General features: G+C 41.7%; 3 protein-coding genes across 5 annotated transcripts in view; 1 reads left to right on the top strand and 2 right to left on the bottom strand.

Moving 5' to 3' along the window:
- LOC306771522 (inhibitor of nuclear factor kappa-B kinase subunit alpha-like) overlaps positions 1–16711 on the top strand; it is a 25324-nt gene extending 8613 nt beyond the window's left edge. For all 3 annotated transcript variants that reach the window (XM_079260694.1, XM_079260695.1, XM_079260693.1), the window contains 14 exons: positions 1450–1557; positions 1671–1806; positions 2603–2797; positions 5093–5195; positions 5329–5452; positions 7719–7870; positions 7958–8019; positions 8101–8210; positions 9544–9593; positions 9697–9802; positions 10967–11114; positions 11437–11573; positions 12889–12988; positions 14328–16711. In XM_079260694.1, coding sequence (XP_079116820.1) covers positions 1450–1557; positions 1671–1806; positions 2603–2797; positions 5093–5195; positions 5329–5452; positions 7719–7870; positions 7958–8019; positions 8101–8210; positions 9544–9593; positions 9697–9802; positions 10967–11114; positions 11437–11573; positions 12889–12988; positions 14328–14393 — 1597 coding nt within the window. In that variant the 3' untranslated portion in view covers positions 14394–16711. The remainder of the gene's footprint in view (positions 1–1449; positions 1558–1670; positions 1807–2602; positions 2798–5092; positions 5196–5328; positions 5453–7718; positions 7871–7957; positions 8020–8100; positions 8211–9543; positions 9594–9696; positions 9803–10966; positions 11115–11436; positions 11574–12888; positions 12989–14327) is intronic.
- Positions 16712–24204: 7493 nt separating this feature from the next.
- On the bottom strand, positions 24205–49468 carry adam8b (ADAM metallopeptidase domain 8b). The gene is made up of 23 exons (XM_079261155.1): positions 49403–49468; positions 46135–46241; positions 45681–45754; positions 45512–45587; positions 44558–44634; positions 44102–44318; positions 43959–44024; positions 43825–43887; positions 43586–43755; positions 43419–43500; positions 43188–43330; positions 41929–42115; positions 40769–40858; positions 37500–37698; positions 33674–33776; positions 33421–33586; positions 33253–33333; positions 32945–33029; positions 30894–31014; positions 30664–30823; positions 30536–30583; positions 27973–28023; positions 24205–24857 (listed from the first exon to the last, which is right to left on the bottom strand). Exons 1-23 carry the CDS (start codon positions 49437–49439, stop codon positions 24726–24728), a joined length of 2535 nt encoding a protein of 844 aa, XP_079117281.1. The 5' UTR covers positions 49440–49468; the 3' UTR covers positions 24205–24725.
- A 2658-nt stretch (positions 49469–52126) lies between these two features.
- On the bottom strand, positions 52127–67347 carry tubgcp2 (tubulin gamma complex component 2). The gene is made up of 18 exons (XM_079261098.1): positions 67309–67347; positions 66815–66969; positions 62465–62593; positions 61146–61322; positions 60727–60886; positions 60416–60623; positions 59833–60032; positions 59512–59701; positions 59285–59430; positions 59038–59218; positions 58775–58955; positions 57101–57270; positions 55755–55883; positions 55555–55675; positions 55332–55475; positions 54044–54160; positions 52912–53075; positions 52127–52364 (listed from the first exon to the last, which is right to left on the bottom strand). Exons 2-18 carry the CDS (start codon positions 66962–66964, stop codon positions 52289–52291), a joined length of 2643 nt encoding a protein of 880 aa, XP_079117224.1. The 5' UTR covers positions 66965–66969; positions 67309–67347; the 3' UTR covers positions 52127–52288.
- Between the last annotated feature and the right edge of the window lie 3922 nt (positions 67348–71269).

The following is a 71269-nucleotide window of genomic DNA, read 5'->3' as shown; positions in this document are numbered from 1 at the left end:
ACAAACATAGAAGCTGTCGTACTTGTGCCACCGTATTTACGACAGTATCTCTGAATGGACAAACGGCTTGTTGCATGAAGGGAGAACTGCAGCGTCAGCTTTGTTTGGTGGCTTTTGCAGCTTTGTTTAGGATGATAAATAACTTAAAAAGATGGACACCATTTGGAAGTAGTTACCTGTAGCGCAGTCATCGCTGTACCTGAGAACTCTGCATCAGCTCACAGACGACGACCGCTGTCCATTTAAAACTATATTTTGCGTTTAAAGCCATTTTTATGCCCAACTTTATCACTAGATGTCAGGAATTCTCCCACTTTACCTTCAGACCATGAACAAGTACTTTCAGCTCCTGGGTGCCACAGTTTCTATGAATATCGAAGCACAGTTTGAAGCTTCAGTCTGTCTCGTCTGCACCTCAACAGTTATGATACAAATTTATCCCTCAGTCGAAAATTTCTTTAAAAGATGATTTTTAAGACACTAGAAATCATGAAGATGCCCATTATTAAGTTAAATCTGTTAAGGGGTTGTCCTCCACTTCAGCCTTGTTTCATCTGTCCAAAACAGCTGCTAACAGCTGGCTTTAAAGGCAGTGGGAAGAGGCATTTACGTGTCACATGACTGCAGTCGAGGATGTTTATTGGCTCTGTGTTTAATGCAGCACAGTCAACGAGACTTTTGTGATTTATGTATTTATTTATTTTTGAATTAAATTGTTTACCACTCCTGATTTCTCACTGTGTGGTGCTGATGTCTGCTGTCCCATCGGAATGATAAACAAGCTGGATTATCCTGCAGGAGGATGACAGACATTGTGTAACCCCCATCCCTTCAGGTTGTCATAGTAACCGTCTTATCCCTTCGTAGGTGTTGGTATTTGCTGGACCAGCTCCAAATACGTTGTAGTTTTGCATATAAACCAGTGTTTTTCAACCTTTTTTGAGCCAAGGCACACTTTTTTTTCCCTGAAAAATCACAAGGCACACCGCAAGCCAAAATGTTTAAAAAGACAAAATAAAAGTCCATATAATTAATATAAAGTCCATCTTGTCAAAGCCTCTTGAATAGAAATCAGATTAATACAAGAAAAAGGAATTTCTTGTCCTTTACTCGGACCAGTTTGGATGAACACAGAGCTGCTATTTAGACCAATAAGGTGAAATTGGGTCATTTCTCAGAGCACACCTGATGATCTCTCACGGCACGGTGGTTGAAAAACACTGATATAAACACCAGACTACTGACTGCGGGACAGGTTTTCATTAGGTTGTTTTACCTGTTACCACCTTACACACTGCTCCGGTTTATCTATAAAGAAAAACATTATCAGGCATAAAGTTTGGATTATTTCAGTCGTAGCAACTTGTTTAGAAGTATTTTTTATGCTCTGTCTTGGCTTTATATTTCAGTTTTCTGAAGGTGCCTTATGATTTCCTCTGTCTTCCACAGGGCCAGCAAAGTTAGGAATAAAGGTCCAAAAGACATCATGGCTGTGGAAGATCTGAACGGTGAAGTCAAGTTCTCCACACACCTGCCCTACCCCAACAATCTCAGCAGGTTAGCAACCAAAACGTTTCGCAGTTTGGAGAGTTTTTTTCTGTATTTTAATGAATCTTTCGGTCACAATGAAATTTGGCTGAATTCAGCTTTTTCCTTTGCTTGTTTTGTAGGACTCTGTTGGAGCCGATGGAGACCCTGCTTCAGCTGATGCTGAAGTGGAACCCGGAACAGAGAGGAGGCAGAATGAAACCAGACACAAAGAAACCGCTCTGCTTCGAAGTGCTCGAGGAGATACTGAGCATGAAGGTAAGTCAGTACTGCAGCACATCATCTCTAAGGCTACGTTCACACTACAGGCTGAAGCGACTTAAATCCGGTGTTTGAGCCCCTATGCCTTGAAGGGACATATTGTTTAACAATGACTGTCCGGAACGAGCAGTGGGAGCCTCCCCCCATCAGAAAGCTCTCCCAGCCGGTCAGAGGAGCGGAGAGGACACCTGCACAAGTCCACAATGAATAGTACATGTGCAAATCCACCGCTGATCCCACCCTGGCTTACAGAGTGGGATGTAAACTAACATCATTTCTGTTGTCTCTGTTTGGTCCATTTAGATTGTTAATGTCCAGTAAGTAGTTTAAAAAGTTGTTTTTGCCAACATGTTCATGTTTTACTTTGACTAAAAACAAACTAAAAGTCAGAAAACTACAAAAAAAACGACAACAAAATTAAGTAACTCTGCCAAAGTGTCTCTTTTTGGTCACTTTGCTGGTCCAAAGTAAAGAAAGTTGCTATTGGCTGTTCTAGAAGTCGGTGAATGACATCATCGCCATTTATTTAAAGATTTTGTGTTCAGTGTTGCAAAGTTGATGTGCCGGTAATACATGCAATAAATATTTATATTGGAAAAATATTCTATTGTCAATTCTAAGCTAAAAAAACTTGATTATCATTTTATCCAGAATGGTGCAGCCCTACTAAACGTAGCACCCTGAGTTGTACCTCAGATGGCATGTGGTGGTCTTACTCAACACTACAAACTCTACAGATCATCAGTAAATGTTTTGACTTTACGCTGACAGATGTCATATTTTCCCTCCTCAGGTCGTCCACATCCTGAACATGACCACAGCTCAGGTTCACTCCTTCCAGCTGGCGCCAGACGAGAGTCTTCACACACTGCAGAAGCGCATCGAGGCTGAAACCAAGATCGAAGTGGTGAATCAGGAGCTGCTGCAGGAGACGGGAGTGTCGCTGGACCCCAGAAAGCCCGCTGCACAGTGCGTCCTGGACGGAGTGGTACGTTGAAGCCAGTGGAGCTGAGATTTCATTGTTTCTTAGCAACAACACGGCGATGACACTTGTCATCTTCAGCTCTGGAATTTACTTCTAAGCCTTAGAAATTAGTCTTTTGTCTCCAAGTCAACGATGGTGTATGAAAGAATCACAGCTTACTTAAGAGACTTACATCTAGGTTAACAGTGTTTTAGGAGACTCTTCTTTTGTTGATTATTCAGCTCTATTCAGTTCAGCTTTATTTATATATCACTAAGTCCCAACAAAGTCATCTCAGGACACGTTACTAAATCAGTTCAGGCCACTGTTTCAATCAGTTCTCATACAATCCAATAAAAAATAAAAAATCCCAGATTAGTGATGGCAAATATGAACCTTACTCTTATCCTGTGATGTGACTTTAGGGTGTGTGTATCTCAGGGGTCGGCAACAAGAATTAACCAAAATGTTTCTGACAAACTGAATGGCAAAAATGACTTTTTATAGCTAAAATGTATTTTTTTTCCTACAAATTCTATTTTATTTCATTGTACTTATATATTATGTTTAACTGTAAACTGTAAAACGTGTTATTTGTTTACTGTGTGTCTTATATCTTTAATATTGTCTGGGCTCTAACCTGGAACCTTACACTTGGCAGGGAACAGCTGCTTTACTGGGTGAACTAAACATCTAAATGAGCATTCAGCTCCAACAAAACCAGTTATTTTCCGTCTGGTATTTTTGGTCTTGAAGTGCAACATTTCTTTGACAGTTTAGTAACCGTGCTGCTCTGCTCTGTTGCCTCCACTAACTGAAAACTCTGACAGAAGCAGCTGTTTTAACTTTCCACCTCCAAATTAAGGAGGCGAAGATAGCTTCAGGGTAAACTCACTTCACCCAGCAGCAGCTAGCTGCAGATAGCTTCAGGGTAAACTCACTTCACCCAGCAGCAGCTAGCTGCAGATAGCTTCAGGGTAAACTCACTTCACCCAGCAGCAGCTAGCTGCAGATAGCTTCAGGGTAAACTCACTTCACCCAGCAGCAGCTAGCTGCAGATAGCTTCAGGGTAAACTCACTTCACCCAGCAGCAGCTAGCTGCAGATAGCTTCAGGGTAAACTCACTTCACCCAGCAGCAGCTAGCTGCAGATAGCTTCAGGGTAAACTCACTTCACCCAGCAGCAGCTAGCTGCAGATAGCTTCAGGGTAAACTCACTTCACCCAGCAGCAGCTAGCTGCAGATAGCTTCAGGGTAAACTCACTTCACCCAGCAGCAGCTAGCTGCAGATAGCTTCAGGGTAAACTCACTTCACCCAGCAGCAGCTAGCTGCAGATAGCTTCAGGGTAAACTCACTTCACCCAGCAGCAGCTAGCTGCAGATAGCTTCAGGGTAAACTCACTTCACCCAGCAGCAGCTAGCTGCAGATAGCTTCAGGGTAAACTCACTTCACCCAGCAGCAGATAGCTGCAGATAGCTTCAGGGTAAACTCACTTCACCCAGCAGCAGATAGCTGCAGATAGCTTCAGGGTAAACTCACTTCACCCAGCAGCAGCTAGCTGCAGATAGCTTCAGGGTAAACTCACTTCACCCAGCAGCAGCTAGCTGCAGAGCTTCAGGGTAAACTCACTTCACCCAGCAGCAGATAGCTGCAGATAGCTTCAGGGTAAACTCACTTCACCCAGCAGCAGATAGCTGCAGATAGCTTCAGGGTAAACTCACTTCACCCAGCAGCAGATAGCTGCAGATAGCTTCAGGGTAAACTCACTTCACCCAGCAGCAGCTAGCTGCAGATAGCTTCAGGGTAAACTCACTTCACCCAGCAGCAGCTAGCTGCAGATAGCTTCAGGGTAAACTCACTTCACCCAGCAGCAGCTAGCTGCAGATAGCTTCAGGGTAAACTCACTTCACCCAGCAGCAGCTAGCTGCAGAGGCTTCAGGGTAAACTCACTTCACCCAGCAGCAGCTAGCTGCAGATAGCTTCAGGGTAAACTCACTTCACCCAGCAGCAGATAGCTGCAGATAGCTTCAGGGTAAACTCACTTCACCCAGCAGCAGATAGCTGCAGATAGCTTCATTTGCATTTGCTCACCTCTGATGTATTTTGTGATATTTGGTATATTATGGTTAAAAAAAAAAAGTTTCAGGTGGAAAAGCTAAGTGGTGGGAGAAATACTGGGAAGTGTCTCCTGTTAAAACAGAAGAAAATGTGAAAACCTCTCTGCGCTCATCATGTGTGCATCGAGGGAATCTCCCAGTCAGGCTCCTCTGAGCTTCATTCCTGTTTGTTCAAGCCATGATTTTCTTTCCTCCCGTTTAGAGAGGCTGGGACAGCTACATCGTGTACTTGTTTGACAAGAGCATCACCAGGTACTCTGGTCCCTTCAGCGCCAGGCGGCTGCCGGAGAAAGTCAACACCATCGGTGAGTAAATCTCTAATTTAGTTCACCTGCTGACTGATTTGCTGATGTTTTAGATGAATCTCACTGTTGGAGTTCCAGATGATTCCCTCCTTGTTGTTACGAGCTTGACGAGGGTTACGCTTTACGTTTGCAGTGCAAGAAGCGAAGACGCAGATGCCTCTGGTGCAGCTGAAGAAGGTGTGGGGTGAAGCTGTGAGCTACATCTGCGGCCTGACAGACGACTACAGCAGGCTGTTCCAAGGACAGAGAGCCGCCATGTGAGTCACATGACTCGTATCTGCAGTGTTTAAAGACGCATTACGTAACTTTCTGACCTTAAAACTTCGTGTCCCGGACTTGTTCAACAACACGGTGACGTCTTATCATGTGCATTTCTGGAGCCTCTGCTGCACCGCAGCGTCCCGAGGCTGAGAAACCGACACTAAACAACGTTTACATCCGAAACGCAACGTGACGTTTCGCTTCACGGTGTAATAAGGAACTGGATGTTCTGAACACTCAAGGTTGCTGATTTAGCAAAGAAACAAGAAGATTAAAAGAGAGAGAGACAAAACAAGAGTCATGGTGAGATGGTCTTCTACTGGCTGGAGAGAGCTAACGGGTCAGGTAGGATGGAGGCTGGATTAGCTGTGAGTAGAGGGAGCGTGGCGGGAAAATGTCAAAAGTTCGGTAGTGTCTAAAATATTCACTTTCATTAATTCCAGGTATTAAGTTCTGTTAGAATCTCATTTCCTGAGAAGAGCTGATGGACATGTAAAATTATTTTCATATTTCTGATTTCAGAATCAGAACAACTTTATTCAGTCCCAGGGGGGCAATATGGAGGGCAGAGAGCGGCATGAAAAGCAACAGATCATAAATAAATATTTAAAAATGTTAACAAAGTTAAGATCTAGTTAGCTCTGGGCGATTAATCAGATTTTAATCTCAGTACGATCTGGGTTTCCATCGATGATAAAAATATAATGGTGTGATTATTTTTCTCTCTGCAGTTTCCTCTCCTGCTGTCTTCAGCTGCTAATCGAGCGTCTCTGGCGTTGCAGCGCTGTGCTGTAAACTCCTCCCACAGCCGCTTTGCTTTCATTCAGACACTGTTGCCAACTTGGAGACTTTCTCGCTAAATCTGGAGACTTTTTTTGTTAAAAGCGACAAATCTAGCAGCTTTTACTGGAGTTATTAGAGACTTTTCTGGTGTTTTGGCGACTGACTTGAAGGCACATATTGTTCTGCAGTTACTGTAAGGAAGGAGCAGCGGGAGCCTCTCCCGTCCTAAAGCACTCCCAGGCGGCCAGTCTCAGTCGGCTCCGGCTGCAGGTCCATGTAGAATAACTGCAGTAGGTTGTGGAAGTTCACCTAAACATAGTTTATACCATTGTCAGTGACAACTGGCTGCATTATTTTCCTATACATAGTTCGGCCAGTTAAACGCTGCAATATCCGTCCATTACGGGGCGTTACCATAGCAACAGGTTAACCAGCTGGTTCAGATCAGCCGTCTTTTAACAGGTGAATGAGAGAAACGTGCTGCAGCCTGACAGCGGCTGTTTGGTATAAAACGTACATCCAGGCCAACGTAACATGATGAACTGGGGAAAGTTCACACACTCACACACACACACACTGTTACAGACACACTCTCCTCACTGGCTGTCTGAGAGACCCCCACCCCCTCCCATTTTGTGTGTTGTGTATTGTCTGAATTTGTGTTTATGCTTAGAGGTGTGTTTTTTTTGTTGCATCTTTATCCGTCCCCCTTTAGGTGAAGTGTAGAGATACTTCTTTTTTTCCAACACCCACCGATCCTTCCTCATGTCATCTTTCCTCATTTATAAGGCGGCGCCGGTAAAACTGGCTGCAGGGCCGAAGTATCAGTTTCGTTCTGTAAACTTGTCAAATGTAAATGTCCGTATGTCTAACTTTGGACGAGCTGAGATAAATGAAGTATCTTTGATTTGATCTTTGATTTGAAATAGTTCCTACATAAGCAGTAAAACAACTCGGATCCGTCCATTAGACCGTTATAATGCACGACACGGAGTCTAGAACACCATGATGCGCAGCGTTGTTTAGAAATACTGGATAATTGTGTTTAAATAATCGAGATCTCAATTTCAATCAAAATAATCGTGATTATCATTTTTGTCATAATCGAGCAGCCAAACCTGCTTCACACTTCCTGAATTTACCAGTAAACTAAGTAAACCGTCAAGATTAGTAATCCGGTTCGACATGCCGAGGTATTTCTGCTGCAGGATAGATCATTTCCGCCATCCTGACAGAAGCAAAGACCATGTGACGTTCTGCATAGACAGTTTGTCTGTTTCCATGGAGATGCAGACTCCTCTCAGCCTGCTTGGAACTCTGTTACAACAAGCTGCTGGTTTCAGACTTTTTCAGCCTCTTGACCATGAAATGGGTTTTAAATAACATCATCTGTGGTGATAAAAGCTGTTGAAACGAATCATACGGGTTGCCAACTGAATATTTCCTGGTGATTCTCCATCTCCTTCCTTCCCCTCCCAGGCTGAGTCTCCTGCGCTACAACACCAACCTGACCAGGTGTAAAAACAGCATGTTCGGCTTCTCCCAGCAGCTTAAAGCCAAGCTGGACTTCTTCAAGAGCAGCATCCAGTACGACCTGGAAAAGTACAGCGATCAGATGCACTACGGGATATGTGAGTGTTTCATTGGGACTGGTTGTTCTGGTTGTGTAACGCCACCACACGATACGTGTTTTAGTTGAGCTGTGTGTCTGTTCAAAGCCTCTGAGAAGATGCTGAAAGCCTGGCAGGAGAATGAAGAAAGAGCGGCTGCTTTTACACAGGTAGCGGGATTCATTTCATCATCAGATTCATGAAACATTACAGTCTTGCATGTATTGTTTACCTCCCTTTCTGTCCTGCAGGTGGCAGAAGTGAGCCATTTGGACGATGAGATCATGGCTTTGCACTCGGAGATAGTGGAGCTGCAGAGGAGCCCGTACGCTCGACGCCAAGGAGACAAGATGGAGCAGCTGTAAGTAATAATATTGACTTGCATCAGTTCAACCTGCACAAAACGTCATCTGAGTCTAGATCCGGATGACGTAAGGTACCGATCCGATCTCGGTGGGCGCAAAATAAATGATCTCACTTGGTTAAATGATAAAAATAGCACTTTTCCAGTCATGCCGACCACTCAAAGCGCTTAACGCTACTTGTCACATTCACACACACATTCATACTAACACTCACACACCGAAAGGCAGCTGATCAGCTGGGGGTGCGGTGTCTTGCCCCAGGACACTTCAGCATGTAGTCAGGGGAAACCTGGAATGGATCTCCAGTTGTAAGATGACTTCGTCCTGAGCTACAGCCGCCCCCTGGTTGGTTGTTTCCAACTCTGTTGCCTGAAAAGGAAGTTGAAACAAATTATTCATGTATCATAATAATAATTTTTGTTCTCTTATTGGCTCGTTTTTGTTTTGACAGCCCAGGTGTGTGTGTGTGTGTGTGTGTGTGTGTGTGTGTGTGTGAGTGAGAGTGTGTGTGTGAGTGAGAGAGCGAGCTGTAAACAGTCCCAGCTGGACTTAAAACAGGATAAATAATCACATATTGTATAAATTTAAAGCCCCGTTCTCCTCTTCCCCGTTTCTTTTCCTTTTTTCTGCCCTGAAATGTATTTTGCATTGAATAAAAACAGCAACATCGTGCAGTCGAATTGGCCGGTAAAGTGTGAAATATCAACTATAACTGATTGGCTGCATGTAGTGTTATTGATTAGGATTAAAGTTGACTGAATAACTTGAGTGGAAAGAAAATATTTTGCTGTAAAGCTTTTCTAGGGAAGATTACTTTTTTTGTCCATTTCTTTTATTTTAACACTTTGTCCCCTCCCTTCCTCTCAAAAATAATCCAGTATGGGTCCAATAAGAACAAAAAAATTTGGGAAAAATTGCCTGAAAGTACAACACATTTCATACAGACCTGTAAGGGTATAAATAAATAAGATTTTGACTTTTAATTATACACAAAAAAAAAAAAGTGAAAAGTAAAGATTTTTCTTTTGTTGTTTTCTGAGCTTGTTTTTCTACGTCTCTAACTCAGAATGACTAAATATAAGTAATGCCATGTCCGGTTTTCCAGATATTTTTGTTAATTTGGTACAACTCACTCCAAAAACATCAGGACTGGAAATTAAAGTTGTAATAAACTGGTATATCGGGTGTTGGTAAAAAAAAAAAAAAAAGCCAATATGAAACGTCTTTACTTTAAATCTCAGGGTCCTGCTGGGTGAACATGAAGCAGCTGATGGTATAAAACTCCCTGAGCAGCGACTAAATGAAAAGCTGAAATGTGTTTCCTTACAGAGAAGAAAAAGCGATCGACCTCTACAAGCAGCTGAAGATGAAATGTAAAAGTAAGAAAGGTTTTTGTTTTTTCTGCACATCCCACAGCAGCCGTACCAAAAGCAAAACTGAGATGAAAAATGACATTTGATCCATGCGATGCATTTGTTTCAGTACCTGACTCCGATGTGAGCTGCGACAGCTCCGAGATGGTAAAAGCCATCATCCAGACTGTCCAGAACCAAGACAAGGTCCTCAAAGATCTGTACACCCACCTCAGGTGAGGCCAGACACCCCCCCCCCCCCCCCCCCCCCCCCCCCCGTTAGCATGTCGTTAGCATGTTGTTGACATGTTAGCATGTCGTTTGACATGTCGTTTGACATGTCGTTTGACATGACGTTAGCATGTCGATGACATTGACATGACGTTGACATGTTGACATAACATTGACATGACGTTGACATGTCTGTGACATGACGTTGACATGTCGTTAGCATGTCTGTGACATGACGTTGACATGTCGTTAGCATGTCTGTGACATGACGTTGACATGTCGTTAGCATGTCTGTGACATGACGTTGACATGTCGTTAGCATGTCTGTGACATGACGTTGACATGTCGTTAGCATGTCTGTGACATGACGTTGACATGTCGTTAGCATGTCTGTGACATGACGTTGACATGTCGTTAGCATGTCTGTGACACGTTGACATGTCGTTAGCATGTCTGTGACACGTTGACATGTCGTTAGCATGTCTGTGACACGTTGACATGACATTGACATGTCGTTAGCATGTCTGTGACACATTGACATGACATTGACATGTCGGTTACATGTTGACATGTCGTTAGCATGTCGTGGACATGTCGTTAGCATGTCGTGGACATGTCGTTAGCATGTCGTGGACATGTCGTTAACATGACGTTGACATGTCGTTAGCATGTCGTGGACATGTCGTTAGCATGTCTGTGACATGACGTTGACATGTCGTTAGCATGTCTGTGACATGACGTTGACATGTCGTTAGCATGTCTGTGACATGACGTTGACATGTCGTTAGCATGTCTGTGACACGTTGACATGACATTGACATGTCGTTAGCATGTCTGTGACACGTTGACATGACATTGACATGTCGTTAGCATGTCTGTGACACGTTGACATGACATTGACATGTCGGTTACATGTTGACATGTCGTTAGCATGTCGTGGACGTGTCGTTAGCATGTCGTGGACGTGTCGTTAGCATGTCGTGGACGTGTCGTTAGCATGACGTGGACGTGTCGTTAGCATGTCGTGGACGTGTCGTTAGCATGTCGTGGACGTGTCGTTAGCATGTCGTGGACGTGTCGTTAGCATGTCGTGGACGTGTCGTTAACATGACGTGTCGTTAGCCCGTCGTTAACGTGACGTTAACCTGTCATTAACGTGTCGTTAACAGTAAGATCCTGATCAGCAAGCAGAAGATCATCGACTTGTTTCCACGCATTGAGAAGACCCTGGAGAGCATCAAAGACGCTGACAACACGGTGATGCAGATGCAGATCAAAAGGCAGAGGGAGTTCTGGCATTTACTCAAGATCGCCTGTGTAAGTTCAGTTTTCACCTCTTTTGTTTGTTTTACTGACTTTTAACTAGAAAATGCAGAAAGTCTGCAGCTTTTCATTTTGTCACTGAAGGATTCTGCTTTGATCTCACAAACTGATCCGTTGAAGGCGAAAATCAACCACAAACATCTGAGCTTAATTATGAGCTAATAAGCGTTTTCATCACCCTTCCAGTCCATTTCTGTCTGCTGTTTGTTCCTCATTCCTGACCCGAACCAAACACAGTCAGAGGGAAACTATGCTGCCTGCATTCCTGCTTGTTTATTATTGCTCCTCTAACCAGAATAAACCGTCTCTCCTTCAGGCCCAGAACTCCTCACGGAACTCCATAGCAGCCAGTCCCGAGTCGTCAAACCTGCTGCAGGTTTCTCAGTGGTCACAGTCGGCACAGCCCGTCAGCTCCCCGCATCCCCTAACCTCCCTACCGGGACCAAATGACAGGTAATTCTGACCATGTCTGTAGAGAATCTAACCTCCCTCTCTCCACAAGCAGGAAGGTTTGCTGTTTCAGTAAACACTGATCAGACGCCAGCAGAGTTTTAGCAGCTGGTGGAGAAATCCTGATGGTTTGCAGGTGTACTTTAGGTTGTGTAATGTTCACACACTGCAGAGGTGTTTTTTCAGGTTGATCATCTTATTCTAGAAAAGCATGTTGGAGGATAAATACTTCAACATGAAGCATTTTGACCTGCATTCAAAGAAACGGTCAAGTTAAATCCACTTGATAAGGTCATAGCAGATGTTCGCTTCATTCTGCTTTTTATGGGTTAAGAGAAGAAATCATCTAAGTGTTTCTCACATTGTTTATTAGGAGTCGGCCGTGTCTGCAGGGTGTGGGGGGTAAATGTGAAGCAGCGGAGACAGCAGGAAGCTAGCAGCTACTGTTACTCATCAGGTCTTTATGGACGTGAGAACAGATGAGGCCTGAAGAAGACTTACTGCATATGGAAGCTGTTTAAAGCCAAAATAAAATCTAATATTAACACTAGAAACATGTGACAGCAGCTCCGTTCAGCCCAGTTAGAGCAGCTTCTTGTTCCTGACTGTGCTCACACAATATTTCTGCAGATTACAAGGAAAAGTTAAAGGAAAATAATAAAAATATGTTTGTGTTGGTTGTATTTATTTATAAAAGACAGTGGAGATAAATGTGTTTGGTTACTAAAGAGGGTTGTCTGAGTAGTGCAGCGTAAATACAGAATATCCCCAGTCGTAGCGAGTCAAGCGCTAAAACGCTCAACTTAAGACCAAAGAAGACTCTTGAACGATACATAAAGAAAACAAATCAGTTCATTTAGTTGTTTTCTTCCTGCTGGATTACGTAGAAGATGAAACGGGACTTTCCTGGTAAAATAAAAATAACTAAAATGCTTTGTACTGAACAGAAAAACAGCTGCTCCCTGGATGACTTATCTCCTGGTTATTTTATATGTTGCTACGTGTGTGTGTGTGTGTGTTCATGTTTGCACTTTGAATCCTTTTTATTGCTGTCTGAAACATGATGTACATCCATTTATTTTTATTTATTATGACTTGAAAAGCTACAGGATTGAATACTTGATGCATTATAAACACATGAGCCCTGCGGGAGCAGCAGCAGATGCACGTTGTGTGTAGAATAACTTGATGTTCTTGTTTCAGTCATGTGTAAAACTCCCAGACATGTTGCATCTTTGTCCCTCTGGGCTTTTCTTCAGTACATATAGAGGAGGTCTCATGTGACTGAGCCGACGCTAACGGTCTCCGTTTCCTTCAGTGATGCTGCCCCACGACTGCTGCAGGAGAACCAGAAGTACCTCAGTCAGCTGACCAGCCTGATGCAGGAGGCTGCCGACGAACAGGCCAAAAGCATCGTGGTGAGTTCACCGCTTTCACACGAGTCATTTCTTCTCTTTTTATGCCGTAATTTCACTTTAAAAGCAGTTTTTAAACCTATGAGTTTCTTTTGTCAGCCTCCAGAGTTACCAGAGTAGTTCAGAGAAACGTATTGTTGTTGTTTATTTACAAAGAAAAGCAAAAACAGCATCAAATGGAGGCTGAACATCTCAAGGTGAATTTTTCAGCTAAAACTTATAAAGAAAAAAGTTAACATCACATTTGGAATAGTTAAAACAAAAATATAAATACATATTTTTATTTTAAATAGATGAAAAGGGCCAGCAGTGTAACAGAACATAGAACTGAGAAAACAAAGGTATTGTTGTTTATTTTGACAATAAAAAGTGTGTATGAGAAAGCCGTGAAGATAGTGACGTTGGCGTCTTCACTGCTGGGTGAAAACTGTGCAGCCAAGCGAAGCGCTGCACACTCCAGCAGCACCACAACCTAAAGATGGATCTTAATCACTTATGTGTTAAAAAGAGCAACATAATCAGAAGGTTTTCAGATTAGATAAAATAAGACAAGCCGCTCAGAGAATCCATCCTTCTGTCAGCAGGCCGGTTGTGTTTCTGTACAATTACTTAAAGACTCCAACAGTTTCCAAGAAGCGTGTAACAGCAAAAATATCTTTTATACATGTGATTAATACAAGATCTCTATTTGGCCCTTTTAACGTAATGTTTAAGTATATTTATCATTTATTAGCATGTGGTTTGTCAACATTATTATAGTGTAATCTCCTGCTTCTACTGGGGAGAGAAGATCGCGTCAAAAGTGATGCGGAAATCTTTAATAAGCGTAATAAATTTCCCTGAAATAAGTTTTACTAGAAACAAAGATAGAAGCTATTATTTAGCTTTTATTTATTCCTATTGTAAACAATCATATAAATAATGGAAACTATGTGTTTTTTTCATCATTTAACTGCTCCAAAGTGATCATCTAGCAGTGTTTTTCAACCTTTTTGGAGCTAAGACACACTTAAAAATCACAAGGCACACCACAAACCAAAATGTTTTTCTTTTTTATTTCAAGTCCATAAAATTAATATAAAGTTCATCTCGTCAAAGCCTCTTGAATAGAAACCAGATAAACACAAGAAGGAATATTATTGTCTTTCACTGGGACCTGTTTGGATGAAGACAGAGCAGCGCCGACAGGCAGGTGTTTGTGTCCACATCAGGCTTAAAGGAAAATCCAATAATACTAGAATAAAAAAACTCAATTTTACTTTTTAAAAGCAACTCTGCTCACAGACAGTTCATTCAGCAAGTCTTTTGGTTTGTTTTTAATTTTTGGTTTTCCTCTTTTAAGGACCAAGACTGGAGCTGGACAAAATATGAAACGTTGACAACAAAATTAAAAAAGCGAAATGCGTAAGCCTCTTTTTGTCCTCCATCCCTGCCTGCGCTCCGAGTAACACTAAGGACTGTAAGCTGTCAACGCAGCGGAGTGGCTTCAAACTCTGTACAGCTGTACATGGACTCAGGATATCCTGTTTAAAAAAAACATCTTTCTTGTTCATATTTGGGGAGAAAAAAAGGCAAAGTTCTCACGTGTTCGCTGGTGTGTGTCCACTCCCATCACCTCTCATGGTGGAAGGTTTGATTAATCATTAATCATCTTGTTTTTATATAAGCAAACAATAAAACTTTTTTTTTTTCCTGTTTTGCCACATAAATGTTCATCCTAATCCTGTCGCTGCAACACGGGCGAACTGTAGCACCGGGTCGGAGCGCTTCAGCAGAAACATGGGAACTGGTTCCAGGACTCCCAGTGAAAACACAGGAAGCGGTTGAGGTCAGCGACGGGGTGGGGACTGACGAAGGGTGGAGGAAGAGGAGGAGATCATAATCATGCAAACTGCACTTTGATGCTCCCATGTAGCTTCTCTGTGAAGAGATGAAACGTTCCTGTTGCAGAATTTACTGACGCAACCAGACTCAAACTGCTGCCATCTTCACCAGTTTGACTTGTTTTACTAGAAACATCTACGGAGTTGAATTAAATGTAAATTAAGTTCTTTTTAAAGTGTTGTATAATAAGCAGAGGTCTTTTGTCATAATATAAGTGGCTCATACATGGCTGGCCATTCGGTTTGTACGTTGTCTGATACGTCTGTACGTTTATTTTAATGATCAGTGAGAGAGTGTGTGGATTGTTTGTGCTGCATTCATGCCCTGTGGAGTCGAAACGATTAGTCCATATGAAAGGTTGCTTTAGGTGTTATTTTTCCAGTTTCCTGCTGGATCGATCAGCAGGAGGAGCTCGTTTTTATTTCTTGGTTTAATCAACTAAACATCAAGCCATGAATTGCTGTTGGGAAAATACCGGAATCTGATGTCTTTCATGCGTCATACTTTGTTTTCCTCTCCAGCTTCATGTAAACTTTTCTCAGCTTTCATTTTTAAATCAGATTACAGGAATAAACATGCAGATTAAACGCATTGTCAGTGCAGAAAAATAATTCTCTAAATGTGTCATTTAGCAAAGTTTAATATCAGTTTGTTATGAATAAATCATCTTATCATCTCAGGCTCTGAGTGACGGGAACATTACATAAACAGGAAAACAAATAGCTGGTTGTTTATAGATGTTTTGTCAAGATTCATATTAAAGAAGAGATTAAAGCTGAATTCCTCACATCAAATGTAAGATTTAATCTGTAAAATTCCTCTCAGGAGAACTGATAAATGCTTCTGCCTTTGTTTAAGAAAAACATGTATTAAATATGTGTTAAATAGTTATTATAGGTTAAGTGTGACAGGTTATTTCATCTGCTTGAATCAAAGTTTTATTTGTTTAAATTTAAATATAAAATAAAATCTGATTCAGTTCAGGAGAAATTGGTTAAACAAACGTGTCCCTCCCTGACAAAACAGGTTATTTCAAAGTAGGAATCCAAGTCAGAAAATTAGATGTGTGGCTTTTTTTTATTTTTTATTACTAACTGGAAATAATTTTTAAAAAAGTGTAGAATCTAATTTGATACAGGATTGTCGACCATTTCATCGCTTATAAAACAGAAAATATCTCCAACAAAAACACTTTTAGTTTTAATCTGTCAATAGCCGTAATTTGGGACTATTTGTTTATTGTCTTTTCATAATGTTTAACAGCCAAAGTTTCACCCTGTTAGTTTGATCTAAACAGTCTAAAATACAAACAAGCACATCCGATGAAGAGAAAATTCACATTTAATCATTATATCTGATATTTAACAGCATTGATTGACCTGAAACTTTATTACCATGACATAATTAATCACAACAAAGCCTAAAAAGCTTCTCTGAGTCCTGAAACACATTAAAAATCCTTTCAGAATGTACAACTGAGCACGCAGCCACTCGGCAAGTAGAGGAGGAGTCAGAAGCAGATCTGGCTAGTCGTTTCGGCTCTTGTCCCAACCAGTCATCCCAGAATGATACGGAGTGGTGTGGCTGGTTTGGTTTGATGTGAGCGTTGCAGACGATCCAGAGGAACGTCTGAATGTACAGCGGTTTCGTCTGAAACCCAAACAGGCCCAGTTGTATCTATGAAGAAGCATCATGGCTAAAAAGATAAAACGGTTGTTTTTCTCCTGTATTTCAGTTTGTCGGTTTTCTTCACGGTTGAGTATTGTTTGTTTCCTTCTGCTGGTTTCTATTTGTCTTAAATGTTTGATTTTTAGCTATTTCATTGTATGAAGATCAGATGTTTCCCAGTTAATAAAATAAATTACTTTGAGACGACTCTCGTTGCTGCTTATTCAGCTTTCAGTCTGTTTTCATGCTAACGGCGCGCTTCTCCGTCTTTTCCTTCCACAGTCGTACAGTCCTTAACAGACCTTCGTCTTCCTCTCAGGATCAGCATCAAGCCACTTTTCATTCATCCAACACGTAGTTTATTACAAACTTCAGATGAAAACTGCTGACTTCCCCTCCAGGCTCAGCTTTACTTGTGTTTATAACAAGAAGTCATGCTAACAGGCTAACATGCTAAACAAACTTGAGGAAAAGATGAAGATGGTCCAGGCAGGATTTTGGGTCACTGACTGCTAAAAGAAGGTTTAAGCCATAACTCACAGGCTTTTATCAGGTTTTATCAATTCCAGGTTGGCAGAAACTTTCTCATTTATCTGATTATATCTGGAACTAAATATCTAAAGAGAAGAAGGGTTAATTAAAAGCACCAGAATCAAATATTAATTGGTATTAAAACAACTTTTATTCATACTTGTGTCACATAAATATTAGGACTGTGTTGATATGCTTCATTCTGATTTGATTCCGGGTTTTTGGGGTACCAATTCGATTAAAATTGCATATCTTACGATTCCTTAATATTGCTGATTTTTGTAAATTAAAAACAAAAAAAAAATGTACAAAAAAATTTTTTACTCGTCATTTTTCTTGATTTCAATGAGGAAAAAACAACCCAGTCGCCAGACCATCATTCTGCTGCTATGATGCTGAAGAACACAAGTAAAAAGATCAATAAAAATGACAAATATTTTATGTTGGATTTTTTTTTATTTATTTAAAAAAAAAATGATTCTGAAATTGTGAAGAAAAAAAAAATGCAGATATTTTTTTTTTTTTTTTTTACCTGTATTTTCCCACCCCTGATATAACAGTTGTGGCAACCACCGAATATCATTTGGTAATGATGGATCTTTGTTTGAATACGATCCGCTTGATTGCAGAGTTTTTACGTTACTTTGGAGAACAGCCTGACTGGACGACACGTTTGACTGGAAAGATTTGTGGGATTTCGCTGCATGAGCTGAGGTTTGCAAGTTTCTGCAAGCATAACAGACTATTGGTTAACAATTTTTCAGTGTTTTATAACATAAATCCTACAAGTCAGAATGACGTTTCTCTGAGATCTCCTAAAATTTGTAATGACTTCCCTCCAGAAAGATATTTTCAGTCGCCATTCTAACATTCAGCCGTCAGACAGATCATCTTCAGCATACTGATCCATTAAATACTAACATGTGTCTTCAACATAAACCGTATTTGAAAGATGGACGGAGCCGCCGGCGGTTAAAAATGAAGCCTATGCAGGGGTGCATAAACCTGCAGTTCCCCCTTCATCCACTAGGGGCTGCAAAACAGAGCAAATCCCCATAGACTCCTATGTTAAAAAGACCAACTTCACATCAGACATACCCGCGTTTACAGCAGAAATAAACATGTTTACAGCAGAAATAAACATGTTTACAGCTGGAATAAACATGTTTACAGCAGAAATAAACATGTTTACAGCTGGAATAAACATGTTTACAGCAGAAATAAACATGTTTTCAGCAGAAATAAACATGTTTACAGCAGGAATAAACATGTTTACAGCAGGAATAAACATGTTTACAGCAGAAATAAACATGTTTACAGCAGGAATAAACATGTTTACAGCCCGGTTCAAAAATCGATTTTCAGTTTAATAGGTCAGGTTTACCTTCATGACAACTGTGGGGGCAGTGAAATTTTTTCCTAACTCGTCCGTTTAAAAGTAATTTAATCTGGAAGTTCGGCATATTTAGGGACGTGTCCTTTTGATTGACAAGAACGTAGAACAACCGCTGTTTTCAGTCGGTTAACAACGTGATTTAGCTTTAGCCCGCTTACCTCCGTTAGCTGGTTAGCTCCTGTTATCTCCAGGTTAGCTCGGTTAGCTCTTCTCTATTTGTATTTTCCGGGCGAGACGACACGCATGCCTCTGCCAAGATGGTGATGGTAGGAACCGCCCACCGAGCTTCCATTCAGCTCTTCAGAAACCTACAGGTGACGTCACGGAGGCTCCGCCCATCTTTTTTATGCCTATGGTTAAAATACAACCTGTCCAAGATTTTACTGATATCAAATAATTCCACAGAACACAGGTCTGGGTAGTACTTAGGCCTCGCAGCCAGCTTTATCCAGCGCCGCTTTCAGCAGAAACAACATGAGGTAAACGTGGGTTGGTGGAGAAAAAGGAAGTTGCTCTGTATTTTTGTAAAAGAATAAAATTTACTGCATATTTGATATTTCTTATATTTGGTACATAGACTAAAAATACTAAATAAAAATCATTTTAATAAGTAAAATAATCTTGTATAGATAAATACTTTAATTATCCTAAAACAAAATTCATATTTGTCTTTTTCGAGGATTTTTTATTCAATCTAAATGTCTTGGTAATGTACTTGTAAGACAGGAAATGGAAGTTTTCTTTATTTAGAGGTTATTATGCAATTATTTTACTGTTCCGGCCCGCTGGACATCAGATTGTGCTGCGTGGAACTGCAGTATAAGTTTAAACGCCTGGTTTAAGGGCGTGGTGGACAGAAAGGATCATCTGCAGTGTTGGAAACAGTTTTACTGGTAGAAGATAGTTTGTTTATTTATCAGCCATGCTTTCCCCAAATTAAAATCAGGTCCAGAAATGGGAGCAGCTGGCCAAACAAGAGGGAGGAAAAGTCCACACATTAACACAAAGGATTTCTCCGTATCCACGATGATTCCTGCAGCCTTTCAAAGCATGACTCAGCAGAAAAGTTGAAGGAGAAGCTGGAAATAATCAGCGTCATGTGACTCAACTGTAGCTCAGCCTTGGATCTGGGTGATTGATGGTGAGCCACGGAGCGGTGCAGACCACCTTCCATCCTGGTTGAGACGTTTCGTGGCTGCGTGAAGCCAAGTCAGCCTGTTTTATGGCATTTGTCAGGAAATGATTTGTTGCAAGCATGAAAAGTTGCACAAGCTGGTTTTCCTGTTTCCCCCCTGGAGTGTTTTAGACGCAATCTGGACGTTTTGTGTATCTGCACAGACCGAAACATGTCAGTCCAGCCGGCTGCAGCGGATTTCTGTCATCTCGCCAGCGGGGCTGTGCCTCGTTCCAGTTTGCTGGAAAGCTTTGTGGTTCTCTTGTTTAATCAGAATAAACATGGAAAGTTTGATCCAAGGCTCCGGTTCCTTTGAGGGGAGAGATAGTCATCACATATCATCTCCTGCTGAGGCAAAGTGTTGCAGTGAGGCGGGACACACTCATTTTAACTGTGTTTTATTAGCTGTTTGGCTTGTGAATCAGTGTGAGTCAGATGAGAAACCAGACCCCCGTTCGAACTCGCATTCCTCAACCGTCGACTCCCATGTCTGCAGACTGATTTCCCACACTTTTACTGCATTTCCATGTCTGACATGAAGTAACTGTGAAAGGCAGGATTTAGATGCTCTGCAGAGCTGGAGCAGAGCTTGTATTCACAGCGCTCTGACCTCATCTCCACCTTAGCGCTGAGCTGGAGTTACAAGTCGTCAGTAATGCTCCTCTGGCAGACTGGAGACTTGTTGGAGATTACCAAGTTGAGCATGACTGGGTAAACGTAACTCAGGCGTCTGGCTCTGTAGAGTTTTAAAACATATTTGCACACAGAAGTTTGTTGGCCGTCTCACAAATCAAAGTTTAGTTTTAGCTTTCTGTGAGCTGATTTTGGTTTTCCGCCACCTTCTGAGGAAAATAAAACGCTTCTTCTGAAGGATTCATCAGCTGGTTGATATCTGTGTCAGGCTGCTGCACAGGATAAGAAGCTGAAACCAAATCCGAACCAAAGAATAATCAGAAAAAATGTTGTTTTTTTTTTATAGCAAATAGTTGATGTTAAAAAGAAGGTAATAACAATGTAATAACAGTGAACTGTTGTTTTTAATACTATCTCTGTGTTTTTTATTCCCTTGAGGCATTTCTTTTTTTTTTTTTTTTTAAATTTCAATTATTTACTTTTAAAATTCTCTGAAATGTTTTATAAAATTGTTTAAATTATGTCTGTTGTGAGTTACTGGATTTATTGGGATTTTTGAAGAACATATCTGTAAATCAAGTTTCCCATTGAGGACAATAAATAGATTATTTTGGGTTTTACATTCCCAAACCAACTGGTAGAGAGGCTCAGGCTGGTTTATTTCCACAATGTTTTTTTTTTTGTTGTTGTTTTTTTTTAAGGAATTCATTAAATTTACCTGCCAAAATGGCAGACATAGGACACACTATGGTCTCTCTTCATCACCACCATACAACTGCACTGTTAAATGCTGCTTCAAGTAATCTTCAGGTGATCAGTTACAATTTGATTCAGGTGTTCAATAAATTTAAGAGATTTGACTGCTAAATTTAATAAATTACTTTAATCCTGCATTGTAGGGTTCATATTTCTGTCCTGTGAACGTGTCATTTAACTGCAAAAAAATAACAAAATAAGATCTGTGCATTGAATTGATTGGCTTTAAAGGGATTGTTTTTGTTTGGAGGATAAAGTTTGTTTCAAATGGGAAAGAAAAACGGAGAAGCTGGCGAGGAAATCCAGATGAGCTCCCTAAGAGAGTCAGATTTTAACTCGTACCCGCCTCTCTCTGCTCGTTTCCTTTAGACTCTCACTGAGACCATAAACACGGATCAGTTGCTGATTAAAGAGGATGCCGTTTGCAGGGAAGAGGAAGACGAGTGCTCGGTCATGTCATGAATATGTTGCACAGAGGAGCAGTTTGTTCACATAAACTGGCGTTTTGCTTCACACCGTAAACGGTTACATCAGCTGAGGCAACGTGACCACACAGTTGCACTTTTATTCGCTGCAATAATTCCAGTTTTTACATTCAGTCAGTCGTATGCAACACAATCAAAAGCAGTCGTCATATCGTGCAAAATCCTCGGGGTTTTTTTTAGGAATAATTGATAAAACCTGTTTTAAAATGTGACCAGTAAAGTAGAAACCCGGTGACTGCAGAGAAAACAGCAGCGCTTTAAGTTAAAAGCTCCTTGTGGCCTTGTCTTTCACCCCGTCTGGGACTGAAAACGTTCAAACTGAGCCACAGCAACACAAAGCAAAGCCTCCAGTACTCTGTGTACCATTCATAGTATTAAAGTACAGTACAAAGTGATGCTAAACTAACTGGGGAGGGCACAGACTGGCTTTGGGTCAAGACGGTCTACTAATACACTTTTTTTGTGGTTTTAATATTTAACACTTCTTCAAATATCTACAAAACTATGCAATGCTCTAATAATTCATTTTTTATCATCAAAACTTGTCTAATAAATCTGAAATCAGCCCATTTGGGGTCCGCTGTAAATGAGCCCTGGTCTGCTTCCACGGACAACTGGTTTGTTTGGAGCAGTGTGAACATGCAGTCAGCTGTGGGGTGTCGAACTCCAGTCCTGGAGGGCCGGTATCCGGCAGGTTTTTGTTGTTTCCCTCCACCAACACTCCTGATGCAAATCAAAAGAATCCAGCAGCTTCTTGTCAACCTATTCATGAATTTCAGTCAGGTGTGTTGGAGCAGGGAGACAACAAAAACCCTCAGGATACTGGCCCTCCAGGACTGGGGTGTGACACCTGTGGATGAAAGAAGTAGACTAGTCGGCTTCAAAGCTGTTGACATGCAGTGTGAAAGCAAACGGATCTGGAGATGGAAAACCTGCTGGAGGCCTCGCTGCCTCTCCTGCTGCTCAGACTGGACACAATCTGGTGGAACGTCTTTTAGATTTACATTCAAGTAAATAAAAAAAGAAAGATTTAAGACTGACTAAATGTACTGTTGCTTCTAATGTGAGTTCAGTCCCGGCTGATGGATGAGCTGATCCTCTTCTTCTTTCTTCCTGGTTAGTTGTTGTTTTGGGAATATCGCCCCTAGTGAGCAGCTGTTGTCACTGCATGACGTTGTGTCGGCAGTTTGGGTCGCTTCAGTGTAGAGCAGGGTGAAAGCTGATCTAAGGAAGGTGGATTAACTTCCCTGTCCATCTGAACCGAGTCCCCAGAACCATGCAGGGTGGATCTGCGCTGTGATTGGAAGGAGTTTTTAAAAGATCCTGGTTTGATGTTTCATAAAAATGGGCCCGGTCCTAATTCCTCCTGACGCCTCTACTGCTTGGTTTTTCTTTCGTCTGAGTCGGGTAGTTTCCCCAAACGATCCCCCAAACCCCGGGAAAATAAAACACTAATCTAGGATTTCTAAAAAGGGCAGATTACCCCTTAAATATAAGGGAATGTCCAAAGGGTGAAAACTGGAATTAGCTACGTAAAACATTTTACATTAAATGATAAATTTTATATATTAGATTAAATGATAAAGAAATACAACAAAAAACAAAACGTAATTTACCCCTCCAGCTGCTATGTGGTGAATTATTTCCTAAATTTGATCAAACCTGGGTAAAACAAAGTCTAGCACGCACATTAGTACCTTAACACATTCATTATTCAGCCCTTTTTTGTTTAAAAAAAACCCAAAAACTCCCACACACGCTAACGTCTGGCCTTTTGAGGATCAAAAGTGTTACACTGCAAAAACTGAAATCTAAGTAAGATTAAAAATCTTAAATTGACTACACATATGCTTATTTCTTTAAAGGTAAGATGATTCTTAGTTTTTAAGCCAGAGAATTCCTCTTGTTTTAAGAGTATTTTCACTTGTTTTGAGAAGTCTTGCCAAGCCAAATTTTCTTGTTCTGTTGGCAGATAATTTATCTTATTTTAAACAACATTTACCTAATTTTTGTATATTTTTTCTTGTTTTTTAAGGCTGAGTTTTTGCAGTGTAAATCTTTGCCATGTGTGGCATCGGATCACCCTGCAGTACAGAGCTACAGCCCCGATAAGCTCTGATAGAAACACAGCACTCAGCTGCATGTTAATGCAGTGGAACTACCTCATTTGGTCTAAATTCAGCCACTGCAGCACCTGGTTTAAACAATGAAGATGAATTTGTGTATTTATCTGAAAGTTTATCAGTAGCTGACCAACATAGCCGACAAGTTTAATGTCATCCCTTTTATGTTGTCATGTTTGGAGTCTCTCCTGGGAACTGGGGGTTATTTCTACTTAGGATCAGTTATATTGTTGCCCCCAGAGCACCGAGAAGCAACTTCCTGATTGTGAAAAGTTTGAAAAAAGCCTTTATGTTGTGCTGATTTGGGTTAAAATCTGCAAAGGTGTGTTTATTTATCATCCAAATGGGCTTTTAAAGATCATTTTTCCTGATGGCAGCTGCTGAGAATGAAGCTGTAAAAGTGGCCAGGCGGATTTCTTCACTATAAAGATGTGTTCAGCTCTTCACATTTACAGATGCAGCTGATAATGATCTGCAAATTCATCAGGACGAGAAAGTTTTTCACCCTGTCACAAGTTTTATGATCCTTTGGTGGAATAAGAAGTTCAAATCGAACTTCGTTCTGATGCATAAAGAGAACACCTGCTGCTCGTGTCCAAAATAAAGCCTATTAATAGCACTTAGCACCGTCCACAGGTCGGGTCAGCTCATGTTAAGGCTGATAGGGAATACAGTTGTGAGGAGAGTAAAAAAATATGCATTCTTAGAGGTTCAGCAAAAAGATAACCCCAAAACCTGATCCTGCTCCCCCAACATACGTCTACACAGCCCTTATACACATGTTAGTATTCAGAGAAAGTGCACTGAAACAAGTCAATGTTTGATTGTAATGAAAAAGTTAGCAGAGGATGTTTTTTCCTGAAGCAGAACTACCTGCAGCAGCAGTTCATTGTCAATAAGTCGCTTCTCCACAGCAGCTGTTAGTCTCGCCACATCAAAGACATTCTGAGTCGGTGAAGTTCGGCTCGACGCCGTCGCCGCTGTGTGAACTTTTCCAAACTGACTCAACGTTCGATGCCACCGAGGAGCTCACTCTTTCTGAATGTAAAACTACACGCTGAATGTTCGCTGCTTTTGTAGAACTCGGTCGTCATGTGAGTCTGTGGAGCCGAGGCTTCGCTGGGGGCTGAGGGGGAGGAGTGTTGGGCTTGATTCTGGCTGCTGGAGGAGGGCTGGGCTTGACCGGAGGTACAGGTGGAGGACTTGGTTTGGCTCCTTTGTACTGGGAAAACAACACAAGATGGATTCAAAACATTGATAAAGGCGAAGGTTTTGGTTTTTTAAAATTGTATTTTATCCAAAAAAAGATTTGCATGACTGCAACTGTAAGACCGACCGCTTTGGTATGGTGGCCTTAAAGGGACACCCAAAAGAAAAAAAAAATACAGCATTTCACCAAACATATTGATGGCTTTGACAGATAAGGATGTAACAACGGTTCTTGTTTGTGATTGGACTGAACCATAGACTGTATTTAAAAGATGGACATAGCCTGAATTGAAGCTCGGTGGGCGGTTCCTACCTTCACCATCTTGGCAGGGGCATGCGCGTCGTCTCGCCAAGAAAATACAAATATAGGCAAAGAGGTGGAGCTGAGAGGGGGGCTGTGAGCGTCATGGTGGATGATTGATATCCAGCGAACTCCGAGCTATCTGTAGCTAAGAGCTAACCGAGCTAATGGGAGCTAAACAGGTAACCAGGCTAAAGCAAAGTCACGTTGTTAACCGGCTAAAAACCACGGTTGTTCTACGTTATTCCTACTTGAAGCGGGAGATCGGGTACTTGTCAATCAAAAGGACACGCCCCTAAATATGCCAAATTTTGAGATTAAATTACTTTTAAACGGGCAAGTTAGAAAAAAGTTCACTCCCCCCCACAGTTGTCATTAAGGTAAACCTGACCTATTAAACCTAAAATGGATTTTTGTACCAGGTTGTAAACATGTTTATTTCTGCTGTAAACATGTTTATTTCTACTGTAAACATGTTTATTTCTGCTGTAAAGTTGGTCTTTTTAACATGGGAGTCTACAGTTTTATGAACTTCCACATGTGCTTCACTTTTAACCGCCGGAGGTTGCCGCCTGTGCATAAGAGATGTAACAAATGTTCGTGTACACTTAGCATTGTGCCGTCAATCTCAGAAGATATGATGCCGGTGCTGTTCTTAGTTTCTTCTTCTTTAGCTTTAGACAAAGATTTACTTTGTGATGGAGTGAAACTAAGTGTTAAACTGTGAAGAACAGTACACCTGTTGTTTTTGTTTTTACACCTGTTCTTGGTCCTTATTGTCAAACAAACTCTCATCGTTACCAGGTGGAGGCACCTTTCGACCAATCAGCTGTCAGTTGACTGGTAGCAGCATCTCCAAAGCATACAGTATGTGTCATTAGCTTTCTGAAGAATTGCTGGCCTGTCTATGCAGGCCAAGAGCACCATAGATGGAGACGTCAGTGAAGGTCTAAGTTTGGTCTTAAGCGAAACATTTCCATGATAGCCGAATCAGCTGATAACACTTTTGTAAAAGCATTCATAAATCCATCCTTTGGGCATGAATTCCTCATTCTCTGGCTTTTTACCACCGGTCATACTTTCACTTTAGTATGACTAAACCCCTGTTGACTTTAAGACAGAAAACAGGTCTAAGGGATTTGTGAGGGGGACTGCAGTTTTATGCACTTCCGCTAGGCTTCACATTTAACCGCCGGAGGTTGCCGCTTGGATTGAACCCAAGTCAGTACCAGCAGTTCAGTTTCATTTCCTGTTTCTGTAGCGTGCAACACGTGTATGACCCCTTAAGATAAGAATATCTGCATTGTTCCCTGAGCTGTCTGCATCACTGCCCTCTTCATGCAACAGCACCGCACTGAAGCTGGTTTCTGATTGGCAATTATAGGTTAAGCCAGAAAAGAGTCGTTTTTCTGATTGTATTATTTTGTATCTGAAAGTGTAAAAAGTTCAGATTTGACCATTTAGATTCTTTTCTGTTGTTTTTTTCTGTAACTGCTGATTTGGAAACTATTGGTCAATAAATGCTACAAATATTTTTAGTTTAAAGCAAAACCACTTAACTTTAGCAGGTTTTCACCCCTAATCAAAGCTAATTTATCATCCATCTTTCATCCTGTCTCTTCTCTGAGCTCTATTCAGCCATTAAAAGTCAGTTTGGTGCATTATCTCTTTCTTTTCCTTGCTTCTTCCGATTATGTCCTCTTGGGTTTCTCTGCTGAATCAGGGGTAATATGTTTTTACTAAGTTTTGGATATGTAGAAAATTAGCCAAAATACATATATATGTGAATGTATGTATGTATGTATGGGTGTACGTATATATCGACATATAACTCACCCGTTCTTCTAATATGGCTTCTTATCTAAATATCTCAGGGACAAATATGAGCATGCGCCCCCCCCCCCTCTTTTTTATTTTTTTATTTTTCATTTTTAAATGTGTTTGTTGATTTATTTGCGTTTGTTAAATGTCTTAAGACTGAGCATGTTATATGGATTAAATATTTAAATTGTGAATAAAAAGAAAAAAAAAATGGCCAAAATATTGGCTTTGATGTATTTCTATGACTTAAGAGTTAAAAGTAATCCCACAGCAACCCATTATTCACGATAAGAATAAATACATTTTTATATATTTAATAAATTGTCATCAAGCTGGGATTTAAAAGGACAAAATCCTCAAAATTATTTAATGTTTAATAGTTTAGAGCAGGGCTGAGATATATGAAGCAAAAATCAATATGTTAAATTTTTTAGGCTATTTCCACAATGTTGTGCCGACCTGCTCAAGAGACTATGTTCCAAAAACTTGTCATGTGCACCAAAACAGCCAAAATGCCGACCGAAAGAAGAAGAGAAATTCCAATGGAGAAAAATATCCATATTGATTGATTAGGATTAAAAATATTCCCAAGGTAGTTTTATACTGGTCACAGTCTGAAAACTTTTTTTTTGTGTCCTGAAATATATTTTAACATTTTCTTGTTACATTGAAGACATTTTTTTCCACAAGAATCCAAACAAATTAGTCAAAGTTCCTTAAAGTCTGACTAAATCGGAGTAAATGGAGATTAGAAGAAGAAAGAAAACCTTGTCTTTGTGTCGTAATTTGACGGTATAATGAATTTTAGTGAAAAAATTATTAATTTTTATGCAAACTGTGGCACCCCCTGAATTCATGTAGATCAACAGCAGATAATCATTTAATCAGATAATTATGCTTTTCATTTTCCACATTGCCATTCTTATCTTATAAAGCATTTTGTTTTTCCACAAACATAAAATCCCAAAGAAAACCCATTTTAAAGTTTGGTATTTAAGATACTCACCGGGGTTTTATTTAGAGGTGGTAAAGGTTTGGATGGAGGTAGAGGTGGGGGCTGTTGTGGAAAAGACAAGAAAGTTAGATGTTGCTGTTTTCCATGTATTCTTTTATTCTTTACATGTACGTACATTCTAAACATTTCTTTTATTTTTTTTTTTACACGGAGGAGCAAAATGTCAGAAGTTTCTGTTGTAATATTTTACTTCAATTATGTATTTAATCACTGTTTTACACACATTCGGAGATAAATCCACACAGCACAAAATGAGTATTAAAGCTGGAGTAGGTAATGTTGCGGAGCTAGCAAGATCTGAAAGTGGCGCCCTGTCTTGGCCCCTCCCCCTGTACTGGCTCCTCCCCCTATATTGACTCCTCCCCCTCTAGTTCTGCTCCTTGCGTGATCCAAGGCTTTTTTTCTTCCCTCCATCAAGGAGGTTGTGCTTTTACTGGCTTTTATCGGTTTGTGTTCAAGATAACTCAAAAAGTTATGGATGGATTTTAATTACATTTTCAGGAGTTGTTGGAAATGTGAAAAAGAAGAACTGATTTAATCTTGGTGGTGATCCGGATCACCGTTTGGATCCAGGAACTTTTTAAAGACATTGGCCGAGGTTTGCGCTCTCCGAGTGTTTTTTTATTCGCAGCTTTTTCCACCAACGATTTTCTCTTTCTCGGCTGTTTAGCAGGAGGAGGCAAATAAACCGAGCCAGGTTGGGAAATCCTTCCTGCATTTTCTCAGCCATGTTTGCCTTCCGAGTTTCTTCTTCACTACTTTGTATTTTCATCCTAACATGCTGTTTATATGCAGGGTGTGGCCATCAGGTATGCGCTGCTGGAGGGGGAGGAGGGGAGCCGGGAGAAGAAGCTTACAAAATATAAGAAATAAACAACTTCATTTGGGTCGGAACGTTTGGATTCATCAGTTTTTACAGATTTACAGTAAACTGAGGGGTGTAAGTATATTTCTTATTGTTCATGATTACAGAATGTATAGACTACTATCAGGACAAGGGACCACTTCACCCAGAGTAAAAAAAAATCTCTCTGAGCAAGATTTCTTACCCCAGCTTCAACCCTAAGCTGCATAACGAACAAAGAGTTGGTGTTGCTCTATGAATAACGAAGAATTGTCCCTTTTAAGCTTCATGTTTTTTTTGGTTGTTTTTTTTTCCATTTTTCAGAATTTATCCTACAGTACGTGATGGTTCCATTCGGTTTCCACCACAACATCACAATGAAAATATCACAATTTGTAGCCAAAAGGTGACAAAACTAATTAACAGAAGACATCAAAATAAAAAAGACTGATCAGCACATCAGAAACTATTTGACTGTTTAACGCTTGGCTTGCAAAAACTTTGATGCATCTTTGGCATTGACAAGTCTAGGCCATTACAAACTCCAAGCAGAGAAATTTATTGTTGCTCTCGACCTGTTTTGACCGTTCTTGCAGTTTGTCCTCAACACATCATCCAGGCAGAATTTTTTTCTTGTGTGGTTTCTGACAACTATTATGTGATTGGATGGAAATCTGAAGTGAGCGTTATCACTGCGGAGAAATGTCAAATTCTGTTGAATCAAATTATTCAACAAGGTTGAATTGATAGTTTTAAGAATCAGCGAGTTGAAGTAGCGAGGAAGTACGAAAATCGTGTGGTTTATAAAGACATAGCCCTGCGATTGATGTGGTTATTTGCGAAGTACATAATAACTGGGCCAGAACTTTGTTCGTGTTCCTGCCAACTTGGAAAAATTCTTCTCTTCTTGCAGTATTTGTAAGCTCACTTTGAAAAGAGAGTTTCTGAGGCTCAGATTGTCTGTTCATAGATAAGTTATCGAAGACTGATATAGCAACTGTTTGTCTAAACCAGGTATCACCTATTCCAGACCTCTTGGGTCAGTGTTCTACAGGTTTTCTATGACTCACTGCTGCAACACAACTGGTTCAAATTAAATGGGTCTCCATCAGCTTTTTGTCAAGTTCTGCACAAGCTTACCAACAACCCATTAATTTGAATCAAGTGTGTTGCAGCAAGGAAACATAAAAAACCTGAAGGACACTGGCTCAACAGGTCTGAAGTTGTAGATCTTGTAGATCCCAAATCTTAATGGAGGCCAACTAGGAAGTAACTAAATATGCAAAAACACTGATGGCCATTAGGAGCCGGCTCCGAATAACCATTACCAACAAAAATGGCATCAACCTCCTGTATTGGCAACAAGTCATTATGGCTTCGTTATGACTTGTGTTGTCTTCTTTTGTATGGTCACTTTGCACTAAACAAAGACCATAACGATGATGGCCAAATGCAGAGCTGCAAGCTTCAAACCACAGTTCTCAAACCGCAGAGTAAAGCAACAGTCCATGTTTTTACAAGTTTAAGCATCTGATCTGGTGCACTGGCATATTCCAGTCCTTCAATTAGAAACAGATAGCTTTTCCCATGTATTATTTAATATGACTTCTGAACTTTGGAGGAGTTTCAGGATCTCAGTTTGTGACTATCTGATCTGCAGTTTGAATTATGCATAAAATCGCTTTGAAAGATTAAAAAGCGAAAGCTTACCTGCTTAAGTTCAGAGGTAGACGACGGGGATGATGCTTTCTGTGGAACCTGGATGATATGAAGAAATGATTAAATATAGTAGTTTAAAGAGAAACTTCAACTTCCTCACATGGATAAGATCAATGTACCTGTGGAGCAGGTCCGCTGGGAATAACAGTAACCATCAGAGGACTGCATGCTTGTGTTGCTGTTGACGCCATGAAAGTAGGTTGGCTGATCGGAGGTCTTACTTTAACACTCGCTTCTCGAAATATCGGGTTCAGTTTGCCCGAAGCTGACTGCACTTTCCTGTGAAAATGGAATTTATTGAGCTGGGAATTGACGGAAAACCAACGAATCCAAGCCTAAGAGAAAATACCTTTTATAGGTGTAGTTGTCCATGTTGTCTTTTTTACAGCACATCAGCCCTGCAATCACCATGGTGATGACCAGGAGGGTTGAGAGCGATGCACACACACCAGCTACTATCACATTCTGACCTACGGACATGAATGGGGGAATAAAAACAGCACTCGTTAACACACACTTCGTTTACTGCTAAAATCTTTTTCTTTGTGCACAGAGGTCTTTCTTTTCGATCTTCCACTACCTTGGGGTTAAACTAAATACTGTTAAGTTGGTTGCACTTTCCACTTCGAGCACCTAGATGGCACTTGATTTTTCCCACTTGGTGTAGTATTCAGGCACTTTTTGAATTACATGAGCATTACACTGGCCAGCATTGAAAGGTACTGGTTTTCCTAAACTGGCCACATTAGCACTTAAGCTAATAGTAGTCACTAAAGGGCTTCACATTGTTGTCTATGTTATTTGTTGGTGCACAACAAATGCACGTGCATACTTAGCATTGTGCCGTCAATCCAGAAGTATGATGCCGGCGCTGCTCTTAGTTTCTTGTTCTTTAGCTTTAGACAAAGATTTACTTTGTGATGGAGTGAAACTAAGTGTTAAATTGTGCAGAACAGTACACCTGTTGCTTTTGTTTTTACACCTGTTCTTGGTCCTTATTGTCAAACAAACTCTCATCGTTACCAGGTGGAGGCACCTTTCGACCAATCAGCTGTCAGTTGACTGGTAGCAGCATCTCCAAAGCATACAGTATGTGTCATTAGCTTTCTGAAGAATTGCTGGCCTGTCTATGCAGGCCAAGAGCACCATAGATGGAGACGTCAGTGAAGGTCTAAGTTTGGTCTTAAGCGAAACATTTCCATGATAGCCGAATCAGCTGATAACACTTTTGTAAAAGCATTCATAAATCCATCCTTTGGGCATGAATTCCTCATTCTCTGGCTTTTTACCACCGGTCATACTTTCACTTTAGTATGACTAAACCCCTGTTGACTATAAGACAGAAAACAGGTCTAAGGGATTTGTGCATTGGCTTTGTTTTTGGATACATTCGTCTCCTTTTTCAGTCTCCAGCATAGGTTAAAGTGCATCTGGGTCAAACTACAGCCCAAGCTGCCAATTAAAATGAATCCATGAGTTTAATGCTCACAGAAAAGATTAAAATATATTAAACAGGTTGGATAAAGCACTTAAATGTGGTGTGTTACTCAGATTCCTGTATACTTTTCTTTTTATACTAATCCTCTAGTGTATGTAAAATAGCAAATTATAATTTTTTTGTCTCATAAGATTTACAATGCTGCGATGGACTGGCGAGCTGTCCAGGGTGTACCCTGCCTGTCGCCCAAAGCCAGCTGGGATAGGCTCCAGCTTCCCCGCAACCCTGAATTGGATTAAGCGGTTTAGAAAATGAATAAATGAATGAATGAAGATTTACAATGCGAGGCTTTTTTTGTGATTAGCATTTTTTATTTGCTTTTCTTTCTGTAGGTATTTATAGATCACCCAAACCAACATCTGTTCATTTAAATTAAGTCATCATATCATAAACTAATCCATCCATGCCTCAATATGTCAGAAATATGAGTTCATAAAAGAAGGAAGTGAAACTTCTGGTGACAAAAAACATGATAAAAGCCACATAAGATCAGAACTTGTTTGTTAACCAGAAAACTGAGTAAGATTCTGGAGAAAACTAAAACAGCTTCCTCAGATATCTGCTTTCATCATGTTACTTTCGCAAGGACAAAAAAAAAAAAGAAAAAGTTCAAGTTCTCCTTAAGAGAACAGAACAGTTGCATAGTCACTTTGCATGTTTGCTAAAGCTGGAAGAAAGTCTGATATGGTGAAGACATTCCAGTCAATGCTGCAGTATACATGAGATCATTTGATGAATCATTCATGTGTCTTACTGGAAGAATGATTCACCATCCTGGTACCATGCAGGACGTTTTCACCAGGGCTACAGAGTTTTATGTGAATCAGAGCAGCAGCCAAACACGAAAGAAAGCTGCTGTTTTAAAGATTTTCTGGAGTTGATTTGACAGAAATTATCTGTACCTTGATGTATATCTGCATACTGTATGTTACAGTAAGGTGGAGCCCAGCCGGGGTTACAGTGGCACTCGTTCTTGTGATTACACTCCTAAAAAGAAAAAACACATACACAGTAGTGAAATGCAAATATGCAGTTTTAGAGGGACGGATCCTTTAACGTGTTTACTATTTATGGTCACCTGACAGATCAAATTTGTGGGGGAAAAAACTATCAGGAGATGTGTGCACATTTCTTTAAAATGAGGTCATAATGGTTTAAAGTGGAAATTATGGTCATAAATGGACTGAGGTCGCTAAAATAACAATCTTACCCCTTTGTTGTTGCATTTCTTAGAGCAATCCTCCTTTTTGCCGTAAACGGACTCATCCACACATCTGTTATCAAGGCAAACCTGGATACAGATGTTTAAATTCAAGCAAAACAGCTAGCATTAATTTTAAATATAAATCCTGTTAAGTGCACTTTATTAGGATTTTACCTTATTTGGTCCACAGCTAGTTCCTTCAGGCACCATATCAATGTTCCTAGTCTTATCGTCCTCCATGACTATCTTACATTCAATGTTGAAAACTGTGTAGGCTCCTCGTTTTCCGGTGATAGACTCACCCCCTCCAACACAAAAAATAGATCCACACTTCAGATTCCTAAAAGAAAAATAAAATTAGAAAAAATTCTGCCACATTAAAATCTACCCAGCATCTATCTGGATCTGTGTGAACATTGGAACGTACTGTGGGGAGCAGGAAATGTAGCTAGATTTGTTTCTCCCGCAGTTTGCGCCTTCCTCACCCCGTTTGTTCAGGTTGAAACACAAATCAGGTCCAACTTTGGTTCCTTCAAGAACAAACAATAACATGAGAATTTGATTAAAATTTTCTGTTGTTAAATATTGCATACATTTTATATGTGTTTTAAAGGTCTAAGTGGAGGCTAATGCTCAGAATTGCTGAGAAAAACTTTCTCTGTCTTCTTGACTGACTGCCCCAGTGAAGATCTGGATAAAAGTCACACCTGGGGTTTCACAACATCAATGTCAGTCCAATAAAAACCATCCAGCCATCCATCTTCTGCCGCTTATCCTGGGTCTTCCCCGGGGTCTCCTCCCAGAGGGACGTGCCCAGAATACCTCACCAGGGAGGCGTCCAGGAGGCATCCTGACCAGATGCCCGAGCCACCTCAACTGGTTCCTCTCGATGCGGAGGAGCAGCGGCTCTACTCTGATCTTCTCCCAGATTACCGAGCTCCTCAACCTATCTCTAAGGGAGAGTCCGGCCACAATGCGGAGGAAACTCATTTCAGCCGCCTGTATACGAGATCTCGTTCTTTCGGTCACGACCCACAGCTCATGACCATAGGTGAGGGTAGGAACGTAGATTGACTGGTAAATCGAGAGCTTCGCCTTCTGGCTCAGCTCCTTCTTCACCACGACAGACCGGCGCAGAGTCCGCATTACTGCAGACGCTGCACTGATCCGTCTGTCGATCTCGCGCTCCATCCTTCCCTCACTCGTGAACAAGACCCCGAGATATTTAAACTCCTCCACTTGAGTTGCTAATTCTCATCCCAGCCGCTTCACAATCGCCTGCGAATCGCTCAAGTGAGAGCTGGACATAACAACCAGATGAAGCCAACAGGACCACGTCATCCGCAACAAGCAGAGACCCAATCCTGAGGTCTCCAAACCGGATCCCCTCAACACCTCGGCTGCGCCTAGAAATTCTGTCCATGTAAGTTATGAACCTAATCTGTGATAAATACCCCATACCCTAAGAGTACCCTCCACAGGAGCCCCCTGTGACACAGTCAACCACATTCTCCAGGTCCACAAAGCACAAGTAGACTGGTTTGGCAAACCAAGGCCCCTCCAGGACCCCAAAGAGGGTATAGAGTTGGTCCACTGTTCCGCGACCAGGACGAAAACCACACTGCTCCTACTCCTGGCGGGTCTCATCAAGCCCCGGGGCCTTGCCGCCAGAGAGCTTTTTGACCACCTTAGCGACTTCAGCCCCAGAGATAGGAGAGTCCACCCCTGAGTCCCCCAGCTCTGCTTCCTTTTTGTAAGACGTGTTGGTAGGATTGAGAAGGTCTTCGAAGTATTCCCTCCACCGACCCACAACGTCCCGAGTTGAGGTCAGCAGCTCCCCACCTCCACTGTACAGTGCTGATGGAGCACTGCTTCCCCCTCCTGAGCTGCCGGATGGTGGACCAGAATCACCTCGAAGCTGCCCGGAAGTCTTTCTCCATGGCCTTGCTGAACTCCCCCCATGCCCGAGTTTTTGCCTTGGCGACAGCCGAAGCCGCATGCCGCTTAGCCTGTCGGTACCCATCAGCTGCCTCCAGAGTCCCACAGGCCAAGAAGGCCCAATAGAACTCCTTCTTCACCTTGACGGTATCCCTCACTGCTGGTGTCCACCAACGAATCCTGGGATTGCCGCCACGACAGGCACCAACGACCTTACAGCCACAGACTCTGCCAGACGTTCCCAGCAGACCCTCACAGCACGTTTGGGCCTGCCAGATCTGACCGGCTTCCTACCTCACAATTTGAGCCAACTCACCACCATGTGGTGATCAGTTGATAGCTCCACCCCCCTTTTCACCCGCGTGTCCAAGACATGTGGCCGCAGGTCTGATAATACAACTACAAAATCGATCATCGAATTGCGGCCCAGGGAGTTCTGATGCCAGGTTTACATATGGACACTCTGTTCGAACATGGTGTTTGTTATGGACAATCCATGACAAGCACAAAAGTCAATAATAAAACACCATTTGGGTTCAGAGGGGGGGGACCATGCCTCCAAATCACTCCCCTCCAGGTCTCACTGTCATTGCCCATATGAGCATTGAAGTCCCCCAGCAGAACAATGGGGTCCCCAGACGGGGCACCCTCCAGCACTCCCTCCAAGCACTCTAGAAAGGGTGGGTACTCTGAACTGCTGTTCGGTGCATAAGCACAGACAACAGTCAGAACCTGTCCCCCAGCCCGAAGGCGGAGGGAAACTACCCTTTCGTCCACCGGGGTAAATCCCAATGTTCGGGCACCAAGCCGGGGGCTAATGAGAATGCCCACACCTGCTTGGCGCCTCTCACCATGAGCAACTCCAGAGTGGAAGTTCGGGCAAGGGAGCATTTATGTCCATGGTGGTTGTCATCATAGGGGTCTTTGAGCATACTTAGTCTGGTCCCTCCCCTAGACACCTGTTTGCCATGGGTGACCCTACCAGGGGCATAAAGCCCCTGAGAACATAGCTGCTTTGGGAAACACAAACCCCTCCACCACGAAAAGGTGACGGCTCAGGGAGAGGCCAAAAACAAACAAAAAAATCCTTTGTGGTACAAAAAACTGTATTAATTGTATCAAGCCCCCATTCTTCATGGGGGCCTGTCCGGGATGTTACAATTAGCATTTTCAAGGAACAACTTTTAGCCTTGAGGATACTGATACAATGTAAAACTCCCTTGGTCAATGTGTCTGTCTTTAATCCTCTTCAACCCACGCTTCATTTCATTTACCTGATGTTGGATGCTACTTTCATTTTGTTTGTTTTGCTTTGATAGTTGAGCTGTGTGTTAAGTAGTGTAAACTTGTGGTTGTGCTACCTTCTTGGCCAGGTAATTCTTGAAAATGGATTTATAATCTCAATGAGGTTTTTTAACAAGTTTTTTTAAAAAAAAGGATGGAAATAAAAAAAACTATGTAAATGACTGCAGTCTATTACAAGTCATATGACTTAAAAAAAAGTGTAGACCTCTGCCTATTTATTTTAAGACATTTATTTGGTGTCTTTTGTTTATTTTTTTCTGTCTAAATACATTTTAAAAAGTGAAATTGAACCTATTTAACTGATGTGTAATTTCACTTGTGTGAAACTGTCTTAAAAAGTTCAAGACAAATAAAATAATAATAATAATAATAATAACAATAATAATAATAATATATTACCTTCAACAACACATTCTGCCCAAAACTAATTTAACTTATCGGCTGCCAGGCATTGTTGCAGCAGAGAAACCCAAGCGTTTTGGAGCCGTTTGGCTCATCTTTCATTATTATGGAATATAGGTTGCTGATTTTGCTAGGTGCTTTGGGGCATCTTTAGGATGCACACTCATTAGCGTATCACAACATGTTGGGTGCATGCTCGGAGGGCACATTTGAAGGCGTTTTGACACGTGCCCTGAATAATTGGCTTTCTCTATACAGAAACCATAAAACACGTCTTTGGCAGCCAACGTTAACATGTCCTGATAAGATAAACATGGGACAAATAAGAAGACTACTCATTCTTCCTGGTGTTCTACATAATACGTCAGGGCATTTTCAGACATTTCTGATTCTTATCTTCTGCAGGATTACTTCATTTTTAGTCTTTTATGTAATGCACAATAATTACGAAAGCTCTCGCAGTTTTTTCTTAGAAAGAGTTATTCACTTTTATGTGCATAAATAACCGAAGCTCCTGGAGGCTTAGCTCAGCTGGTAAAAGGAGAAGAAATCCCTGTTTTCTCTTTTTGAGAAACTTTTTTTCTATTTGTGAGAAACAACACATGTACCGTCTCCAAACAGCCTCCAGCAGTGCTGCTCTCGTGTGGGACACTGGCCGTTGTAGCAGAAGCCTGGCGCCTGGTTGTAGCAGGGTTTGCCGTTCATCTGGAAGACATCTTCGGGACAATCCTGTGACTCTCCGGTGCAGTATTCAGGCAGGTCACAGCCACTGGCAGAATTCCTGCACACACTGCCGGCTGCACTGAACTGTGGGTTAAAAAACATGGTGGGCTAAGAAAGAAGAACCTGTAGGGTTTTTGTAGGTCTGGACCTCTAGTGTTTACTATTATTAGCTTGATCCTGTGGCACATTTCCAGTCCTTGGAAACGTCATTGGAGGAAGGATGTGGTGAAGAACAAAACATAGAAACAGCAGGATACCACCCTCTGTTTCCTGTTATTATGAAAGTGTTGCTGATTAGAAAAATCATATTCATGTCGTCAGTGAACAGCCAGAGGCTGCTGTGTCTGTATGAGAGGCCTCTCTGTATGTTGCTCTCAGCTAGCTTCATGAACAGTGTTGTTATTCAGGCTAGCAGCAAAGTTGTGAGGATGGGAATGTCTTCTGCTGAGGCTGTTTTGGTTGGTTCAGTGGCATAGACTGCAGATGCATTATACTGATTCATGGAAAATATCCCAACATTCATTTTTGTAACCACTTAGTTCAATTCAGGGTCGCGGGAAGCGGGAGCCCATCTCAACAATCATTGGGTGCATGGAAGCGTACACACTGGACAGGTCGCCAGTCCATTGCAGGTGGAACGGGAGATTCGCATCATGATGAGGTGGAACGGGAGATTCGCATCATGATGAGGTGGAACGGGAGATTCTCATCATGATGAGGTGGAACGGGAGATTCTCATGGCGATGAGGTGGAACGGGAGATTCTCATGGTGATGAGGTGGAACGGGCGATTCTCATGGTGATGAGGTGGAACGGGAGATTCTCATCATGATGAGGTGGAAAGGGAGATTCTCATGGTGATGAGGTGGAACGGGAGATTCTCATGGTGATGAGGTGGAACGGGAGATTCTCATGGTGATGAGGTGGAACGGGAGATTCTCATCATGATGAGGTGGAACAGGAGATTCTCATGGTGATGAGGTGGAACGGGAGATTCTCATGGTGATGAGGTGGAACGGGAGATTCTCATGGTGATGAGGTGGAACGGGAGATTCTCATCATGATGTGGTGGAACGGGAGATTCTCATGGTGATGAGGTGGAAAGGGAGATTCTCATGGTGATGAGGTGGAACGGGAGATTCTCATGGTGATGAGGTGGAACGGGAGATTCTCATGGTGATGAGGTGGAACGGGAGATTCTCATCATGATGAGGTGGAACAGGAGATTCTCATGGTGATGAGGTGGAACGGGAGATTCTCATCATGATGAGGTGGAACAGGAGATTCTCATGGTGATGAGGTGGAACGGGAGATTCTCATCATGATGAGGTGGAACAGGAGATTCTCATGGTGATGAGGTGGAACGGGAGATTCTCATGGTGATGAGGTGGAACGGGAGATTCTCATGGTGATGAGGTGGAACGGGAGATTCTCATGGTGATGAGGTGGAACGGGAGATTCTCATGGTGATGAGGTGGAACGGGAGATTCTCATGGTGATGAGGTGGAACGGGAGATTCTCATGGTGATGAGGTGGAACGGGAGATTCTCATGGTGATGAGGTGGAACGGGAGATTCTCATCATGATGTGGTGGAACGGGAGATTCTCATCATGATGTGGTGGAACGGGAGATTCTCATCATGATGAGGTGGAACGGGAGATTCTCATCATGATGAGGTGGAACGGGAGATTCTCATGGTGATGAGGTGGAACGGGAGATTCTCATGGTGATGAGGTGGAACGGGAGATTCTCATCATGATGAGGTGGAACGGGAGATTCTCATGGTGATGAGGTGGAACGGGAGATTCTCCTGGTGATGAGGTGGAACAGGAGATTCTCATGGTGATGTGGTGGAACGGGAGATTCTCCTGGTGATGAGGTGGAACGGGAGATTCTCATGGTGATGAGGTGGAACGGGAGATTCTCATGGCGATGAGGTGGAACGGGAGATTCTCATGATGATGAGGTGGAACGGGAGATTCTCATGGCGATGAGGTGGAACGGGCGATTCTCATGGTGATGAGGTGGAACAGGAGATTCTCATCATGATGAGGTGGAACGGGAGATTCTCATGGTGATGAGGTGGAACGGGAGATTCTCATGGTGATGAGGTGGAACGGGAGATTCTCATGGTGATGAGGTGGAACAGGAGATTCTCATCATGATGAGGTGGAACGGGAGATTCTCATGGTGATGAGGTGGAACAGGAGATTCTCATGGTGATGAGGTGGAACGGGAGATTCTCATGGTGATGAGGTGGAACAGGAGATTCTCATCATGATGAGGTGGAACGGGAGATTCTCATGGTGATGAGGTGGAACGGGAGATTCTCATGGTGATGAGGTGGAACGGGAGATTCTCATGGTGATGAGGTGGAACGGGCGATTCTCATGGTGATGAGGTGATACGGGAGATTCTCATCAGGATGAGGTGGAACGGGAGATTCTCATCATGATGTGCAGCAAACGTGCTTCGTCACCATGGAACAAAATCTCCAAGGAATGTTTCCAACACCTTGTTGAATCTATGACAGAGCGGAAGGAAAAACAGATCCAACCCAGCAGTTGGAAGGACGACCTGATAAAGTGGTCACTGACTTTGTTATATCTATTTCAAACTTCTATACTGATTATTAATGTTAACTGTTGTGACAAAATATAATTTGTCTGAGGGCTGCTGTGGGCTGACCTCGGGGCTCTCTTTGTCAGACTCATGTTCCAAATGACTCCAAAGTAGGTTTGTATCAGCAGCGATACCTTTATTCTTTCCATCCACAGTTCCAAGATCAGATTCAACGATTGAACAAACACTGTACTTGTGCTGACTAAACAGACTTCTACAAAATATGTGATGCGCAATACTCGGTCAACAGAAAATTTGACCACCACCAAGCTCACCCTACCTGCTTAAGCATTCATCTAAACACCGGTGAGTTGGTACCTTTTAAACTTTGTGACACACATACAGATGCCCACTAACACACACACCACCTTGATGCTGATGCTGAGCGTCACTTGTACCACCTCATCAATATCACAAAATATACTATTATGGCTCCATTTTCACAAACTCAACACATGTACAAATATTTTTCTGGGTTTGAGTGTAAGTAACGTCACTGTACATAAATAGGATTACTGAGCAGAAACAATACCTGACAGTTCTCACAACACTGGCCATGAGCACACTGGGAACCTTCAGCAAGACGGCATGTTGATGCATCGCAGCAAGGGTTGTTGCATTCCTGGAAAGAAATGAAAAAAACAAAGTATATTTTTAAACTTTGTAGGTTTGTGTACCTAGTTACAGCAACTTTAGTTTAAAGTGGAACTATTCTGTGCATTTCAGGCTAATTTATTTTTATTTCTGAGACCAGAAGGGCTGGGATTGATGGAGTTATTGTCACAAATGGCTTTATTTACTTCAGACCGACCCTCTCCGTAGGCTGTCAGATCAGCCTGCGGGCAAAACGAGTGGATTGAGACTCTTCCGCATTAAGCCCCGCCTCCCGCCACTGCACTACATCGGGAGCGCGCACCGCACCTGCTTTCACCGTCATTGTAACGTCTCATAAACAGAAGGATTAGGCTCATATGAACTCAATAAAAAAACAAACTACAATGTCAACACATAGCATCCAGCCCTACATGTTGGAACCTGAATCAGAGCCTGAAAACGAAGTGGAAAACAGCAACCCACAGCAACGAATGCAGCAGGATGTCTCTCTTTGGTAAACTCACCAGCCATCGTTGGAAATAACTTTATCCCACGTTTTCCACCCACCTGATGTATTTGTACATGTCCTTGTTAACCAGTAGAAGGTAACCAATCACCGAACCTTATCCCCCGGGACGTCACAAGGATTTCCACGTAGAAAAAAACTCTCTAAAACGACGCGTTTTTCGTCGCCATGGAAACCGAACGGAGAGAGTGCTGGAACTCCACCTCAAACTCAAACATGCGTTTAGGTGATAAAAAACAGTGCCGTTCACATGTCTGATGAGGATTCAACACTGTAACACTGTAGAAAGCTCAGAAAACTCCAAATACCATCATAGGAACCCTTTAATCAGATCAGCTTTGAATCTTCATAATAAGCTGCTTCGGGTTAAAAATTCTTCCTTCTTGATGACACATGAGCACACCAGATAACTACTTTAATTTCCAGGCCTCAGCTCTGCACATGCACACATGCTTTCCTCTTTTTTTCAATTATTGCTTCACACAGGAAACTACAGCAGCCAGCAAAACAACTCCAAAACCCAAGATTCACCGCGTTTTAACAGCCCAAATATGACAACGGATGAGTTTTACCTCCACTGTGCCACAGTCGCACTCCTCTCCAGGGTCCAACAGGGCGTTCCCGCAGTGAGGACCCACAACGGTGGTCTTGACAGAGCCGGGTTTCTGCAGGCAGCTGGGCTGAGCTCGTTCCATGAACTCGGCGAGCTGCTGCACGCTACAGCTGCTGAAAAACTCAGGAAAGGCATGACTCCCCGTCCTGAACGGGGAGAAGATGCAGGTGTTTTCATGTCAGCTCCAGTATGCGAAGATAGCATACATGAAAATGTCCATAATTTTCTATTTCATTTAACTTTTATTGAAACAGATGATCCTGTTGGGACCCAGTGTTGCTTTTTATAGAGAGACTGGTTTCAAATAAAAAGATGAAGTAGTGATGTAAGCACAGGAGGCTTGAAAAACAGGAACTAGCTCTCAGTGACCATTTAACAAAGTCATTTGTAAGTCTGCAAACAGAATTAAATCACACTATTTTAGACACTTTTGTCGCGTATTCCATGATGACGGAGCAGAAAAGAAGAAAATCTTCAGAAGTTCTGTACAAACTGATGGAACCAAACATCACAAAGTCCTTAGACACCACACTATGACTGCATTACTAATGTGACATATAATCTATTAAATAAGAGGGAAAGAAACCAGAAATAGATTTATAAATTAAACTTTGTCAGTGGACTACCCTCCATGAAGACCAATGAATATTATAGGTGCTTATAATCCTTAATGCCACATTATAAACATCATCCAACAGATCAGTTTTATCACAATAGTCCAGAAGGGTAATATGGTGGTTAGTTAGCTAAATCAGAAAAAACATCAACTGTTTATGAAAAAGAACCCCAACTTCAACCTGAGTTTCTTTAAGCTGAAGCATTTAAAGAATGTTAACTGTAGGAGGACAGTAATAAATAAGCGTGTCATCTGCATAAAAATGATCAAATGCATTTATATATTGACCAACGTTATATAACAGTGTGGGTCCAAGAACAAACCCCTGTGGCACTCCAAACAGTTCAAGAGCTGGAAAAGAGACCATTAAACTGTCCAAACTGCCTACAGTGAGAGAGATAACTAAACCAGACCTAATTCTGACATAAAATGCTGTGTTCCACAGTATCGAAGACTTTTCATAAATCAATCAAATCTATAGATTGCCAAATTTGTGTATTATAAATGGGCTGGCGAAGTCACAGCTTGTAATTCAGAGAAAACTGGCAAAGTTTACAGCATGCAACACAAATGAAAAATAAACCAAACTTTAGTCGTATTACCGGAGTTTTCCCGCCATCACGCAGTTCTCGCTGCTGTAAGACGGACCGCACACACAGCCGGCGGCATCGTGGGACAAGCCGAAGTTATGCCCCATCTCGTGAGCAATGGTGGAGGCGAGGCCTATTGGGTTGTCATGGTGATCCTGGAAGAGAGATGGAAATCAGCGGCTTTACCTTCATCCAGATGAAAATAAAACCTGCTACAGAGAAGTCGGAGCTCATCGCCTCCACCTGGTTTACTCCGCCTGAGTTGTCAGTGCACATGGCGAACTTGTTCGCCAACCCCACTGTGTCTCCGTCGAAGTCTTTGCCACTGTTGAGGACAAGTCCAGCATGAGGTCAAAGCAGCAGCAAACCATCATCCAACATCTGCTCTGATCCGCATCACCGATCCTTACGTCACAAACTGGGCGTTGTCGTGCTTCGTCCTGTGCAGAAGTTCCTTCTGACGCCACACCAGGAAGTTGTCCAGAGTCTTCTCCGAGTTCACGTCCACGGCGATGTAGTCCCTGTACGACCAAATCTCTAAACCCACCAGCATGACACGGATGTTCAGAGGCCGGTAGAGCTGCAGAGAGAGGAGGCAAACGTTGCCGTCTACGCTAAAACATCCTGAAACAGCCGGAGACACGTTTACCTTGTCGATGTGGTTCACAGCTCCAAGGATGCGCGACTTGGTCTCTTTTCCGTATCGCTTGTACTGCAGGAGGAACAAGAAACATGATGAGATTCATGCTGTGACAGAAGTACAGGCGTGATGGAAATATTTACCTCCGTGTTATCGACCACCACGAAGAGCTCGACGAACCTGTTGGGGCCGACGAGGGGTTTCGTTTTCTGAGGACACAAAAAGACATGAAGACTGTGCAGAAAGGTCTGCATGTCGCATCGCAGCGCTTGGTTCTTCAGCATACCCAAGATCTGGATCTGAAGAGCCCTGCAGGCGGAGGGCCCAGGTCCTGGTCCTGGTCCTGGTCCATGTCGTACAGCAAGGTGGTGTTGGAGGAGGAGCCACAGGTGGGACGGCCACTGGTTTTCAGATCCTCCTCCCTGTAAACGGCATGGTCCCCATCGTCGGTCAGTCCAAGCGGTTCGATCAGGTAGACCTGCTGCCGGGCCCTCAGGAAGCCGCTGTGCACCGTCACATGAAATAACGTGATTTACAACAGAAACCTGACGCAACAACAGTCTGGAAACACAGCAGCAGCTATCATACAGAAAACACTGCTAAAGGAAGACAAATGGAACAGATGGGAAATATTTAGATGACTAAACATGACCAAGGAACACATTTCACACGCCTGTCACAAAGTTTTCGCATGAAAACAACAAAGAGGAAATGAGCTGTAAAAGTCCGTTGACTTTCCAACCTGATGCCCGAACAGATGCCGACGCTGACCGAGGAGTCGGCCAAGCCTTCCATGTGTCCGTGGTAGAAGCAGTGCTCCTGAGACAGACACAGACTGGTTCAGACTTCATGAATCACACGTCCATAACGCTGCATTTTTACCATGTTTGGTTTAGTCACAAGCAGCGTGAGGCCGAACACACATGCAGCATTCACATTTCTACTTCTGTCTCAGATACGTATTCATTTATGTGCAGACTGCAGAGTCATGAGCGTTAAAACGAGCTTCAAGCTAAAAGCTAAGCTTGGAAACAGCAATAATACAGTTTGACTTAAGGCACTGGAGTTTAGCATGAAAAAATCCATACAAGTGTTTAAACTCATCATTTCTGAGAACAAAATGGCCAAAACTATCAATAGATAGATGAATAAAACATTAGATTCTGTGTTCAGCATGTTGAAGTTCCATTTAAGACAATTCCAGAAGTTGGAATGGACTTAAAATGTTGAAATTTTCAGAAAGCAAAAAGAAAAAAACAGACTGATTTTCCACTTTGTAAGTAAATAAACAAGTTTCCAGCAGGCGTCTAACCCGGTTAGAAAAGCCTTCTTATCATACAGCAAATAAATGCAGGAATAAATTCTAAAAGAAAACTGTATAAATATCTGAACAAATCTTTAAATAATTAGAAATTAATAACCTGAAAAGTTCATGAATAAATGCATAAATGTCAGAAGAATTTAATGCCAAATAAAATGCATAAAATATGGAATTATTTATTATTATTATCTGATGATTGTTTAAGTTTTTTAAGAAGTTACTTATTAACTTTCAGATGTTCAGTTTATTTGCAAAGTTACTTTTTAATATTCTGACCTTATTTATTCTCCACCTATTCATAGTTTTTATTTATTTTGGTCATATGCATTTTTCATTTTAAGTAGATGATATTTAGGTGATGCCGTAAAATCTCACCTCCTGTGGTGACGTTGTGATCCTCTTTCCATCCTCTGAATAGTGAGTTTCTGTGTAGCTTCTCCCAACAAGATTTCTGTAACAACCAGGAGGGAAATAAGAACTTTTTATCTGAAAACTTTCACACATCGCCTCGTTTTTATTATTTTAGGCTGAATGTAAGGTTTACTTGTTTTTCTCCAGATGTATGGTGTGATTTCTCCCTTCGATGGTCAACTCGTACCGAACTCTGTCGGGATAAAGCTGCAGAAAACCCAAATGGTTCATGATCGCAGCTTTTAGCTGAGTGAAAGCAGCATCGTAATAATGCAAAGTACAGCCGGAGGTGAAGTTCATTTGCAAAATATCGAGAGACTTTTACAGCAAGAAATGATGCTTTTGAGATTGTTTATGAAAATAAATTTGTTCATTTGGTTTAAATGTACAAATTTATCAGATCTAAATAGTCGAAGCTTCAGTTTTCTGTGAAGAAATTAAGCAGAGTAGAAACAAACCACAAGAAAACTGTAAATATTCACTGAAGCTTCGGCTGTCCTCTCCTGACTGCACACATCGGCATGTTTGTGACGTTTCCAGGGAACAAATCCGCCCACACTGAGGAGACTGCAGGTAGAATACGTTACCGGGTCATCCTGCAAACTCCTCGTTCGTCTCTCTTGGCGCCTCTGAGGTCGGACCACCTCGTAGCGCTGCACATGCGGCAACAACCCCGAGCTGGACAGGAAACAAACTGCACACCACAAAGTAATGTCATTACTCAGCATCATGCAAACAAACGGCGTCTTTTCATCCCAGTCTGCTGTTTATTTACTGCTTTTTGTGTGGAAGAAGTTGTCAAGTCATTACTTTCCAACTGATAAAGGTTTATATTCTGTCAATAACGCATCAAAGCAGCATTTCCAACTTAATTCACATTCAGTTTTACTTGTTTTGATGAAGAAATTGTCTCCTTAAACTCAGGAAAATCATCAAATTCTAAAAGTTGTGGGGAAATGGGAGATGAGTTATTTAGATGTGCAAAAGAAAGTCTCTACAAATCTGCTTTATTCTGTCTGGACCTTCTTCAACAAGCTGTCTTGTGTCTCTTTAAGTCTTTCATGCACAGTGGTCACTAAAGAGGAAACCTATTTATGAGCTTTTTCTTGCATATTCATGAATGAGGAGGATGTGTTTGTAAAAAAAAAACACTTCAGTGGATGTTAGTGAGTCATCCAATACACAACCACTCACTGAGGAATACATAAATATATACCTGAATATAAATGCATATATTGTAATGACGCAAGTTTGCCTTTGTGATCATTAGGGATAAAAATTATACAGCTATATTTAATAAATTACATACTTAAGATAGTTATGGTTATATATTATTTTCTAAAAATATATAAGACATTAAAATAATAATAATTTATTGCATTTCCCTTTGGGATTAATAAAGTATTTTTCATTTTATTTCATTCAAAATAATTAAAATAAATTAAAAATATCACTAATAAAATGTATAATTGCATATGTCTGTAGAGGTATAAAAAAACTTATAGAAAAAAACTTTTGAGGAATAGTTTTGGACATGATGTTGCATGTTCGCATCTGCCATTAAACGCAACTCATGCTTTATATTATACACACACACACACACTTCATTCATATACACACCTGCCTATTATAAAGTAGCTGTTATCTGTGAGTTTAATCATCAGTAGCTGCAGTCATGTTGTTGTAAACAGTTGTGCTCATATTTATTCATATTTATTTATATTTATTCATACCCTTTCATTAAAGAAGGAAAAAAAACAGCTGCCTGTAAAATAAGATGAAATTGAAGTAATAATAAATAAAAATGTTATGAAAATTATGACATTATTTTCTAATTCTGTTTTGTTGAAGAATCCTTTAATGTTTCCGCTCCAGTCAGGTGTTTTCTGTTCCTCTCAGTCAGACTTCTGCACCTGTTGACAGGTATTTTGTCCCACCGTTCAACAGAAAAGTCTCTCATTTGTCCAGGACACATTTGTTTGTTTGTTTGTTTGTTTTTTTCTTCAACTCAATTAAATGAAAAAACAGTGTCTTATATTACTGAATTATATTTTTGCAAATTTCTAGTTCTTGTTCCTGTTTTAAGTCTCCAGTTATTTGAGTGACTGTTGTAAATTCAGCTTTTCTTTAAAGTGGAACTATTATGTTCATTTCAGGCTAATTTATTTTTATTTCTGAGACCAGAAGGGCTGGGATTGATGGAGTTATTATCACAAATGGCTTTATTTACTTCAGACCGACCCTCTCCGTAGGCTGTCAGATCAGCCTGCGGGCAAAACGACAAATCACCTGCTTTCACCGTCATTGTAACATCTCATAAACAGAAGGATTAGGCTCATATGAACTCAATAAAAAAACAAACTACAATGTCAACACATAGCATCCAGCCCTACATGTTGGAACCTGAATCAGAGCCTGAAAACGAAGTGGAAAACAGCAACCCACAGCAACGAATGCAGCAGGATGTCTCTCTTTGGTAAACTCACCAGCCATCGTTGGAAATAACTTTATCCCACGTTTTCCACCCGCCTGATGTATTTGTACATGCCCTTGTTAACCAGTAGAAGGTAACCAATCACCGAACCTTATCCCCCGGGACGTCACAAGGATTTCCAAGTAGAAAAAACTCTCAAAAACGTCGCGTTTTTCGTCGCCATGGAAACCGAACGGAGAGAATGCTGGAACTCAAACTCAAACTCAAACATGCGTTTAGGTGATAAAAAACAGTGTCGTTCACATGTCTGATGAGGATTCAACACTGTAACACTGTAGAAAGCTCAGAAAACTCCAAATACCAGAATAGGAACCCTTTAATGAAAGGGGATGAAGACATATGAGCATAACTGTATTGCTGGCGTTGTTGTTTGTGTTTATCGTTCCCATTCATGTGGGTGCTCTTTATGGTTCCTTGCTTTGTTTTCTTACAGAGGTTGGAAGCTGTTACAGTAACTTTACAGATGTGGGGGCTGGTTGTCTGCTTTGGCCTCCACAGTTCTGGTTTTTTTTTCATCTTTAACATCTCTGCAAATTTAAAAGAGTAAAAGTTGAGGTTTTAAAGGGAAGCTTATATCCACCAAGCTTTACTTCCGTTATGTCCGTATCTCCCCTCTGCCAACAAATGTTTGGCATTGTGTTGGAAAAGTTGAAGAAAAAAAGAAACAGTTCCCCAGACACCTGGAAGGACTTTCCACACCTCTTCTGCCTTTTGTTCCAGATGATCCCCTGCTCCCTCAGTAATGTTTCTCCCTCCATCAGACCTGTTGCCATGACTTTCAGTCCAATTCTTGTGCTATTTGTCACACTTTTCTCCCTGTTTTCCTTCTATAAGAATGGCTTCTTCAGACCCGACACATCTTCCTTTGTCCTCCACTTACTCCCGTGTTTTAAGGACAGACACGCTGCACACCATGCTGAGAAGTGCAAAGTTTCCACTGAAGGCTGGTTGGAAATATACAATTTTACATCTGTCAGGCTGTGTCATCTCTTTTCAGTTGTCACAGATGCAACTAAAGAAAAGGGAACAAACTGCTACTAACAGCCTGTTGCAAAGATAAAGTGCTCACAGACATTATCTGCAGATAAACAGATGCAGGAACTAAAACGTAGCTGAAAAATACAAAGAAAACTTGGAAAGATCTTTAGAAAGTCTGAAAAATTACTGATCAAAGATTACAGGAAAGTCGGGAAGCAAAAGCTTGCATGGCATAACCTTAAGATGGGAAATATGAGGTTAAATTATTAACTTAATCGACATATATGTGGTGAGATAAAGTGTTTTTATGAAAGTATCAGAGGCAGAAATTCAGCAGTTTAAAGTAAAAGTATTCTCTGTAAAGTTAGAATAAAAAGTCTCACCGCAGAACAGCCACAGCGACAACAACTTCTCCCCCATGATGCTGCGCTCTGCTCGGACACCGCGCCGCGTCCCTCCCGTCACCGCGCCGCCGCATGCGCGCCGCCGCATGGGCGCCGCTGAGGCTCCGCCTGCGGCAGACTATCAGCGACGCAGCTGTCACTGCACTTCCGGCGCTACTGATTTCAAAATAAAATGATCCCGCGTGTTTGTTTTTTTTTCTTTTGTTTTTTTTGTTTTGTTTTGTTTTGGGTTTTTTTTAAAGAAGACAAACTGGTTTGTTTGTATCTTATTTTTGTTAATAATTTACAAATTCATAACCACTATTTTCATGTATTTATTTCTATTCTTTTTGTTATTGTTCATTTTTCATTGGTGCAGCCAGAGGCGCCATGTGGGGGGAAGTTAGAAAGATCTAAGGGCCCCATGACTTGATAGGGGCCCAAAAAGATGTACAAACTATATAAGAAAATCATTAAACCTTTATTAAAAGTAAGAAATACTTTCTTTCAAAGGTTGTAATAAAGTATAGCAGAAATATAAAGTGATAAACCATTTATATTCAAATAAACTAGTTAAATGTATGCGCTGTGATTTGACCCTTTACAGGGCACTCAATGAAATACCTTCAGATTAGAAATTTTAACCTAAAATTGTCCTGCTGGTATGAACCAAGACCTCCATTCTGGTGTTACATTAACAGAAATAACAAAATAGTTTCATGCTGAATATGAAAGGAAACAAAGTGATCAAAAATAGTCACTTGCCCCATAAAGGGTTAAACACAGCCCTTTATTACTCCTATGAAAAGCTATTTTTATTACCTTGAAGCAGAAACAAAAATCTAAAATTTGTGATCAAGTGGTCGGACCCAAAATTCCTGGCGGCGCCGCTGGGTGCACCTGATTATTCTGTTTTTTCTTACACATGCACCAATAGATCACCAGTAGAATAATAGCAGAGTGAAATTCCCTAAATGTCCCTTTGTGTGCGTATAATCACAGGAACATTAAAATGTTTCTGCTGAATGTGCTATCATTTCAATGATCAATAAATAAACTGTTTTCTTTAGAGACAAAATGCAGATTAAGCAAGATTTTCTCTTAGTTGATCATTTACATGTGCATCGCAAAGTCTAAATGACAGTAAATTTATAAAATCACTAAACATTTCATCACAGATACCCAAAACTGCTAAATCAATATTTCACATTATGATTACATAGCTGGGAATTATTTTATAATAACATGTACAAGCTTATATTTCCACATCCGTCTGGTCATCCTGATCAACTGACATGATAAACCTCATGATACAAACTGAAAGCAGATCTGTGTTATTTAACCTAAAAATATAAATTTATTTGGATGAATTAGGAATTTTACTTACTTTTAAAACTGTAGTTAATAATCTTCTTTGTCATTTACATTTTCCACATTTATTCCACTGGTCAGACTGGATTCTCTGGTGGGCCAGTTTTCATCCCTCAACTATAAACTTGACACCCCAGCTGTAGGACGTTTCTGTAAAGTTTCTTTTTCTCTTTTGCATCTTTGTCTGTTTTTTCTGTTTAAACTCAGCTTTCTTCTTTTTTTCCTGTCAGGTTTGGTAATTGTGTGTAACTCAGCACTCGACAAATTAGAAAATAAATAATATGAGGTTTTAAGTATATATATATATATATATATATATATATATATATACATATTTTTTTTATATATATATTTCAGCACAATATCTCCCTCTAGTGGCCTTCTCAAGGATCAACCTTTCACATTTAGTTAAGAATCAGTCCTATAAAACCTAAATGGCTTTTCTGTTAAACCAGTAAAAAAAAAAAAAAATCTATTTAAATTATGACAAATAAGAAATTAGTTTGTGAAGAGGAACAGAAAAAAACTGAATGAACAAATGTTAACTTTAAGTATTAATGCTGAAGCTGAGTTCATCATCCCCATTTTCTTTCATTCTTTTCCAAAATAAACTGAGAAATGAAGATTACTCGACTAGTGTCAGACTAAACAGCTGCTGGTTTCACCCAGAATAATGACTGTAAATCAACACAGTATGTCTAAACCAGTGATGTTTTTCTAAAACTAAATGTTTCAACTAAAATCTGACTCATGGACCATGAAAAATGTCCAGTAACTGAAACAATCCCCGCTGCAGTCTGAATATTTCGGCACATTTTGGTTTCATCAGGAGTGAAAAGGACAGAAAATAAAAGATGCTGCAAAGCAAATAAAAACTGTCTCTAATTTTAATATCTGGTGGTTTTTGTGGCCACAAACGTCTAAAAAACATCCAGCAGGTCATGTTTCCTGATACCTCATGAGAATTTTTCACTATTAAGTATTCGTGGAGTCGCACAGCTCTTGCTTTAAATCGTTTAATCAGGCAAAATGTTTCTGTGAAAGAATCAGAAGTGAAGAGATTTCTGAAAGGATGATTCTATAAAAACCTTCACAGCAAAAAGATGGGAAAAAAAAGACCCAAAAAGAAGTCTTTTCTGTGTTTCAGTACTTTATATCATCACAGAAAAGTAGTTTTCCTGGAAGATGCGAGTAAACAAACATCCTTAAAGACCCCATCTGAGATAAATCCTGCTTTCAGGAGTTTTTTTTCTGTTTGGAAAAAACCATAATCACAAAAGTTCAAATCATCTCAGTAAATTCTCATTTTTATTGACTTCATTACAAACACACACTTCTTACACTGTACAGGAACAATCAGGAACCGATAGGAACGTCATGACTTCAGAGAAAGGATTCAGCTGCACACGTTAAGATCATATTTAACATAATATACACGTGGCGGGATCGGCTGCTGTGCTTGTCTGACAAAACCAGGACGGGTCGCTCTCTTGCTGCTTCCTGGACGGACGACGTCTACGCTGCTGCTTTCTGGCTGCGCTCTACGGCCATCCGCTCCAGACGCTCCGTGTAGAAGCCGTTGAAGTCCAACCTGTCAAGTCATCACACACACACACACACACACGATGGCGCTGTTTAGATCTACCCAGCATGTATCCTAACTTCACCGCAAGGCAGAGGTGTGATCACACTCGGGAAGGACTGATAAGGCTTTCAGACCTCGACAGAAAGGATCTGACTGATACCGAACTTTAAGGTTATTATTAACATAAAGCTTTATTTCATTTCTCTAATATGTGTGTAGCGGTGATCTGCCTTCATGTTGTCACATTTACTGTGATTGTGGGCATCGCCTGGTGTCTGACCATGTGACGATGTGGAGAAAACTGAGATCTCCTCACATCTGCATCTTTTTCAGCTTGTCTGGTTGTGATCAGATCACATAAACATAAACACGACTGATATAAAGTATTCTATGTAGCTGCGACCATCTGCACGTCGTCCTGTTTCCTTTAGTCCGTCCCTGTAAATGTCTGTACGTCAAACCTTGGACGAGTTGGCTTCAACCTTAACTTTTTGGGATAAATAAAGTTTCTTTGATTTGTCACGTCCACGCTGACATCACCTGGCAGGTTTACCTGTAGATGATGCTGATCATGCTGTGTTCGCAGTCGTTGGTGCTGTAGATGCTCAGCTTGTCCAGCAGGTCCAGCAGCAACACGCCGAAGTTGCTGTCGAACTTGCTGATGGTGGCTTCGAAGTTCTGGTCGGACTGGAGGGCGTCCACGTGTTCGGCTAAAAACTGAAGCGTCAGAGAGGGAAGATGGAGGAAAAGCAGGCCGTTAAACACGACGCATTCATGAAGGCAACGATGCTGATTGGCTGAAGAAGTTCTGCATCTTAAAGCTTTTTCTGCAGAAACTCTCTCTTCTTCTGTGGTTTTTTACTACGAGTAGGCTGTGGATCCCCTGAACAGTGATGTTTGGTAACCTGCCAGTTATGATCACAGATTGTTGTTGCCTGTTAAACTGAATTTCTTTTTACTGTTTGCACGTTGAAATAAATCCCAACGACGTCCTGCTTTCCTGACAACATGAAGAAGCCGGTTACGGTCCGAAGCGTAAAGCTTGTTCCGTCTGCAGCCGGGCGGGATCGCTGCGGGCGGCGATGTCTGCTTTATGTGCAGAGAAGAACGGACCTGTCCTGGCAGGGCGGGCTGTCCCTGTGTTTTAATATCGCATGTAAAAAATGTTGATCAGCTGTTTTATCAAAAACGCAGAAACGCCTAAAGCTCTCCACGTTAACCCTGCCCACCTCGAGTGTCCGACCAATCACAAGATACTTTTCGGAGCCCCAGAAGAAGAAAAGTTCTGCCAGCGTGATGTGCTGAGAAGTGTCTTCAAACACGTCCACGAGAGCAAAATGACGCCATTTTCCTCTCAGAGCCGCGAGAACAATAAACAGTTCTCGCTTCTCGTGGAGGATGCAGAAGCTTAAGAAGCCGCCGCCGCGGCGTGAGGAGATGAGACCAGTCTGTCGCAGTTTCCTTTCCATTCCACCTATAAATAATCTCATTTACCCTCTGGAGCATCATGAACCACACCAGGAACACAATCAGCCTGAATTTTCACCACCAGGTGCATGAATGCTGTCAAGATTTAATAAAAAGTATTTTTTTCTCTAATTTAAGTCACATAAATGTTCGTTAAATCCATGTAAAGTTTCCCAGTTCAGCTGCAAGTGTCTCAGAGGGCAGACATGGTTGTTTACCTTGGTGGCCAGCCTCTTCTTCTCTGCTCCGTCAGCCTGTTGGCTCGGAGCCGGAGCCACGTCCATCGTCCCCTGCTCCAGGGAGAGCCGCTCCAACCTCATGCTCTGTGTAAACCGCTGCCAGGGCACAGAAAACAGAGCGAATACAGTCAGAGACTAAATCTGCATCACTTTGTGGGACAGAAGCATGAATGGAAATATTTGAGGATTGATGGAAGATGATCAATGACATATTGTAGAGATCTGCTAGCGCCGTTGGGAACCTGCAGCCTTGTCTAGATAATGTTACACGTCACCAGAATGAGACCGCTCGTCCCGATGCGGCGCTTTTCTGTCACATTTCCTGACCTGATCAGCGTCTGATGGAAGAAACAGCCCGGTGATTGGGTCTGTTCAGATCATAGACTGTATATAAAATATGGGCGGGGCCTCCATAACATCACCCGTAGGTTTCTGAAGAGCTGAATTGAAGCTCGGTGGGCGGTTCCTACCATCACCATCTTGGCAGGGGCATGCATGTCATCTCGCCCGGAAAATACAAATATGGGCAAAGAGGTGGAGCTGAGAGGGGGGCTGTGAGCGTCATGGTGGATGATTGACATCGAGCGAACTCCGACCTTTCTGTAGGTAAGAGCTAACCAAGCTAACCCGGAGATAACAGCAGCTAACCAGCTAACGGAGGTAAGCGGGCTAAAGCTAAGTCACGTTGTTAACCGGCTAAAAACCGCGGTTGTTCTACGTTCTTCTGACTTGAAGCGGGAGATTGGGTACCTGTCAATCAAAAGGACACGCCCATAAATATGCCGAACTTCGAGATTAAATTACTTTTAAACAGACGAGTTAGAAAAAAATTCACTCCCCCCACAGTTGTCATGAAGGTAAACCTGACCTATTAAACCTTAAATGGATTTTTGTACCAGGCTGTAAACATGTTTATTCCTGCAGTAAACATGTTTATTCCTGCTGTAAACATGTTTATTCCTGCTGTGAAGTTGGTCTTTTTAACATGGGAGTCTATGGGGATTTGCTCTGTTTTGCAGCCCCTAGTGGATGAAGGGGGAACTGCAGGTTTATGAACTTCCGGATTGGCTTCATTTTTAACCTCCGGAAGCTCCGCCCATCTTTCATGTTCGGCCTGTGGTTCTGCTCCATTAAAGCCACAAGAATCAATGTAAACTGATTATCAGAGTTTCACAACTTCTGTGAGCAGAAATGAAGCCAGTTGGATGAAAACTAAACGAAGCTTGAAGCCGTCCAATGTTTTACCGCCTTTCTCTTGTGCACGAACCTGCATGCAGCTTGTGAACATGACGCACACAGACATGAGTTTGGAGAAGATCCTGAGCAGCTCGGGGTTGGTCAGCATGCAGTCCTTCAGGCAGTTGTCCAGGAAGCTGGTGTGATGGCAGAGCACATCGTCGATGTTTGACGCCTGCACAAGGACAGCGAGCTCAAGTCAGCACAGAAAAACACAGAAAGCAACGGAAACCTGGAAACATTCCTTCCCTCACCGTCTTCAGGTTGTTCTCCATGATGTGCCAGGTGGGCTCCATCACCTCAAACATCATGTAGTACTGGATGTTCTGCACGAAGTTAAGCATGCGCTGGCGCAGGGCGAAGGCTGCTGCAAACCTGAGCAGAGGACATTCCAACAGGCTGAAGACGAGGACGTTTTCACCGGATGTTTCTCTGTGATCCTGCCTCAGCTCACCATTTAGCAGAGTGTAAGGAGTACTGCCGGAAGTCTTTGTTGCTGATCCACACGTTGCACAGCAGCCGCTCCACGTGTTTGCAGTAAAACATGTGTCTGAACAACATCTGGTACCTCGTTAGCGCTTTCCTGCACAGTGAACACAGATCACAGCCAAAATAGTTACTTATTTTTCCACCGTTGTTTAAGGAACAGGTTAAAAAAGAAAAAAAAAAAAAGATCTGTAGGGCCGCACCGATCCACTATTTGGGAGTTCCGATCCGATACCGATATCTGAAACTTGAATATCTGCCGATACTGATATTTTCTGATCCCAAATCTGTTTATGTGAGCATTATTGTGACTATGGTTATTATTGCTGTGACAATATGGTTTTGTCCAGATTTGATTCAGATTTTTTGGGTGCCGATTCGATTTAAGTTGCGATTCTCACAATTCTTCAATATTGCTGATTTTTGTACATTTAAAAACAAAAAAATTTACAAAACTTTTTTTGGCTCGTCATTTTTCTTGATTTCAATGAGGAAAAAACCAGACCATCACTCTGCTGCTGTAACACCCAAGAAGACAAGTAAAAAGATCAACAAAAACAATAAAAATGACAATTTTATACGGGATTATTTCTATTTATTTGTGAAAAAAAAAACAAAAAAAAAACAACTATTTTTTGTTTAAAAAAAATCTATTTTAAAATTGTGAAGCAAAAAAAAATCATGATTTTTGATTTTTCGATTTGATTTTCCCACCACTAATGGTTATTACTGCTGTTATAACTGTAAGATTTCATTAGCTTGTAATAAATGACCCATCCTTTCTGAAGTTACATCACCAATGCAAATATAACATTAAGTTTCATTCTGATTTGGCACATTTTACCTAAATACTATAAATGTGTGGTTTTTAAACAAAGATCTGCTTTTACTGGAACAAAAAATGTCACATTTTAACATTCAAGGCATTTATTTCTTTTAAAACACGTTTGAAGCATGTTATGACACACATCTGCGCTGGCTGGACGAGCGTGGTATCAGATCTGGTATCGGTGCATCCCTAATGATCTCATTAATCACAGGCTTTGTGATGTACGGTGAATTTGCTCTGCATGTGTCGTACGGTCGCAGCTGTTAGTATCTACATGGAGCATCCAGGACAGTAGGAGTCGGTTTGATTCCCCTCTGACACACAGAGAGCATCGGTGCTCAGCAGCGTTTGGAGCGCCATGCCACTTCCTTACAACATGCAGACATGTTTCTGCAGCGCCATGCGGCGCCATCACGCGGCGATGAAGGTGCGTTTTCACTGTATGGTGAAGCTAGTTTAGTAAAGCAGCTGTGGATTTCCTGAACCTGTTGATGATGAGCGACAGCGGCCATTTGACGATGTAGTCGAAGGAGAAGGCCTCCAGCCCGCTGAGCGTGGCGTCCGTTGGGTCGGCGTTGATGGCTTTCTCTTGTTTGGTCTCGATGGCCAACACTCGCAGCAGCTGGGTGATGACATCATGAGGCATCAAGTCAATCTGCAGAAAGACAAAGAGGATGAATAACGGGAAAACTCACCACCTTTTACCCTCCCCAAGGTGGAGGTTGTTTGTCTGTTTGTCAACAACGTAAGTAAAAGCTACGGACGGGTTTGGACTGAATTTTCAGGAACTCTAAATGGAAAACGGAACAAGTCGTAGAACGTAGACCCCCACCTGGATCCAGGAATTTTTTTAAAGGATTCTTTCAGACACAAACATCGATGAGCATCCGGATCTTTCTCCGATGGAAACAGAACATTGGCCGAGTGTAACGCCATTGATCCTTTCTTAGATTATGTCGTTAAATTGTGCGGTGTTTGTTTAGAGCCGGGCGATTAATCAGATTTTAATCTCAGTACGATCTGGGTTTTTAACGATGATAAAAATATAATGGTGTGATTATTTGTCTCTCTGCAGTTTCCTCTCCTGCTGTCTTCAGCTGCTAATCGAGCGTCTCTGGCGTTGCAGCGCTGTGCTGTAAACTCCTCCCACAGCCGCTTTGCTTTCATTCAGACACTGTTGCCAACTTGGAGACTTTCTCGCTAAATCTGGAGACTTTTTTTGTTAAAAGCGACAAATCCAGCAGCTTTTACTGGAGTTATTAGAGACTTTTCTGGTGTTTAGGCGACTGACTTGAAGGCACATATTGTTCTGCAGTTACTGTAAGGAAGGAGCAGCGGGAGCCTCTCCCGTCCTAAAGCACTCCCAGGCGGCCAGTCTCAGTCGGCTCCGGCTGCAGGTCCATGTAGAATAACTGCAGTAGGTTGTGGAAGTTCACCTAAACATAGTTTATACCATTGTCAGTGAGAACTGGCTGCATTATTTTCCTATACATAGTTCGGCCAGTTAAACACTGTAATATCCCTCCGTTACGGGGCGTTACCATAGCAACGCGTTAACCAGCTGGTTCAGATCAGCCGTCTTTTAACAGGTGAATGGGAGAAACACGCTGCAGCCTGACAGCCGTTGTTTGGAATAAAACGTACATCCAGGCCAACGTAAAATAGTTCCTATATAAGCGGTAAAAGAGGATTAAACAACTGGGAACCGTCCATTAGACGGTTATAATGCACGGAGTCTAGAACACCACGACGCGCAGCGTTGTTTAAAAATACTGGATGATTGTGTTAAATAATTGAGATCTCAATTTCAGTCAAAATAATCGTGATTATAATTTTTGTCAAAATCGAGCAGCTCTAATATGTATAATATGTGTATTTAGATAGTTATTTAGTGATAAAAGGGGGTATTTAAGGGTAAAAGTCAGACTTATGCGGAATTATGGGTTAAGCAGCACGTAGGATCAGAAGTTGTTGGTAAACAGAGGACCGCCTGTGTATTATTGCATAAAATGTTGTGTTTTAATTCATGTGCTGCTTGTTTGCTTTTTGGTCGCAGGCTGGGAATCTGCAGTCTGGCTGATTTTGAGAAAATCTGTGGAATAAAGAAGATTTAGAGCTTCTTGTCCTGAACACAGAGGTTAAATCTGACTTCCACCCACCTTTAGATCGTCTTTGAAGGGGTCTGTGTTGGCCGTACTCATCCTCAGAGCCAACTCCAGGAGCGCTTCAAGTCTGGGAGGAACTATGTCATCCACCGGCTTCTTCAGCTCCTCCTCCGTAAGATCCATGAAGTGCACGAAGAAATCTCCTTTGTCCATCAGAAAGTAGTGCTTGATGGATCTAATGCAAAACAAAACAGATTTCTGGTTTCTGTGGAACCACTTCACACAGCTGCTGCAAGAAGAAGAGAGAAATCCGTCACCTCAGCCGTGAAACCAGCTCCTTCTCCTCCATGAGGAAGTCCAGGAGCACTTTGCTGGCGTAGTTGTAGGCCTTTTCTATCTGCTCCACGTAGGCTCTCTCCTTCAGGGTGTACAGCACCTCTTTAGCATCCGGACACGTCACATCTCGGCCGCACTCGCGCACCACATTCAGGTATTTCCCTGCAACACGACGTATCTAAACACGCTGGCGACAAATTTGTCATTTAGATCTCCTCCTGTTTGTACCTGTGCTTAATATTTTGTCTGCCATCTTCTGCAGAAAGGAGGGAATCCGGTGCTGAACGATGGTGTATCTCTGATCCCAGTACTTGTCGTTGTAATCTTCCTGAATCTTCTCCTTCTGCAGCTCATGCTCCTCCACCATGAACTCACTGCAGAGAGAAGATGAAGCGGCTTCAGGAGAGCACTTTAAACCTTTTCTCCCTCTGGGTTTCATCACAGAGCAGCCCGACCTGTACGGATCCTTGATAATGCCTCTGTAGATCCACTTCTCCAGGATTTCAAAATACGGGACGCTCGCAGCCTTCGTGAGGTAGAGACACAGCTCCTGAGCCTGGCTGTCCCCCGTGTAGTTGAAGGTCCGGTCGTGGAGAAGACTCAGCGTTGAGCCGCCCATACACTCCCCTTTGTCGACGGAGGACGCTGGAAAAAGACACCAAAAAGATGTGATTTGATTCTTATCTCTCTGCTTCCCTCCTAAAGCCGCCACAGGTCAACGATGTGGAAATGGATTACTGGGAGTGATCGGGGTGAACGGAGCGGGTCTGTCTCACCGATAGAGGCCAGTATCTCCATGGTCCTCATGGTGGGCTGGATGTAGAACCACAGCTTCTGCAGGGACAGCAGGCCCTGCCGCTGGAGGTGCTCCAGCTGAGTGACCAGGATCAGGTACTCCTTCATCAGGGTCCTCATCGCCGCCGTCAGGGCGTGGTTCACCTGGCCGTACTCAAAGGACGACTTCTCCTCAATAAACCTGGACGACGAACACAAACCGTCGCCTAATCAGGTGTTTTTAGAACAATTTCAATTAAAATGGGATGCTAAATTAATAAAAAAAAGTTGTTAAAGAATTTTTAAAAATTCTTATATATATATATATATATATATATATATATATATATATATATATATATGTGTGTGTGTGTGTGTGCGCACACACATCTATCTATCTATCTATCTATCTATAGATAGATAGATAGATATAAAATCTTTACTAATATCAATCTTTAAAAACCCCTCTAACCGATAAGTAAAGGAAAATGAAATCCTAAAATAAAAACATAAATAAGTGTCGCAGCAGGAAGGAGCTGTAGCATCTTATTAAGCAGAATAAACCCGTAAAGCTCGGCTCCCCACCGTGTTACAGTGGAGAAATATGAAGCTACTGGTAAGATTCTGTTCGCCAGCTCTTTGACAGACAGGTCCAGTGTTGGATCGATGATGAAGGAGCGGTTCTGCCTCCCCAGGACAGGCTGAGCGGCGATGTCTCGCCCATCAACTCCAGTCAAGACAAACAGCAGGTCCTCCACCAGAGCTTGCTCCTGCGTCGCCAGGGGCAACGAGCCTGCGGAGATACAGCATCAGAACCAGGTGTTAGCACACCGAAGCTACACGCAGCAGAGGTGTGGGGCGTGGGGGGGGGACGGGACAGTTCCCTCTGCGTGTACCGATGGGCGCGGCGGGATCTCCAGCGGGGGTGGGGCTGGTGATGAAGTCTCCGAGCAGAGCGGGACGGTCGTACACCCAGTTTGGAAAGACGGGGTTGGGCTGCGTGGGGTTCTTCTTGTTGTGTTTGTCCCTCAGCATCTTCCGTGTGACTTCCGCCGGCTGCAGACGCATTTAGAAAAGAGACGCGGAGATTTAACTGCAGCTTCGCTCTTCTCTGTGTTTATTTACTTTTCCCAGAGCCTTGAAGTAACTTTATTCAGTTTTACAAGTATGAATGATTAAAGCAGCCTAAACCAGCACAAACATGGCGGATTTTCCAGTGGTCAGCACGTGTTCTGGTCAACAGCGAGCTCCATCTACCACCACTTCCTTTGAGATGCTCTAAAACATGCTGAGATGAGGAGTCAGACATGCTCACCAGAGGAGCGTTGGAGCTGGCCGTGACGTTGCCCAGCTTCTTCCGCAGCTCGTCCAGCTCCTGCATGGACATCTTGCTGCTGGTTTGAGGCAGACTGTAACTGGTAGTTGTGGTCGCGTTCGTGTTGGCTGATGACTCCGACCTCTCTTTGGCGTTCTGCTGCAGAGCCTGAAGCATCTAGAAAAGAATTTTTAAAAAAACATACCAGCAAAGATGTGATAAGAAATAAATAAATGTCTTTTTTTAATTCATAAATGTCTTCCTTACATTTAAAGCGATTTAAATGTGGAAACTAAAGACTTTTTGCAGATTTGACTTTTAAAACTTAAATAAAAAAGTAAAATAAACCGTTTAAAATAAGTTTTAAGATTCCTGGAGAAATCTAACCTGCGGGATTAAAGACCCTTCAGGATGAGACTATAAAAGGAAAAATGATGACGCCACAATCAAAGAGAAATGTTATAAAAAAAGCCTGAAGCTAGTTATTATAAAAGTAAAAACTGTACTACCTGGGGAGACCCTGCAGAATGTAAAGGTTTATTACCAGCTCTGTAACATGAAACGTGGAATTCAGCTGGAAGATAGGAGTTTAGGTTCTTCAGAGAATCTTCTGGAAGTCTCTTTTTACGACTTCTGACATTTACCACCATGCAAGTGCTGTTTTACTGGGAGAAAACACATTCATCTACAAACAAACATACATTTACATGACGCAAAAAAAGATATTTAATTAAACCAAATTCAACTTTTCTTTTAAAAGCTGGTTTTACAACTTCTTTAAAGGTCTAAGTTCACCTGAATAAGTTATTACATCTACTTTTCACTAAGCATTTATTTAAAAAAGCTTTTTATTTTCCTGCTAAAGTTTCTCACAAACCCATGAATCTGTTTTATTTCTGTAAAATATTACAAATATTCTGACCAGACAGGACAAAAGGACACTGCAACTCTGTTATTGTTGTTGTTTGTTTCATTTATTTAGCTGCTGTAGTTCCGACTCATCTTAATCTGATATTTCATTAATTTTAGTTTTTTATTAAGCTTCTTCAGTTTGTGCAAAGTAAAATACTGGAACTTTTAAATGAGTTTAACACTGATGACAAACAGTCTTATTAAACAAAGCCACACATGCTAAAATACAAATTCTACTTAAAACTTCTGCTTCCATTACCACAAACTGTCCTTGTAAAGCATTATTTCAGCAGATAAAAACCTTTTAAGAATGTTTTTAGCAGCTTTTTTTTTTTCTAGTGAAGCACTGAAACACATGAAAACATGTCATAAAGGTGTAGAAAAGGCAGCGTGTTGTTATGCATTACCTCTTTATCCTCACACAGTTTGGACAGCAGATACACCAGAGGGTCCAAGTTGCGGACATTTTTGGACTTGAGCTCTTCGTACTTCCTCAAAAAGTCCTCAGGGGTTTTAGAGAACTCTGCTAATTTCACCTGAAAACAAGACAACAGTAAACTGTCACGACAACACACACAAGCAGCTACACTTCTGTTTACCACACGGTGTTAGAGGGACGTACTGCAGCGAGACAACTCTCAACCTGACACTGCCAAACATTCAGTTATTCTGTGACAGTTCCAGTGATGATGAACAAAAACATAAAAGAAATAAATCTTTCTGATATTTTAGCATTTTTATTTCCACTTCAAGCAGCTACAACTGTCCGCACAACTCATCAAGTTCCCTGTTAAAAACTAATGAGAAAAAAGGTGGAAAAAACTGCATGTGTGATGAAAAGGGGAAGAAATGGTTTTAAAAACCATGTTTTGACTTTGAAGCAATGTTTTATCTGATCCAGGCATTGACACAAATCCAAACAGAGCTGCGTTAACTATGGAAGAGTCCGTTTAAAGCGGACCAAACCGTCTCTCCGGATCGTATGCGGAGTTTCAGGAGGTGAGAAAGTTTCTGTTCAAACAGAATATTAATATGGACTTTCCACTGTCCAGCATGTCCATTAGTAAAAGTTACTTATCTGCCGGGTTCTGGCTTCGCTCCTCTTGTCTTAGTAAACAACGCGCTCGTCTTCTCTAAGCATTGATATGGCGTCCATGGTTAGCCCCGCTGCCAGGTTGACAATTCAATTCAATTCAACTTTATTTATATAGCGTCAAATCACGGCAATGCCATCTCAAGACGCTTTACAGACAGAGGGGAAAACATAATGAAGGCCAATTCATAACAGCCTATATAAGGAAACCAACAGATTGAGTTGAGTCCAACTCAATCTCCCATCCTGAGCAAGCACACTGGCGACAGTGGGAAGGAAAAAAACTCCCTTTTAACAGGAAGGAAACCTCCGGCAGAACCCGGCTCAGGACAGGCAGCCATCTGCCTCTGCTGTGTGGGGGGAAGAGGACAGAAAGACAACAGACAACAGGAACTGCTACTCCCGGCCAGGGAGACCTGCTGAGACAGGAGACATACATGTTAATGATGCTACACTGTTATTGGGGGGGGGGGGGGTAAAAGAGAGAGATAAAGAGAAAAAGAAAGAAGCTCAGTGTATCAGGAAATGTCCCTCAGCAGTCTAAACCTATAGCAGCATAACTAAGGGATGCTAACCATCCCTAGCTATAGGACTTATCAAAAAGATAAGTCTTCAGCCTAGTCTTAAAGGTGGGGAGGGTGTCTGCTTCCCTAACACTAACTGGGAGCTTATTCCATAAGAGAGGGGCATGATAACCAAAGGCTCTGCCTCCTGCTCGGCTCTTTGAGACTCTAGGAACCACAAGTAAGCCTGCAGTCTGCGAACGAAGTACTCTGCTTGGTATATAAGGAACTATGAGGTCTTTGATATATAGTGGTGCCTGGTTGTGGAGGGCTTTATATGTAAGGAGAAGGATTTTAAATTCTATTCTAGATTCAACAGGCAGCCAATGAAGAGAGGCTAAAACTGGAGAAATATGATCTCTCCTGCTGGTTCTGGTCAGGACTCTGGCTGCAGAATTCTGGATCAGCTGAAGGCTTTTCAGGGCATATTTAGGACAGCCCAGTAATAGAGAGTTACAGTAATCTAGTCTCGAAGTAACAAAAGCGTGAACCAGTTTTTCTGCATCACTCCGAGACAGAATGTCCCTAATTTTGGCTATATTACGTAAATGAAAGAAGGCTGTTTTAGTAACCTGCTTAATATGTGGACCAAAGGACAGGTCAGGGTCAAATATTACTCCAAGGTTTCTCACTGTAGCACTGGAAGCTAAAGTAATGCCATCCAGGTTCATTACAAAACCGGAAAATTTAGCTCTGAGTTTTTCAGATCCAACGAGAATTACTTCAGTCTTATCTGAGTTTAAGAGGAGAAAATTTCTAGACATCCAAGTCTTTATGTCTATGAGACAATTTTGTAGCCTATTGGGCTGACTTGTTTCATCTGGTTTAAAGGATAAGTATAGTTGAGTATCATCTGCATAACAATGAAAGTTTATTCCATGCTGTCTAATAATTTTGCCTAAAGGGAGCATATATAGCGTGAAGAGTATTGGTCCAAGTACAGAACCTTGAGGAACTCCATGACTTACTGTAGTTTGTGAGGAGGACTTGTCATTTACATGAACAAACTGAAGTCTATCAGATAAATATGATTTAAACCAGCTTAACGCTGTACCTGTAATTCCAATCACCTGTTCTAGTCTCTGTAACAGAATGTTATGATCGACTGTATCAAATGCAGCACTAAGATCAAGCAAGGTAAGTACGGACACAAGTCCTTTGTCTGAGGCCATAAGAAGGTCATTAGTAACTTTCACCAATGCCGTCTCAGTGCTCTGATGAGCTCTAAATCCTGACTGAAACTCCTCGCATAAATTATTTCTGCTCAGGTGGGCATGTAGCTGAGCGGAAACTATTTTCTCCAGAATTTTGGACATAAACGGGAGGTTAGATATAGGTCTATAATTTGCTATCACCTCTGGATCCAGAGATTGCTTTTTAAGTAAAGGCTTGATTACAGCAGTTTTAAATGATTGTGGTACATATCCTGTCACTAAAGACATATTGATAAGATTTAGTAGTGATGTATTAATTAAAGGGAAAATGTCCTTAAAGAGGCTCGTTGGGAGAGGGTCTAAGATACAGGTGGATGGTTTAGACGAAGCTATTATTTTAGTTAATTCAGAGGGTTGGACAGGACAGAAACTATTTAGACACAAGTCAGATCCTGGTTCTAAGGATGCTTCGGAGACCACAACAGGCTCAACATTATAGGTAGAAGGAAGAGTATTGTGAATTTGATCTCTAATAGTGTCAATTTTATTCCTGAAAAAATACATGAAATCATCACAGCTAAGTGAGAAAGGAATACATGGCTCCACAGCGCTCCGGCTCCTAGTAAGCCTAGCTACAGTGCTGAAAAGAAACCGAGGGTTGTTTTTGTTTTCCTCTATCAATGATGAATAATAAGCTGTTCTTGCCGTACGTAAGGCTTTTTTGTATACAATTAAACTTTCTTTCCAGGTTAAGTGAGACTCCTCTAGTCCTGATGAACGCCATCTGTTTTCCAAACGCCTTGATGCCTGTTTTAGAGCTCGAAGCTGGGAATTAAACCAGGGAGCCTTCATAATCTTACCTAATTTCTTCTTCTTTAGGGGAGCAACATTATCCAAGGTTGTACGCATTGAAGCTGTTATAGTATCAGCATGTTGATCAATCTGAGCAGGAGTAAGGCTTAAAGGGGGACTCTCAGTCATGCTAACACATGGTAGAGGGGAAAAAATTTATTCAATTGATTGTTTAAATTATATAATATTATTGTCTGATAAACATCTACTATAGTAGAATTTATTTTTGGTCAGTGAGTAATAAAATAAAGTGAATTCAAAGGTTGACACAACGCAGTCGTTCATGTCTGACAATCCTTTTGTCTCTCTCATAATCTGAGCGTGAGACAAAGAAAAGGACCGACATCCAGACCTAAACAACCACCTCCCAGCAGCAATGGAAATAACCGGACACACAGAAGCTGAACAGGACTGTTGCTGAGTATGTTTAATGGAGCAGCTTCCTGTCTGATATGTTTTTAATAAGATGTTGATTGTTTGTTCCATTGTTTAATCTGTTCTCAAGGTATTGTGACGAAAAGGACACTTCTGTTAATAAGTACACTAAGTTTATTTTATGTACTTGCAAACAAAGGTTTAAGTTTCTTTTAGTTTTGTATTTTTTTTACTCTATAGTGAGGTGTTTAGGACTACAGTTGCACAATAGAGCTTTAAAATAATGTATTTATTTCACACTGTTAATGTCCTCTACTTATTTATACTTTAAGCCTCAAAGTTGTGATATTTTTTTCACCTCTGTGTAAATTTTGGTGTTGTGATGAGCCTAGTTTGATGCCTCTTCTGTTGAATTATAATTTATAATCTAGTATTTTTCTCTTCAGTCCATCTTATCCTGACAGTCTGAATGACTCAAACTTGTGTTTTTAAACAAATCAGAACTAGAGTTATTGTCTTCAAATGTTGCACATTTCCAAAGACATTCTGGTCTAATTCTCTGCCCTGCAAAACAGTTTGGTTGTGTTATTCTTGAAGGAAAAATGTTCTCCCTACACTTACAACAGGTTTAGTTAGTTTGAGTTTAAAGAAAATGAATAAACAATCCCTGCAGGAGCTGTGTCTCTTCCCACTTTAGCTTCAAGACTGGCTGTAACCCACCTTGGCACTGTGAGCAGAGACAGTGGTTGTCACATACGGAGTCCTGTGTTTCTGCAGTAGATCTATGTATCCCTCGGCTCCATCACCTCCTCGGACCTGCAGCAAGCTCAGCAGCTCGTTCACGTCGTGATGGATCCTGAACTCACTCATGGCAGCTGATGGGATGACAACACAGACAGCAGTTTATCTGCAACATCAGCGAGCATCACAAACATGTATGGCTCAGTTATAGATATGAAATAAGATATAAAATAAGATAGATATGAAAAATCTTACAGGTTTGATGATGCTAATGTCTGAGCTAACAGTTTGAGTTTTAAAATGCTAGCCGGCTAACTAGCCTGCAAGCTGTTGACTTTAATGGCAGCTAGCTAGCTTCATTTAAACGTATGTAGGGATGTAAAACCGTAGTATAGTTCTACTAAACCATATAATACATGTAATAAACTGTAAGTGCACCGCTGTACCTATAACTCGGATTTAGCAGCGTTTACCTGACTGGCATCAAACGCGCCCACACGGCTCAAAATCTTCTTCTTTTCGTGCCGAAATATATGCAGCAAAGGCGCTACTCCGCCCCCCACCGGCCAAACCAATGTAGTACACTGTTTTCATAGAGCGGGGGGCCCAAGTCCAGTCCTAGAGATCTACCATCCTGCAACCTTTAGATGAAATTAAATTAAATTAAATACTTTATTAATCCCCAAAGGGAAATCAGATATTGCAGTAGATAATAATTAACTTGAGGATGTCTTGTTCTGGAGGCTCATGGCTGCTGGCAGGAATGATCTTCTGTATCTTTCAGTCTTACATCAGACCTGAAGAAGCCTCTCACTAAACACACTTTGTTGTTTCTTCACTGTGTTGTGGAGAGGAATCTGAAGAATCCTCCATCATCTTCATCAGCTTGTGCTTCTTTGGACAATCAGCTCCAGCGGCTCCAGAGTTACTCCAAGCACAGAAGCAGCTTTCTTGATCAGTTTGTTGATTCTCTTCAAGTCTCTGGTTCTGATGCTACTACCCCAGCAGATGCTAAAATGCTGACTGCACTCTCCACAACAGACTTATAGAAGATATGCAACATCTTGGTGCAGACATTAAAAGATCTCAACTTCCTTAAGAAGATGCAACCATGCAGCACAGCAGCTGAGTCAAATAGCTGAATTCCTCTTCTGCATGTCATTCAGCTCTGCAGAGACCTGCTAACAAGCCACTTATTTGATTCAGGTGTGTTGGAGAAGGGTTGCACCTAAAAACAGCAGGATGGTAGATCTCAAGGACCGGACTTGGGCACCCCTGGCTTAGTGTATAGTCGCTGGACACTGGACTTGGGGTGGAACCCTCCATGCATGGTGACCAGCTACCATGTTTTGACATCCGTGGCCTGAGCTTCCTCCTTTGGCCAGCTTATTATCGCTGCAGGGTATCGGATCACTGGCAGGGTGGAGCTTTTAATTGCCCAGATTTTTTTCTTGCCATTGAGCTGACTTCTCAGTACTTGCCTCACTTGTTGCAGGTATTTAGCTGTGGCAGCTTTCCTTGTGGCTTCTTCATGGTTGCCATTCGCCTGTGGTATGCCCAGGTACTTGTAACTTTCCTCCACATCTGTTATCCTGCCTTCTGGGAGTGCAAAGCCCTCCGTATGGATTACCTTCCCTCTGTTATCCGCCCACATTTCTCCAGTCCGGATGACATTCCGATGTCCCTGCTGTAGATCCTGACGGTGTGGATGTCCTGCTCACTCTTAGCATACAACTTGATGTCATCCATGTACAGGAGGAGGCTGATGGTAGTCCATTCCTGAACCGGTATCCATAGCCAGTCTTGTTGATTAGTTGGCTGAGGGGGTTCAGGCCTATACAGAACAGCAGCGGGGACAGGGCATCTCCTTGATATATGCCACATTTGATGGAGACTTGTGCAATTGGCCTGAAGTTGGCCTCCAGGGTGGTCTGCCACAGCCTCATTGAGTTTGCAACACAGATCCTCATGTTGCCACGGATCTTGTACAGCTTCAGACTTTCCATGATCATTGTGTGTGGCATTGAGTCGTAGGCTTTCCGGTAGTCAATCCAGGTGGTGCACAGGTTTGTCTGTCTGGTTTTGCAGTCTCAGGTGACTGTTCTGTCAACCAGCAACTGGTGTTTGACTCCCTTGGATCCTTTGCCAATGCCTTTCTGTGTCTCCGCCATGTATTGACCCATGTGCCCATTTACCTTAGCCGCTATGATCCCTGACAGGAGCTTCCATGTCGTGGAGAGGCAGGTTATTGGCCGGTAGTTTGATGGGACTGATCCCTTGTGGGGGTCTTTCTGTATCAGCAGGGATGGTCTTTGCTATGGGCAGTGTGGGCAACCGCCCAGGGTGCAACCTTTTTGGGTGCACATGAGCACCCTAAAAAAGAAAAAAAAAAATCGGCAGTTCTCCAGGCCATTACAGCGCATTTCTACATCAAGTTGATAAGCGCTGGACACACTACTAACATGTCAAGTTGCTGCTCAGAGTCATGTAGGCCTGTACAGGTTGTGTGTGTGTCAGGAGAAAAGGCAGGTGGAGACGGGAGGGGGGATCATCTCGCAACTGCAGAGGTTGTGAGCAGGTTCGTCTCACTCACATAGGAAAAGCTAGGAGGGGGGCGGGGGATAGACTGAACTCTTATCACCCACTCACACACTACTCCATCCAAATATATATAAATATATATATATATATATATATATATATATATATATATATATATATAAATTATATTTCATTAATAAAATGAACACACGTGTATATTGTTACATTCATTGCATGAAAACGTTTTTAAAAAAGGGGGAAAAGAAAACACGGATCTGCATCAACGTGAATTTGTTCACATCACGTGACATCATTCTTAGCTCTGGGTGTTTGACGGATGGAAGGGTGATGATGTTTAGTCGAGTCAAAGGCCTGGTATAATGGACAAAAGACCACAGAAACCATGAGGCGCCCAGTTCAGAAAGAGAAGGAAAGAAGAGAAACTCTAAAGATAAGGGTATGCAGGTCCCTATGAGAGACTTATTGTACATGTAATGAAACACTTTTTATTATCCTCTTGCTAATATGCTGCTACCAATCACAGAATATTTTAGTTTGTGTTTGCAACACAAGTTCACATGTTAGTCTGGGAATTTGGGAAACAACAGTACGTCCTGACTGGAGTTTTTAATGCTATACGTGGGTCTATGCTAACTTACATAACTTATATGACATTCATGTGATCTCAGGATACATTGACATGACATTTTGTAAGCTTTATGATGCTTTTTGAATAATTTTTAGTGTGTTAAGCTTAGTTAATAATAGGATGTTAACAACGATAATTTGTGCTTTATTATGGTTTATTTTATTTGGGTAACTGATGCATGTTAAGTATGATCTAATTTACATATTGTATCTTAATTGTAAATTCAGGGGCACTTCTGAAATATTTTAGAGCAGCTCCCACTGGCCAAATATGTCCAATATGTCCCAGAAGTGTCTCTCCTGACTTGCCATCATCAGCATCAGTCATGCAACTGCACAACAGACATGATATGATGATGTAAATGATGATTGTGTATTATCGAAGGTCAGAAAAGTCAGGTTTTAGAATACACTTGTTCTTTCATGTGGTCCAGCACTGCCTGACCCAAACACTGATGGGTGGTTTGCCCAGGGCGCAAAACTAGCCAGGACCGCCTCTGAGTATCAGGACTGTTTGCCCCTTGGTCAGCCATTCGGTGAGTCCCATTCCTCAGGAGTTGGTTTATTTATGCTGCCAGGCGTTCATGGAGTGAAGTCAGTCTCTTCAGTCAGTAGGCATGGATCATATCAGGGCCAGGCGCTGACCAGTTCTTCATACCTGAGAGTCTGTGCTGGATCTCTGCCACCGTGATGGTAACCGGGTCTTGTTCATGGAGGGAGCTGTGGTCTGCTCTGTGGTCTTTGAACCACTGTGCTGTACCTCCCTGACATAAGAAAAGAAGAGAAACAGAGAGAGATTAGACTCTAAGAAATCATGTAACCCAGTAGCTTTTGTCTAAAATTATTCTGTTGTTCTTTAAATAAACTTTGTATAAAAAGGAAGAAAATTTGCATTTTTAGTCAGTTTTCCTCTTCAATAACACTTACTGGTGTTGTATTATACATGGTTGGAAAGCTTATTTAGTTGCCTTTACAATGAGGTATGACTGGTAAAGATTGTGCTTCTCTGGAATGAACAACTTAACCAAACATTTGGGTGTTTACCCGCCAAAATGTGACAAAGTTTCCCTGTTGGCATTCACTTGTTTTTGAGCTGAAATACTGTTGCTTTGTTTTGTTTTTTTTCTTTGTTTTGCATGTTGTGTATGTGTTACTTTACATGCTACCTGCTTGCTGCTTCATTGCTTGGAAAACTAATTTCTCTCCTGTAGCAATTTTATATTTTCCCTACGCTGGTTTACAGTT

This window comes from Telmatherina bonti, assembly GCF_933228915.1.
Source record: "Telmatherina bonti genome assembly, chromosome: 21".
NCBI lineage: Eukaryota > Metazoa > Chordata > Actinopteri > Atheriniformes > Telmatherinidae > Telmatherina > Telmatherina bonti.
Note: the sequence above shows the minus strand (reverse complement) of the source record. Positions and strands in the feature narration are given on the sequence as shown.

Coding starts and splice junctions, on each gene's coding strand:
- adam8b (XM_079261155.1), bottom strand. CDS start 49,439: ATGGGGGAGAAGTTGTTGTCGCTGTGGCTGTTCTGCG. Junction 33,777..37,499: donor CTGGAGGCTGTTTGGAGACG/GTACATGTGTTG, acceptor TTGTTCTTGAAG/GAACCAAAGTTGGACCTGAT. Junction 30,824..30,893: donor GACAACTACACCTATAAAAG/GTATTTTCTCTT, acceptor CCATTTTCACAG/GAAAGTGCAGTCAGCTTCGG.
- tubgcp2 (XM_079261098.1), bottom strand. CDS start 66,964: ATGAGTGAGTTCAGGATCCATCACGACGTGAACGAGCTGCTGAGCTTG. Junction 60,624..60,726: donor AGATCCCGCCGCGCCCATCG/GTACACGCAGAG, acceptor GTATCTCCGCAG/GCTCGTTGCCCCTGGCGACG. Junction 54,161..55,331: donor TGTTCACAAGCTGCATGCAG/GTTCGTGCACAA, acceptor GTGCCCTGGCAG/CGGTTTACACAGAGCATGAG.